Genomic DNA, 71,915 nt, shown 5'->3' on the forward strand with positions numbered 1-71,915 from the left:
ATCAGGATAAACAGCTGCCACCCACTTTTTAACTGATGCATAGTATTTCCTTACATGGATATATCAAAATGGATACTGATGGTGAAGGCTTTATGTTGCTTCCAACCTAACATCACAGCTTTTTTCTGCAAACAGTGAGTGTTCCTGACAGTCATGTTTCATATGTGCAGGCATATTTAGAGGTTAGATGCCTAGAGATGAAATTAATTCAAAAGGCACGTGAATCTGTAATTTTGACAGAAATTGGCGAATGTCGTGACATAGAAGATGGACCAGTATCAGCAATACGTGGATGCCTGTTTTCTCACATTCTCATTAGCAGTCATCAAATTGAGAAAATCTTTACTTCCTTTTACAGCAACATGGTGGACCTAGAGATTGTCACACTGACTGAAGTAAGTTAGATAAAAGCAAATATCATATGATATGCTTATATGTGGAACCTAAAATATAAGGGTATGAATGAAGTTACCTGCAAAACAAAAATAGAGTTACAGAAGTAGAAAGCAGACCTATGATTACCAGGTGGAAAGGAGCAGGCGAGGGATAAGTTGGGAGATTGGCATTGACACATACACACTCAGCTCAGTTCAGTTCAGTCGCTCAGTCGTGTCTGAGTCTTTGCAACCCCATGAACCGCAGCACGTCAGGCCTCCCTGTTCATCACCTTCTCACGGAGTTTACCCAAACTACTACACATAAAATAGATAACTGAAAAAGACCTACTGTATAGCACAGGGAACTCTACTCAGTACTCTGTAATGAGCTATATGAGAAAAGAATCTGAAAAAGAGTGTATCTATGGACATGTGTAACTAATTCACTTTGCTGTACAGCTGAAACTAATACAACATTATAAATCAACTATGCGTCAATAAAAGTTAAAAAACATCTAACAACCTTACAGGTGGAAAGATGGAATCTCATTGTACCTTAAGTTTGCACTTTTCTTAAAATGAATGGAGTTGAACATCTTTTCATATGTTCAAAGGCTACAGATCCTTGATTCGTGATGCGGCTACATCTCCATAAACCCAGTATAAGTTGAAAATTTCATAAGATTAAAATGTATCTCACCTACTTGGCACCATTGCTTAGCCCTGCTTACCTGAAAAGTGCTCAGAACACTTATATCAGCTACAGATGGGCAAAACCATCAGACACAAGCCTACTTTGTAGTGAAGTGTTGACTATCTCACATAATGAATTGAATACTGAAAGCACACCATCGTAAAGTCAAAAAATAAGTCAAACCACCGTAAGTTGGGGACTATCCATATTTGTTTTATTTTTTTCCGTGACCTGTATGTTCCTATTCTTTATTTTTCCATTAGATCGCTAAATTTTCTCTTTTATTTCTTTATATGAAGAAATGCAGCACTTGCCTGTCGTATGAGTTACAAATATTTGTCCCAGTTTGTTGTTTATCTTTTTGTTTGTCTGAGGTGTTGTTGCTATTGTTCTGATAATTGCATCTGTGATTCACAGAGGTTGTAAGTAATTTTTCCAGGATAAAATTCATCACTCTTTTCTTTTACGATTCTAGATTTTGCGTCACACTTTCTCTCATACTAGCTTATAAAATGATTCTCATGTTTAGTAATTTGTGGTTTCATTTACATCTTTCACCTATCAGAATCTATTTTGGCGTCAGTTGTGAGGTAAGATCACCTTTATTTTTTTCTTCAGATGGATTTCCTGTGAGCCAAGACTTTAATTTATTATGCAAAATTCTCATGAAACCGTAAATCTGTTTCAGAATTTTGTACTTGGTGTTAGTGATCTTTGTTTCCATCCATGTTGTTTTGATTTTTTTGAGGACTCAGAATAAGTTTTTATATATGATAGCCTCAATCCTCCTTATTACTCTAATTTTTCCAAACTTTTCCTGGCTATTCTTGGTAATTCTGGCTATTCTTGGTAATCTTTCTGTATGAAATTAAAACCAGCTAGTCTAGTTCCAAAAAAAAAATGCCCTTTTGATATTTTTATTGGGATGACATTAAATCTACAGATGAACTATCTTGACAACTTTATGACAATGAGAAATTAATGACGTGCTAGCCAAGGAAAATAGTCATACATGTACATGTTAGGATGAGCATGTCAGTTTCTTCCAAAAGGCTGCTGCTGGAATTCTGACCGGGACTGTATTGACTCTAGAGGTCCATAGATTGATTTGGGACAAGCTGACGTCTTAACAATAGTGAGCATTCTAACCCATGAACTTAGCCTATATCTACAATTATTCAGGTCTTCTTTTTTCTTCAGAAATATTAAAAAGTTATCAGTGTCAAGCACTTTTCCATATTTTGTTAGATTTGCTCCCAAGAATTTGATTTTCTTTTAATGCCATGGTAAATGAGTGCTTTTTAGTTTTAATTTCTGATTACTCACTGTTCGTAAGTGGAAAATATAGAAATAGAGCATATAATATATATAAAGTATTATTTATATCATTATGAATAAGATAATTAAAATAAATATAAATTATATAAATATATTTATATTTCATAATATATAGCTAAAGCACATTATATGTTATCTGTTCATTTCAGTCACTCAGTCACGTTCAACTCTTTGCGACCCCCATGGACGGCAGCACACCAGGCTTCCCTGTCCATCACCAACTCTCGGAGCTTACTCAAATTCATGTCCATTTAGTCATTGATGGACATTCATAATGATGTTGATGCCATTCAACAATCTCATCCTCTGTTGTTCCCTTCTCCTCCTGCCTTCAATCTTTCCTAGCATCAGGGTCTTTTCCAATGAGTCAGTTCTTCAGATCAGGTGGCCAAAGTATTGGAGTTTCAGTTTCAGCATCAGTCCTTCCAATGAATATTCAGGACTGATTTCCTTTAGGATAGACTGGTTGGATCTCCTTGCAATCCAAGGGACTCTCTAGAGTCTTCCCCAACACCACAGTTCAAAAGCATCCATTCTTCAGTGCTCAGCTTTCTTTATAGTCTAACTCTCACATCCATACATGACTACTGGAAAAACCATAGCTTTGACTAGACGAACCTTTATTAGCAAAGTAATGTCTCTGCTTTTTAATATGCTATCTCGGTTGGTCATAGCTTTCTTCCAAGGAGCAAGGGTCTTTTAATTTCATGGCTAAAGTCACCATTTACAGTGATTTTGGAGCCCCCAAAAATAGTCTCTCACTATTTCCATTGTTTCCCTATCTATTTGCCATGAAATGATGGGACCGGATGCCATGATCTTAGTTTTCTGAATGTTGAGTTTTAAGCCAACATTTTCACTCTCCTCTTTCACTTTCATCAAGAGGCTCTTTAGTTCTTCTTCACTTTCTGCCATAAGGCTGGTGTCATCTGCATATCTGAGGTTATTGATATTTCTCCCGGCAATCTTGATTCCAGCTTGTGCTTCTTCCAATCCAGCATTTCTCATGATGTACTCTGCATATAAGTTAAATAAGCAAGGTGACAATATACAGCTTTGATGTACTCCTTTCCCTATTTAGAACCAGTCTGTTGTTCCATGTCCAGTTCTAACTGTTGCTTCTTGACCTGCATACAGATTTCTCAGGAGGCAGATAAGGTGGTCTGCTATCCCCATCTCTTGAAGAATTTTCCACAATACAGTCAAAGGCTTTGGTGTAGTCAATAAAGCAGAAGTAGATGTTTTTCTCGGAGAAGGCAATGGCACCCCACTCCAGTACTCTTGCCTGGAAAATCCATGGACAGAGGAGCCTGGTAGGCTGCAGTTCATGGGGTCGCTAAGAGTCGGACACGACTGAGTGACTTCACTTTCACTTTTCTCTTTCATGCATTGGAAAAGGAAATGGCAACCCACTCCAGTATTCTTGCCTGGAGAATCCCAGGGACGGGAGCCTGGTGGGCTGCCATCTGTGGGGTCCCACAGAGTCGGACACGACTGAATTGACTTAGCATTAGCATTAGCATTAAATGTTTTTCTGGAACTCTCTTGCTTTTTTGATAATCCAACAGATGTTGGCAATTTGATCTCTGATTCCTCTGCCTTTTCTAAATCCAGCTTGAACATCTGAAAGTTCATAGTTCATGTACTGTTGAAGCCTGGCTTGGAGAATTTTGAGCATTACTTTGCTAGTGTGTGAGATGAATGCACTTGTGCGGTAGTTAGAACATCCTTTGGCATTGCCTTTCTTTGGGATTGGAATGAATACTGACCTTTTCCAATCTTGTGGCCACTGCTGAGTTTTCCAAATATGCTGACATATTGACTGCAGTACTTCTACAGCATCATCTTTTAGGATGAAATGGCTCAACTGGAATTCCATCACCTCTACTAGCTTTGTTCTTAGTGATGCTTCCAAAGGCCGACTTGACTTTACATTCCAGGATGTCTGGCTCAAGGTGAGTGATCACACCATTGTTGTTATCTGGGTCATGAAGATCTTTTTTGTATAGTTCTTTTGTATATTCTTGCCACCTCTTCTTAATATCTTCTGCTTCTATTAGGTCCATACCATTTCTGTCCTTTATTGTGCCCATCTTTGCATGAAATCTTCCCTTGGTGTCTCTAATTTTCTTGAAGCGATCTCTAGTCATTCACATGCTACTGTTTTCCTCTATTTCTTTGCATTGATCACTGAGGAAGGCTTTCTTATCTCTCCTTGCTCTTCTTTGGAACTCTCCATTCAAATGGGTATATCTTCCCTTTTCTCTTTTACCTTTCACTTCTCTTCTTTTCTCAGCTATTTGTAAGGGCTCCTCAGACCACCATTTTGCCTTTTTGCATTTCTTTTTCTTGGGGATGGTCTTGATCACTGCCTCCTGTACATGTCACAAACCTCTGCCATAGTTCTTCAGGCACTCTGTCTATCAGATCTAATCCCTTAAATCTATTTGTCACTTCCACTGTATAATCATAAGGGATTTGATTTAGGTCATACCTGAATGTTATATATTAAAATATGTTATAATTTTTATAAATATAACCCAGGTAAATGTAAGTATTTGTGTATATTGACCAGTAACCTTGCTAAATTCGTCTATTAGTTTTAGCAGTTTGTTTTTAGATTTCTTGAGATTTTCTATTGGAGGAGGAAATGGCAACCCCCTCCAGTATTCTTGCCTGGAGAATTCCATGGACAGAGGAGCCTGGCAGACTACAGTCCATGGGGTTGCAAAGAGTTGGACACGTGTATGCTATTATAGATAAAATAGCCCTAAGGACTTTTAATGAAGCCTGTCTTATTGAAACCCTGGTGTATTGGGTTCTTGGCTATTAAAGCCAAACTCATTTTTAACCAATGCAGATGTTGGCATGTGGAGGTGAGGCTCTGAAGACATAGACCTGGCTAAGTGGGGACGCTCAGAGCTGGTTTTCATGGTATGGAAGCAGACTGGCTCTGTCTGTGACCCAGCTCTGCCACTTGATGGCTGTGTCCCTGGACAGACTCACTTAACCTAAGACTTATTTTCATCATCTTAAATTTGCATAGTGAAAATACTTCACTTGAAACCTTGTTTTGCAGATTAGAAGTGCATGTACATAGCTTAGGGTGGTGAATGGCATGTGGTCCTGTCTATGAGTTGTTACTCTTTAGGAGTCAAATATCAGCTCAGGACACTCTGCCTTTCTCAAACATGATTAAACTTGGCTTGAACCTCTGTTTCAGAATGAAAATCTGGAGCCTGTTTGTAGTAGGCAGACTTCTAAGGTGGCCTCAATGATGCTTGCCTCTTGTTTTTCTTGAGTTTGTATAATTCTGTCCCCTTGAACCTGGGCTGGACCTGATGACTTTCTTTTTTTAAATAGGCTTTACAAATTAATTAATTCATATAGTTAGCTACACTGGGTCTTAGTTGTGGCATGGACTTAGCTGCTCAGAGGCATGTGAGACAGTGGAGGACAGGGAAACCTGGAATGCTGCAGTCCATGGGGTTACAAAGAGTCAGACATGACTTAGCAACTGAACAGCAGCAATAGCAAACAATGAGAGATTTTAGTTCCCCGACCAGTGATTGAACCCATGTCCCCCTCATTGTAAGCGGTTTCTTCGCCACTGGACCACCAGGGAAGCCCCTGGTGACTTGTTTTTTGATTGGCAGAAGATGGCAAAATGGAAGGGACATGAACTCTGATTCCACTGCAAGAGGCTGTGACTTCTGCTAGTAGACTCCACCGCCTTTGTGGTTTGTGTGCATTGGAGAAGCAAGTTACCTTGTTGGAGAGGCCCACGTGGCAGGGCTCTGAAGGCGATCTCTGGTTCACAGTCAGAGGGAAGCTGAATAGTGGCTATGGGCTCAGAGGAGGATCTCTCTCCAGCCAAGCTTGCAGGTGAGAGAGACCCCAGTCATGGACAATAGCTCCTAGGAGACCTTGATTGCAGCCTTATATGAGACCTTCCAGGTGGCACTAGTGGTAAACAAGCCACCTGCCAGTACAAGAGATGCAGGTTCGATCCTTGGGTCGGGAAGATCCGCTGGAGAAGGAAATGGCAACCCACTCCAGTATTCCTGCCTGGGAAATCCCATGGATGGAGAAGCCTGGTGGGCTACAGTCCATGGGATCTCAAAGAGTTGGACATGACTGAGCCACTAAACAACAGCACTGGAGATGGTGTGGACGTTGTAAATCAGGAGCGTGTGCTTGGGCACGTCAGCGTGCAAGCACACATCCCCCCTTCTATTTGGCATCAAGCCCATCGCTCGTGGTCTGATGTTTCGACCTTATATCCAGATTGGTGAGTGGCAGGGATGGGATTCTCCTGGGGCCCCTGGGCTCCAGTCCAGGATGTTCCCTACAAGGTGTGGGAAGGGCTGCGTCTGCCCGTGGACCATCGGTTAGAAATGCAACTGGCCTTTGAAGGAGTGAAGAATCATCACTAGAACACACACAAAATCCCAAGGTCACCAAGTGTGGGAACCAGGGCAAGGCAGTCACCTTCTCTGCAGATGTGCTCAGAGATGAGTCACTTCCCCTCAACCCCTAGAATCCTCCTCTTCTGCTGATGCTATCAGTTCTAACTTCAGAGGGAAGAAGAGAAGCCCGCAAGTGGAGCTGGCTACAGACAGCCAGTTCACCACCTGCTTGTACCTACCCTCCTGCTCCCGTCTAAGGATCTCCCTGTTTGCTGGGGGCTCTGTGTCTCCTGCCTTCTTAGCTTTCATGGACCACTGATGATTTTTCTGTTCTCATTTCTTCAATTTCTTTCTCTTTCTCTGAAGACTTATACAGATTAAAATATGTTCAGTTCTCTCCTATATAGAAAAGCGCTTGGTCCCACTCATTCTTGTTGTTGTTCTGTTGCTACCTCTTTGCCACCCTATGTCAGGCTTTCCCTGTCCTTCACTATCTCCCAGAGTTTGCTCAAACACATGTCCATTGAGTTGGTGATGCCATCCAACTATCTCATCCTCTGTCATCCCCTTCTCCTCCTACCTTCAATCTTTCCCAGCATCAGGGTCTTTTCTAATAAGTTGGCCCTTCACATCAGGGGGCCAAAGTATTGGAGCTTCAGCTTCCAATGAATATTCGGGTTGGTTTCCTTTAAGGTTGACTGGTTTGATTTCCTTGCAGTCCCAGAGTCTTCTCCAATACCACAGTTCAAAAGCATCAGTTCTTCTGCACTCAGCCTTCTTTATGGTCCAACTCTCACATCCTCCTATAGATTTATCTTTCTCTCCTCTGTCCGGAGCCAGCATTTTGGAAAGAGCTGTCCAAACCCACGGTGTCCTTTTGCTCAGGCCCCACTGGGTCCTCAGTGCCCTGCAAGCTGGATTTCATCCCAACCACTTTAGTGAAACTGCAGTCCCCAAGATGACCATTAAGCTCCATATCAATGGGCACTCTCCTGTTCTCAGCTGTATCTCTGAAGCATCTGATATCACTGTCCACTTGATCCTGAAAGTACATCTCCCCCTGATCCCATGAAACCACATGCCAATACTTTACTGGTTTTCTTACTTCTTTACTGACTTTTCTTTGATGGGCCTGCAACTTCTTCACTTACACTCACCCCTAAAACGGATTCTGTTCTGGACTCTTTTCTGTTCTCACCCTACATAGTCTCCCTTTGGGTTCTCAACTTCCCTTTGTGGCTTTACTATCACCTGTCGATGACTCCTAAATCTAGATTTTTAACACAGATTTCTTTCTTTGAAATCATCCCCTGGAAATTTCCATTTGGAAGTGCCAGAACCTTATATTCAAAATTAAACCCATCACACCCCCATACCTGGTCTTCTTTTGGTGTTTTCTCTCTTCTTTTTATTTTTCAGCTGAGTGGCATGTGAGATCTTAGTTCCCCAATCAGGGATTGAACCCCAGCCCCCTGCAGTAAAAGTACGGAGTCTTAACCACTGGGCCACTATGGGAAGTCCCTTGTGTTTTCTCTCTTGATAAGTAACACCAAAAAACCACTTAAGTGCCTAAGACAGAAACTCAAACATCATTCAGACAGAAAATCCTGTGGTTTGAAACCCAGAAAATCTCTCAAACACATCCATCCCCATCCTTCTCCTGGACTGAGACCAGGCTGCTACATTTCTACCTGTGTTGTCACATTGCTGCTGCTGCTGCTAAGTCGCTTCAGTCGTGTCCGACTCTGTGCGACCCCACTGACGGCAGCCCACCAGGCTCCCCTGACTCTGGGATTCTCCAGGTAAGAACACTGGAGTGGGTTGCCATTTCCTTCTCCAATGCATGAAAGTGAAAAGTGAAAGTGAAGACGCTCAGTCGTGTCCGACTCTTCGCAACCCCATGGACTGCAGCCCACCAGGCTCCTCCATCCATGGGATTTTCCAGGCAAGAGTACTGGAGTGGGGTGCCATTGCCTTCTCTGGTTGTCACATTACTTGTCTTAAAACTGGTCTTCCTCCTAACATGCTGGTTCCTTCCCATTGATTCTTCATGTTGCAACCTGAGTAGGCTTCCTGAAATACAATCCAGCTCACCTTAAGATTCTTTGGGGAGCGATAAATTAGGAGGTTGGGATTAACATCAATACACTACTACATATAAAATAGATAAACTTTGAAACATTTATTAGCATAGAGCAACTTTTCAGTGTTGTTAGTTTCTGCTGCACAATGAACTGAATCAGCCATATGCGTACATATATCCCTTCCCTGTTGCCTCTCTCTTCCCCCGCATCCCACCCCTCCAGGTCACAGAGCACCGAGCTGAAGTTCCCATGCTAAACAGCAGCTTCCCAATACCCATCTATCTTATACATGGCACTGTATATGTCAATAAAAAATAAAATAGATAAGCAATAAGGACTTACTGTATGACACAGGGAACTCTACTCAATATCTTGTAATAACCTAAAAGGGAAAAGAATCTGAAAATCTATCTATCTATCTATGAATCACTTTGCTGTTTACCTGAAACTAACATGACACTGTAAATCAACCGTACTTCAGTTTCAAAAAAAGAAATAAAAGTTGCATGAGAAAGAGAAGAGCGGAGAGAAGAAGAAAAGAAAAAGTAAAGACAAGACAAGGTGACAAAGTCCTTCCACAGCCTTTCACGGCCACGTGGGCCTTTTTCATTCTTCAGCCTCTGTCTTTGGGTGTTGTGGCCCCTTTTGTTCATGGTATAACCCACTGCCCCCAGACTGGCTACCCACTGGCCCATTAAACCCACAGGTGTGTTTTATTTGGCACACACAATATTTTTGTTAAGTTGAGCCGACATGTAAAACTAGAGAATTTCTCATAAAAGTCCAGGTTTCCAGATTCTTTAAAAATTGGAATATACATTAACACCCCCCCTCCCCCATTCCTGTGTGGCCACAGCCTGTTACCCCTTTTGGCCGAGGCGTGAGTGGTCTAGTTCCTACGGTCTCCACTCCCCGGGGCCTCCATGACAGTAAGTGACCACTGCTGTCTTAAGCGTACTGTCCCCTCTGTCTGCAATACCCTCACTGTCTTCTCTTTGCCACCTCCAGCTTTTCCTTGGGTCTCATCTGTTTTTAAAATGATTTTTTTAATGCTTTATTTATTTATGGTTGCCCTGGGTCTTTGTTGCTGAGTGCAGGCTTTCCCTAGTTGTGTGAACGGGGGCTACTCTCTAACTGTGGTGCACTGGTTTCCCATGGCGGTGGCTTCCCTTGTTGCGGAGGCCAGGCACCTACGCACACGGGCTTCAGTAATTCAGCACAGAGCTCAGTGGTTGTGGTGCCTAGGCTTGGTTGCTCCATGGCGTGTGAAGTCTTTCAGGGCTAAGGATGGAACCTGTGTCCCCTGCACTGACAGGTGGATTCCTATCCACTGGAGGGAAGTCCCTGGGGTCTCATCTGAATCAGTACTTCCTCATGGAAATCTTCCTTGAGCCCTATGGTCCTATTTAAGCGCTCCCAGGACCTGAAAGCTAAGTCTGTCTCCCCTGCTGGGGGACCTAGTGTTGCCCACAAAAGGAAGAGAGGTGGGCTAGGAGGCAGTGAGTGACTGGGGAACTCATGAAGAACACAGGACTCTCCACTAACGCTCATGACCACGTCCCCGAGCAGAGACTGACCTCCCCGGCCCTCTCAGTGGGATATGCTTTCCTAGACCTTATTGAAAATGGCTTTCTGGGCCATTTTGTCCTGTATTTGTCCGGGCCTGGGTTTGTCCTGTATTTCTGGATGCCATCCTTATTTACCTTGTGATATGGCAAAGCAAGTCATTAGCTGTTGGCTGATGTATGCCTACAAGTTCGAAAAACGGTACACGGAGCCCTGCTAGGAGCAGGAGATGTGTAAATAAACAATACACAGTTTTTACCCTGAGAAGAATGTAGGATCCAGTGGGGAAGACATACACAAAGGCGAATCAGTAAAATGTGGCTAGCTTTGATAAAGGTGTGTGTGTGCAGGTACAATCGGGGTGTGGTCGCAGAAGTGACGCTTCTGTTCAAGTTATCAGGAAGAGAGGTAGTCGGAGGAAGGGAGATATGAATTGTATCTTGTGGGACAGGTGAACTCAGCACAATACAAAGCTTGGAAGAAAAGCCACAAGCAGAGGTTGCATGAGGCCATCCTAATTCCGTACGCTGAAAGGACTTATGGAAATAGAATTTCCAAATAAAGCTCCAATACTTTCTCACCTGATGCGAAGAGCCAACTCATTGGAAAAGACCCTGATGCTGGGAAAAATTGAAGGTAGGAGGAGAAGGGGATGACAGAGGATGAGATGTTTGGACGGTATCACCGACTTGATGGATGTGAGTTTGAGCAAATTCTGGGAGATGGTGAAGAACAGGGAGGCCTGGTGTGCTGCAGTCCATAGGGTCACAAAGAGTTAGACAGAATGAGCAACGGAAGTGAACTAACTGATGCTGACTTTTGGAGATTCCAGGTGGCACAGTGGTAAAGAATCTGCCTGCCAAGCAGGAGATACGGGTTCAGTCCCAGGTCCAGGAAGATCCCCTGGAGAAGGAGATGGCAACATACTCCAGTATTCTTGCTTGGAGAATCCCATGGACCGAGGAGCCTGATGGGCTGCAGTCCATGGGGTTGCAAATAGTCAGACAGGACTTAGCGAGTAAACCACCACCACCACCGTGTGCTGACTTTTTAAAATTATGGGGACAAATCAGATGTGGAAGGACTTAGCAGTCTTTCAAGAACTGAACAAATGCAAGATACATCACTCTCCTCCTAATTAAAATAAAACGTTTTGTTCATCATCACATGGCAACAAGCAAAATCGAGACTACCGAGCATTGGGCTGGAAGCTGAGTGACAGTGAGAGCTCAGACTGCAATGCTCTCGAGTGGCTTAGAAGGCAGACGTTGACAAGCACATGTGACATATTTACTTATTATGCTGCTGCTACTGCTGCTAAGTCGCTTCAGTCATGTCCGACTCTGTGCCACCCTATAGATGGCAGCCCCCCAGGCTCCCCTGTCCCTGGGATTCTCCAGGCAAGAACACTGGAGTGGGTTGCCATTTCCTTCTCCAATGCATGAAAGGGAAAAGTGAAAGTGAAAGTGAAGTTGCTCAGTTGTGTCCGACTCTTAGCGACCCCATGGACTGCAGCCCACCAGGCTCCTCTGTCCATGGGATTTTCCAGGCAAGAGTACTGGAGTGGGGTGCCGTTGTATAATGTATCCAGTGTATGTTCTATGTTAATATCTATGTTTATACATTATAAATAATAATTTAACTGGAAAGTGTTTAAGATAGAAGGACACAGGTTACCAGCACCTAGAATATTTTCCTTCATTCATTTATTGAACAAATATGTAGCTACTAAGTGGGCTTCCCAGGTGGCTCAGTGGTAAAGAACCTACCTGCCAAAGCAGGAGACTCAGGTTCCATCCCCAGCTAGGGAAGATCCCCTGGAGAAGGGAATGGCTACCCACTCTAGTATTCTTGCCTGGGAAATCCCATGGATATAGGAGCGTGGAGGGCTATGGTCCATGGGGTCACAAAGAGTCAGACATGACTGAATGAGCACACATGTGGCTGCTGGGTGCTAGACCCACTCTGGGGCTGCAAGAAAGGGGAATGAGACTGGGAAAGCCAATTCATTTGGGGAGCCCCAATCTTAGGATCTCCGTGTGGAGAGATTGACAGCACTGCTCAGATAACAAACAAATAAGCAAACAAAATCGAGCCAGATAGTGACAAATGCTTGGAAGGAAATAAACAGAGCGATTTATTTCCTGGAGAGGGCAGGTTTCCATGGCGTGGTTGGAGGAGGCTCCTCAACAGAGACCTTAAGGGTGAGGCGTCCACAGGATGAATGGTGACGGTGGTGGGTGTGGGGGGCAGAGGCACTCGAGAGGGGTGACAGGGGTGACTGCTGGCATGAAGCACACTGAGGACAGAGCAGAGACGTCTCTGCAGAGACCCCAGAGGTCCCCGGCTTCTCTCCACAGCCCAGGTAGGGCCCACCCTGGGGAGTTTCTGAGGACGGGCAGGGAGGGGGCAGCCACCCCTGAGAAAGGTGCTTCAAGGCCGGCGGCCCACCCGCCAGGGGCTGCGGACTGGGTGACAGTCTGGAAACGGAAAGGGACACTTCCCTTCTGCCCTTTCCGAGCCTCGCACCTCCCACCATGCTCCTGTCCCCTCCCCTAGAAGTGTACACTTCCCTTCTGCCCTTTCCGAGCCTCGCGCCTCCACCATGCTCCTGTCCCCTCCCCCAGAAGTGTACACGAGTACGCCACTCTTCCACGAGGCACTTGTATGTAAGCCGAGAATTCTGGAGGGGTGGAAACCCTGAAGACCCCCCAAGGCAGTAAGCCCCAGTGCAGGAAGGAGGCATGTGGAGACCACGCACTCTTTGTGGGCAGAAGGAAAGAAAGGGGTGCAGCCAGCAACCCCCATGCAGTCAGCTGGAGAGGAGGAGACTGGGGATTGGAAGGGGGGCACTCCTGGTCCTGTTGGGCCCATCCCTTCTCTCACTGGCACCTTGAGGTTCAGGAGCTTCTGCTGTGACCTCTGCTAACGCCATGAGGAGGAAATGAGGGAGAACACTGAGGGCTTTCATCTTAATTCATTTCTTCTGATCAGGTTGGGGCTGGAATGAGTTGGGTGAGTATGTGTGTGTGTTCCTGCACAGCTGCACCCTGTGCAGTGAGTGTGTGCAGCCCTGCGCGTGGGATTCCAGTGGAGGGAATGTTTTACATAAAGTGCACATCTAGCCAAGTCCATTTCCTCCCCATTCTGTCCCTTTCTCAGAAATGCAGCATCCTCCCTTCAAAGCCAAAGCCCCTGGTTGTCCACAGCAGGGCTTGGACATGGAGAGAGGGGTGCGGGGGGCAGGCCTGAGTGGGAGCACTGGGCATCCCTGGGCTCGGATGCCTGGCTGATTAAGTCACATCCTCTCCCTCCCACTCCTCTGCAGATGAAAGGCCAGGGAGACTGAGATGTCTGTGGAGTGGGAAGGGCCTGGCTGGGCAGGGCTGGTGTTACCGATCTGGAGTATGTGCTTGTTCGGGCTCACCTTCAGCTCTCCTGGGAAGGAGGTCCAGAAGCTGGGCCTTGGGCGCCTGAAGGAAAGGCAGGGCTGGAGGCGGCTAGGCTGATGGAAGAGAGGACGGAGGCTGGGGAGGGTAAGCAGGGCTGGTGGGGACTTCGGGGAAGTGGGGGACCTGGGACGAGAGGCGGGAGGGCTGAAGCAGAGGGGTGGGCTTCCTTCTGCATCTGCTCAGTGCCCAGCCTGCAAACAGCAACTGCTATCAGGGTACCGGGGCCAGGGAAAAGGATGACAAATGTGATGTACATATAGGGTGTGAAAGCCAGGGAAGGAGCGAGAAACTCAGGAGGGGAATGGACAGTGCTGGGCGCCCGAGTGCGACTTGAAGCCAGGCAGGCTCCCAGATCAGATACTCTGAAGACAGCCCTGGGGAGGCACAGCCCTGGGGTGGGGGACCCAGACATGACCTGTGTGCCCCTCTGAGATCATTTAGAACATAATCTTGAAGATGATCCATTAAGCATTGGGAATGTCTCATCATAACTTTAAGTGGTCGTAGCCTGTAAACAATATACCTTCTGCCATGTCGACATTTCTTTGACGCTGAAATGTTTGATAACACTCTGAAGTGTCTCAAAGAGAATCTAGCTACTTGATACGAATCATCATTTACTTTAAAATGTCCACGTATAAGCTCTTAAGAGTTGAGAGTTTTACAGAGTTCTCTTTTCTCCTTGAACTCCACAGAAGTTTATCTGGGCATGATTATTTTTATGACTGAAAATGTTCTAGTGATCGTCCTGTTTTGTCTCTCTGCCACATAGAAATCGAAGTGAATTTTTTTCTATGATTTTAGATAATGCAGTTCTCCCTGGGTTCCAAAATCTGGGGAAGCTCAAATCCCTTACATGAAATGGCCTGCTGTTGTTGTTTTTCAGTCGCTCAGTCGTGTCTGACTCTTTCCGACCCCATGGACTGTAGTACACCAGGCTCCCCTGTCTTCACTATCTCCCGGAGTTTGCTCAAACTCATGCCCATCAAGTCGGTGATGCCATCCAACCATCTCATCCTCTGTTGTCTGCTTATCCTCCCCCCTTCAATCTTTCCCAGCATCAGGGTCTTTTCTAACGAGTCGGCTCTTCACATCAGGCGGCCAAAGTATTGGAGCTTCAGTTTCAGCATCAGTTCTTCCAATGAATATTTAGGACTGATTTCCTTTCCGAAAGCCCCTTCACCACGATAAAGCTGTGATCCTGGTATTTCCTGACAATCTATGGCACAGCTTCCCTGTACATTATGTTATCTCTAATTACTTATAATACTTAATACAAAGTATAATTTATCTGTTGTTGTTTACTCACTAAGTCTTTGTGACCCCATGGACTGTAGCCCGCCAGGCTCCTCTGTCTATGGGATTTCCCAGGCAAGAATAATGGAATGGGTTGCCATTTCCTTCTACAGGGGATTTTCTCAACTCAGGGATCAAACCCATGTCTCCTGCATCTTCTGCATTGGCGGGTGGATTCTCTACCACTGAGCCACCTGGGAAGATTAAGTTATCTATAAATTATATGTAAATAGTAGAAGATGCTATGTAAGTGTTTGCACACAAATGGAAAATTCAAGTTTTGCTTTTGGGACCTTACTGGAATTGTTCTTCTGAATATTTTCTCTCTGCGGTGGGTTGAATCCACTTGAGGAAGTGGAGGATCTGGAGATGGACAACTTTCAGGTAATCCATGCTCACCTGCTCTGTGGAAGCCTGCATATGCCCTGAAGGACCAGAGCACTAGGACTGCATGAATAGGAATGCTTGAATTTCACACCAGTACCTGCCTGTGCCTGCCACCTTGCTCGGCCTTGGCTTCTCTGTGCCTGGTTTCCTCTTTTCCTCTTTGTGAGCCTTGGTGGGTGCGAGGCTCCTGCTCTCTCTGCCTGGATCCCCTCGGTCACCTGGGGCTGCTGCTTTTCCCCTTCCCACCCTTCCCCGGAGTTCTCAAATCCCTCCCCTCCTCTCCAGCTCCACTGCCTTTGCTCTGTTTCAGAGCCCCGTGTCTCCCACATGGACTGCATCACAACTTCCAGCTGAGCTACCGACTCCATCGCATCCGTCCTCCACAATGCCATGTGGTGGTTTGGCTAAAAGGCAAAGCTGACCACGCTGCTCCCTTGGGTAAGGCCCTTCGTGGCTCCCCATGCCCGTAAGACAGAGCGTAAATTCCTTACTCTGGTGGATGGGGAGTCTGCCTGCCTTTCTTGTCTAACATCTCATCTTTCCTTTATGTTCCAGCGTGTGTCTCTGTGATGGAAAGTGGGACTTCCCATGGTGACATCTATATCTTACAGAGGCGTGTGCCCTGAAGAGACACCGCTGTAGGCTTGCAGAGTCAGTGCTCAGCTGCCCAGTGTCATTTGAGGGAGGAAGGAAAATCTTTTCGCTCATTCAAGCTGGCTAAAATTGCAACATTCAACTTTGATTCCTTTGCTTTCAGGTCTTACTTTCATCAGTCACCTTCTTCTAAAATGTATGTAACCCTGAGGAAGATAACTGGTATCTTCACTAATATGGTACCTCAGAGGGCATTAGTTGAACTGTTGCCCAGACTTTTTTTACCCAACTAGCTGAAAGAAGGAGAGGGATGCAGTAAAGAGAGGAAAAACTAGCTTTGGAATGTTGCAGGCTGTCTGGGATAGGTGGTCCCGGATGCGGTCACGTGCTTGTCAGCAAGAATGTGAACTGGGGAAGGTGACAGCCGTAAGAGGGGCTTAGCCAAAGCTGGTCCTTCCCTGTCAAGTGTCCCCTCTGCTTTCTGGGTCTGGTTACTTTGGCAATATGAGAAGTGGGAGGGACTTCCCTGGTGGTCCAGGGGTTAAGACTCCACGCTTCCAATGCTGGGGGCACAGATTCAATCCCTGGTTGGGGAGCTAGGATTCCACATGCTAAGGAGCAACTAAACCTTCGTGCCACAACAAAAGATACGGCCCGCCTCAACTGAGACCCAGTGCAACCAAAAATAAGTGAGAATTCTTGTCACAAGTAACAGGAGATTACATCCAGCCTTTTTTCTGTCCTGCAGGCTGATGGTAAGACTGCATAACCTGAAAGAGAATATCTCTTCACTGGTTTCTATTGCAGAGCAGGACTGGGGACAGTCTAGGCAAGCTGCTGTCAAGGATGACATTCTGGAAGAGGCATTCAAACATCAGTGATATAGAACAAAACAGAATGTTGTTTGTTTCAGTAACAATACGTCTTAGGGGGAGCAGTAAGTGTGGGTAGAATTCTTTGATAAGCCTCTTGGGGGATATTTGTGCCAGGGAACCCCCAGGGGACATATCCAAGTGACAACTTAATAATCTGCCTTCAAAGATCATAGATACTATAGACTACTCAGTTCTTCCTGACTTGTGCAAGAATGGGGCCAGAGCTGAACTGCAGAGTGATGGACAACATCTTATTTTCCTAGCTTTACTGAGATATAATTGACACATAGTGTCTGTGTTGTTCTGATACGTTCACATACTGCAAAATAATTGCCATCACACCATTAGCTAACACTTCTATCATGTCACATAATTACCATTTCTTTTTCATGGTGAGAACATTTACAGTTTACTCTCTTAGCAACTATAGTGTGAGTAACTATTATACTTATGCTGTATGTTAGGTTCCCAGAACTTTAGTCTTATAACTGAAAGTTTGTATCTGTTGACCAACATCTTCCAGTGTCCCTCACCCACAGTTCTTGGTAACCACCCCTTTACTCTATTTCTAAGAGTTTGGTTCTTTGAGATTCCACACCAAAGTGATATCATCTGGTATTTGTCTTGCTCTGTGTTAGACAGTATCTTTACTGCTTCCCGCCTTCACGCCCCCTAGAAAGCACCTAGGGTCTCTAAACAAATGCTGAATACCTTTTAGATAAAATGTGACCCTACCTGTTCTTGTAAGCATTTTAGAGCAGAGTCTAGCCTGTGGTAGGGAGGTCTGGAGCCGGGAGGACTCAATTCAATTCTCAGGCAGTTATTAATAAACTAATTTGGCATGTGTTCAATCATGCCATCTACTGTGGTTTCATGAGTAATCCAGGCAGAATTCTGATACCATCTCTTACAGTCAGAAATTTGTCTCTTGGTTTAGAAAAAGTGCAGGAAAAAGGGAGTGCTAAATGTTTGGTCCTAGGGCTGTATTTGTCTCCTAGGGTTATCGTTAACAAATGACCACAAACTGATGGGTTTAACACGACAGAAATGTATTCTTTTGCAGTTCTGGAGGTCAGAAGTATGAAATTAAAGTGTTGGCAGGGCCATGCTCCCTGCGAAGGCTCTAGGGAAGGGTCATTCCTGCTTCTCTTGGTTTCTTCTGCTGGCTCCTGGGGTTCCTTGGTTTGTGGCAGCATAATTCCAGCCTTTGCCTCCATATCCACGTGGTTTTCTTCCTTTGGCCTCTTTTTCTGCATCTCAAATTTCCCTCTCCTTTTTCTTATAAGAACATTGTTCATTAGATTTAGGGAATACTGTAAATCTCAGACCTTGACTTAATTACATTCACAAAGACCCAATTTCTGAACAAGATCACTTTCATAAGTACTGGGGGCTAAGGGTTGGTTATATCATTTTTGGGGTGCACTCTTCAACCCAATGTACTCCCCCAAACCCTAACATCTCATTAAAGAGCAGAGAACATTGAAAAATAAATAATAATAACCGTCATTTGTGGAGCACTCGACCTGTGTGGATGGGGGCTTTGGGCATGGCCAGGAGGCAAGGTTTGTCAACTGCGACCCTTGGGGCGGGAATGGGGGTTGACCTTGGCAGTTGGTCACAATGCTAAAATGATGTCATATAGTTGGACTTGATGACTTTAAAAAAAGTAACCTTTTATCGACATGCAGATATTACAGTTGGATGTTGGATGAAATTTTACTAACTGGACACTCTTTATGTAACCAGCACCTGGACGAGACAGAGGACATTACCAACAGCACATAAACCCCCTCATACCACTTAATGATCACCCAGCTACCATCCTGACCATTAACAGCATAAAGAGTCTTGGGTTTACTTTGTAATTCACATACATTTTTATAAATATAATCATAACAGTAGAAACAGTATGTTCTTTCCCACAACATGAAGAGTTTTTTATGAGATCATCCACGTGGCTGTGTGTAGTCACATATTATTCATTCTCACTGCTCTATAATGAAATTGGTTTTTTAAAAATTTTATTTATTTATTTTGGTCTGTGCTGGGTCTTCATTGCTGCACGAGCTTTTGCCTAGTTATGGTGAGCAGGGGCTACTCTCTAGTTGCGGTGCTCGGGCTTCTCATCGCTGTGGCTTCTCTGGTTGCGGAGCACAGGCTCTAGGGCACTCAGGGTTCAGTAGCTGTGGCTCCCAGGCATGTGGGATCTTCCTGGATCAGGGATCGAACCCGTGTCTCCTGCACTGGCAGGCAGCTGAGCCACCAGAGAAACCCCTGAAACTGAGTTTATCACAGGGATGCCCTGGGTGGGAAGAGTTAAGCATTAGGAAGCATGGGCCGTGTGGGACTCTTCCCTTAGCCGGTCATGGCAGCCAGAGGCTCCTTGGCCATTTTACACTGGGATGGAGGCAGGCTGGGGACCCTAGCAAATGAGGTGGCTTCAGGACGGACTTACGAGGCAGAAGCAGCAAACATTTGGTGAAAAGGAGGCATTAGGGAAGATTAAGAAGGAGGCAAGGGTTTGATTAAAGGGAATTGAGAGCATTTCATGGGGGCTTTGATGCAAAGGAGCAGGACATTTTTAGTGTGGTCTTTGGGAAGTTCTCTGAGCCAGGATGCCCAGGACTTTAAGCTGATATTCTGTCTATTTCACAGAACAGAGTGAGTTTTGAGTTTTAGAGTGTTAGTGGTCAGTAACTGTAGACGGCATAAGGTAAACTACCCCCCAGTTCTGTACTTTAAAAATTTTTTAATTGCTTTAAATGGTCTTCAGAAGCAAGAGAGAACTACAAAGGAACTAGATTTTAATTCCTGTAACTTGCCCACAGGTTCAAGAGAAACCCCCATATGTGATTTCAAAGTGGTTCCAGATTTGTTACTGATATACTCTGACTACGGCTCTGAACCTCAGACACCCCGCCTGTGGCTTCCTTTTACAGAAAAATAGTAGATTTTATTTTTAAAAAATAATAAAAGGAATGAAGTCTTTTATCATAAAGAGAATCTATCTTCTAAGTTTGTGGAAGAGAAATATATCAATATTATTGAAAATATAATATTGATTGTTCTTATGGGGGAAATTGAAATGGCAGACATGTTTTTTTTAATATTTTTTATTGAACTATAGTAATAGATTGGGCTTCGCTGGTTGCTCAGACAGTAAAGATGATACATTATACAATGTTGACAAACCTAGTTTAGGTGGGTCTAGAACAGAAATGGTGTTCGAATTCCAGTAAGATTAAGCAGCAGAGAAAAGAAGCAACATTTTACAGAAAGCAGACTGCAATGACTTTCCCAGGGGTAGCCAAGATCCAGGAAAATCTGAGAAGTGTCTGTCCTTTTAGATCTGCTGGGAGGAGGGCCGCAGTAAGAGCGTACATAGTAAGAACAATTGGCAACAGCCCCTTAAAGGATGGGACAAAAAAAAAGCTTTGGATAAATCTATCCAAAGAAGATGCGATGGCGTGGGAGGAGGGAGGGAGGTTCAAAAGGGAGAGAGACATAGGCATACCTATGGCTGATTCATGGTGTTGTATAGCAGAAACCAACACAATAGTGTAAGTAATTATCCTCTAATTAAAAATACATAAGTTAATTGAAATTTTTTGGACAGTGAAAGACTAGAAAGATCAGTGTGAAATACTAAAAAAAAAAAAAAAAATTCATGAACTTTGTGACCCAGGAAATACCTCTGTCTAAGAGAACACCTGAGACATTCATGGAATTTGGTTTCTGAAGGAAAACACAGGACCAATGGGACGGATGACAGAACAGCTGGGCAGGACAAGCTCGGAACAAGCCCAGACACAAGGAGACGCAGGACTGATGGGAGAAGACCTCTGAGTGGGATTTTCCAGCTTAGTAAGATTTGTCTAAACAGCGGTTTGCTTTGAACAGACCCAGAATGAATGGTTTCGTATCTCCCATCATGGGAAATCCCATAAGAAAAGACCCTGGAGGATTGTGTTCAGAAAACAATTCTTGGAAAACACAAGAGAGGGCGGGCTCTATATGAAATAAAGGGCCAACTTAAAAAAAAAAGCAGGTTCAACTGATACAAAGCTGAGCTTGCCTGAAAGAAGCCAGGGACAGTTGAGGGGAAGAAAGCACAGGGGAAATATCTGGTCCCTGCAGGAAAAGATTTGAAGAAAAGCAATGATTTTCAAAGGGTGGATATTTTTAAAAGGTCTACAAAGAAGAGCATCTTGAGAAGTGCATGGGAGCAGAAGCATCAATCCGGCTTTGGTTCAGGATTGTGCCTGAGTGATCCTCCATTTGGAACACAGGGGGATGAGGGAAGAAAGCCACCTTCTTTAGGGGACAGTCTGGGGTCTCGGCAAGGATGCCCTGTGGTGGGATGCCTTCAGGGGGGGTCGAAGGTGCCCAAGGAGGCACCGGAGCCCGGAAAAATGGACATTCAGAGAGTCTGACTTCTAGTTGGGAAAGGAAGGTACTTCAAAGAAGAAGACCTGGTCACTGGAGCCAGCATCACTGCAGACTGCTAACTTACACGATTACAACGGGGGCTTCCCAGGTGGTTCAGTGCGAAGAATCCACCTGCCAATGCAGGGGATCTGGGTTCTGTCCTTGGGTCGGGAAGATCCCCTGGAGAAGAGAATGGTAACCCACTCCAGTATTCTTGCCTGGAGAATCCCATGGACAGAGGAGTCTGATGTGCTACAGTCCATGGACTGTCACAAAGAGTCAGACATGACTGAACGACTACGTAACAACAACAAGAAGGCAATGACATCTCAGACCTGCTGTCTCAGAGGGAGACCCTGTGCATGGCTCCCTACCCCTTATAATGGCACTTGCACAGTGGTAAAAGGAGGGGGAGATTTGACCCTGTTGAGTTTAAGTGGACCCCAGACCCCTGTCTTCCATTGCCTGACTAGCATCTTGGCAGAACAGAAATGGTTTTCTTGATCCACATCTTCCTTTCCTCCCTTGCTTGAGTTTCTCTCTTGGTCTTTGCAGCATCACCTACAGAGCCTAGGGGAATATACTCTTGCTCATACATCTGCCCTGAGAGCTGGGGATTTCCTGAGTTTGCAGATGGTAAGTCATTCATCTTTTGGGTTCAGCACATTAGCTCTTAGGATGTTAAGCTGAGTCTCGTGAAAGACTTGGTGCTCTCAGCATCCCTATAAGGTGCTGAAGGGTCCACACCTCTCCCCACTAGAGATGGTCCAGGCAGTGGCCCCAGCTCCATCCAGACCCTCAGAGCCCCTTCAGCTATGGCTGAGCAGGATCAGAAATTCACCATGGGAATTAATTTATACTCAAGCTTGAGGCTTCTCTGTGTTGGAATTTTATGGAGTATTTTTATATTGCCATTTAGTTGTTCACTCACTAAATCATGCCCGACTTTTTGTGATCCCATGGACTGCAGCATGCCAGGCTCCTCTGTCCTCTGCTATCTCCTGGAGTTTGCTCAAATTCATGTCCATTGAGTCAATGGTGCTATCTATCTAACCATCTTATCCTCTGCTGCCCTCTTCTCCTTTTGCCTTCACTCGTTCCCAGCATCAAGGTCTTTCCAATGAGTTGGCTCTTTGCATTCACGTGGCCAAAGTATTGGAGTATATTGTCATTTGCTTTCACAGTAAATCTGATGAGCTCTATCATGCTGTTTGGTGCTTCATAATCTGAGGTGGAAAATGGGATAGGGAGTTAGTTTTCCAGCTTAGGTACCTAGCGGCCTTGGAGTCAATTGAAATGTCTGGTCCTGTTTTATTTCTGACCTTCAGGCAATCAAATCTGCTTTGCCCAGCTGTGGTTCTAGGAGGCTGCCCAAAGGACCAGTAGTTGATATTGTGAAAATTCCACTTGATGGTGGGGGCAAGATTGAACAGACCTGGAAGGACACACCATAAGCACAGTGGGTTAGTTCAGCCAGTTCAGTGAGCCAGGAGTTGGGAATGTTAGCTGGGAGCCCATGGAGGTGGCACCTTCCTGTTCCAAACCCCGCCCACCTCTGTGAGGGACCGAGCTGATTGGCTGCTCTGGAGGAAGGAGCTGGGTGTGATGCCTGGTTCTTCCCTCTTTTCTGTCTTAGCTTGCTAGGGGACAATGTTTCTTCTGTTCTCCTGTTTTACCTGCACAGAACCTGCAGCTGCAACACTCAGTGACTGTAGACTGTGTGGATTCAGTCAGTCAAACTGAAGGTGGGTATTAGCAAGCACACATGGAGAAAACATCCAGCACCAGTTCTCCAAGAGTTTTACTAGGCAGTATTTTTTTATGGATGTGAGAGTTGGACTGTGAAGAAGGCTGAGAGCTGAAGAATTGATGCTTTTGAACTGTGGTGTTGGAGAAGACTCTTGAGAGTCCCTTGGACTGCAAGGAGATCCAACCAGTCCATTCTGAAGGAGATCAGCCCTGGGATTTCTATGGAAGGAATGATGCTAAAGCTGAAACTCCAGTACTGGGCCACCTCATGCGAAGAGCTGACTCATTGGAAAAGACTCTGATGCTGGGAAGGATTGGGGGCAGGAGGAGAAGGGGACGACAGAGGATGAGATGGCTGGATAGCATTACTGACTCGATGGACGTGAGTCTGAGTGAACTCTGGGAGTTGGTGATGGACAGGGAGGCCGGGCGTGCTGTGATTCATGGGCTCGCAAAAAGTCGGACACCACTGAGCGACTGAACCGAACTGGACCGAATTGATTTTAGTTTTTAAAATTTTTGGCTGGGTCTTTGTTGCTGTTCTTGGGCTTTCTCTAGTTGTGCATGGGCTTCTCGTTGCAGCAGCTTTCTTGTTGCAGAGCATGGGCTCTAGGGTGCATGGGCTGCAATAGCTGTGGCACATGGGCTTAGGTGCCCTATGGCATGTGGGATCTTCCTGGATGGATTGAACCCGTGTCCCCTGCATTGGCAGGTGAATTCTTAACCACTGGACCACCAGGGAAGTCCTATTAGATAGTATTTTGATCTTTGTTAGATACTCAATTCCTCCCTAAGGCAACATTTATAAACAGTTTCTTGTGTATCCAAAGAGGTACCCCACGTGTAAACTATGTGTGTGTGTCTTTGTGTGATTTTTTTTCTCCCTTAGCTTGACTTGAACTGTGCCTGACATGAATTGAGTGCTCAGTTAGTGTCAAGTGTTGTCAATTCCAGAAACCTGGGAGTTTTCCTCCATACATATCTCTCTTTCGGTCGAGCATCCTATCCATGGCCAAGTCCTGTGGGTTTTCCGTCCTCAGCATCTCTCAAATCTGCTCCTTCTTTTGCTCTCCCCTGCCATCATCCCAAGTGGTCTTTATCTCCCCTGGGCCAACGGGGCTTTCTCTTTCCATATTGCATCCAGGAGCCAGAGTGGCTATCCTAAACCTCAACCCCTAAAAGCAGAGACATCACTTTGCCAGCAAAGGTCTGTATAGTCAAAGCTATGGTTTTTCCAGTAGTCATGTATGGATGTGACAGTGGGACCATAAAGAAAGCTAGCCCAGAAGAATTTATGGTTTTGAACTGTGGTGCTGGGGAAAACTCTTGCGAGTCCTTTGGACAGTAAGGAGATAAACCAGTCAATCCTAAAAGAAATCAGTCCTGAATATTCATTGGAAGGACTGATGCTGAAGTGGAAGCTCCAATACTTTGGCCACTTCATTCGAAGGGCTGACTCATTGGAAGACCCTGATGCTGGGAAAGATTGAGAGCAGGAGGAGAAGGGGCGACAGACGATGAGATGGTTGGATGGCATCACTGACTCAATAGACATGAATTTGAGCAAACTCTGGGAGACAGTGAAGGACAGGAAAGCCTGGCATGCTACAGTCCACTGGGTTGCAAAGAGTGGACACGACTGAGTGACTGAACAACAAATTATGTCACTATCAGCCTAAGACACTCCAGAGCTTCCCCGCATATGGTCACAGAACACACTTGAATCTACCTCCTTCCCATCTCTCAGACCTGCCTCCACTTTTCATCCCTACCGCTGACTCCTCAAACCCTCATCCTTTCAGCTTGACTCTGGCACTGATCCTGTAGCTGACTGCCCACCTGCAGCCTCACACTCTCCTAGCTCTCTCTCTCTCACAGAGAAAGAAAGACTTTAAAAATCATTAAACCCAACATGTGATTCTGCTACTTGAGCCTTGTTAGTGGCTTCTCACCTACAGTGTTGACATCGGCCCAGAGTCAGACATCTGGGTCCCCCGCCCACTCTGGGATTTGGACCCTGCTTCTCTCTCTCCAAATTTACATCTTGCCCAGCTCTATCTCATGTGCAAACCCTTTGCTTCAGCCACTCGGAACACCCTGTTCTTCTGCGGTACCCAGGCTGTTGCACATGGATGCTTCTGCTGCAGCTACTTCCCTGACCTGTCCTGCCCACCCTGTTCTGGCTGGGAAGCACCTACTCATCTCTCGAGAATCACTTCTCCTAAATGACCAAGAATAGTAGAAAATTACATAACGGTGGCTTCCAGTGGGTTTCTGTATTTGCTTTCTGGACAATATGTCTTCCGATAGTCTTTGATTAGCTGTCTCAACCATGAGACTATGATGACTTTTAGGAAAGAATCAGATTTATCCCCGTGCCCCACACTACGTGGGACACGGGGATATTACTTTTTTGAGTAATAAAGTAGATAATAATAAGAATGAGTGATAACCCGTAGAAGAGAAGAGGATAAATGTTCATGAGTCCATGCTGATATAAATAATTGAATAAAGTATATACACAAAGGGAGAAAAAAGGAACATTTCTTTTTCACAGGAGAATTCCAATTGATAAATGTAGAAGAAATGAGAGAGGGAGAAAAAAGGACAATTTGGCAATGCTCCATTAATGATTGTGGCAAGTATGTCTCATGGGTGGATGCTGAATGTGGGATGTGAAAATAGATGGAAAACAGAATATCTGCAGAGTCTCAAACTATCTCCTCGCAAGAGATTTATTCATCACAAAAGAAAAATGATAATAGTGGAGAAGCCTGGTGGACGTCACCTCCACCAAGTGGCCGCAGTTTACATCACCAGGATTGAGAACCAGCAACATCACAAAGCCCCTGATAGGATACACTGAGAAGGGCATAGAGTCCCATCTGTGAGATTCTTGCCAAAATTAACAGCCTCCATCGAATCATGAGAAACCACTGGACAAATCCAGACAGAGGGGCATTTTACAAAATCACCAGCCAATACTTTTCAAACTGTCAAGGTCATAAAACAAACAAACAAGTAAAAAGCAAACAAACAGAAAACAGGAAAGAAAAGAAAGGGAAAGAGTAAGAACATTGTACCAGATTGAAAGCGATTAAGGCAACTAAATATAACTAAATAGGATGTAGAATCCAGGATTGGACCCTGGTCCTGAAAAAAAAAAAAAAAAGATATGAGTAAATCAAATTGGTGAAGTTTGAATAAGGCCTATAATTAGCTGATAGCATCATATCAAAGTGACTTCCTGGTTGTGGTCACTGAACCATGGTTATTTAAGCTGTCAACGGTTGAGAGCCCTAGGGGTAGGGTGGAAGGGAACCCTGTACTATTTTTGCAGTATTTATAAGTCTTAAATGATTTCGAAGTGGAAAATTTTGAAAAGAGAGAAGGAAAAAGAATTTCTCAAGCACCCCTTGAGATGGTAGAATCGATCCCATCCTTCTCTATACCTGTCTCCACCCCGCCCATTATGCTTTCTCATAGCATTTACAACCCTTTGTCATACTTGCTGCCTTATTGGTCTACCTCCAAGTTCTTTTATGCAGGATATTGTTTTTCATCTTTGAGTCTTCAGTGCCTATAACAAGTGATAAATACTTATAAGGCACTCACAAATTCATTCATTTGTTCATTCAACAGCTTTGATGTGCCAGATTTCATGCCAGGGCCATGAAACTCAGTGGTGGATTTTGTCCAAGTGGCTACCAGTCCAGGATGGAGTCAGAACAACGCAGAGGGAACTCTCGGGGAGTGTGGTGGAGTGTGGTGTGATGGAGCGAAGGAAGGCTGCTGTGCCGGACCATGACTGGCGACACCAGGAAGAGCTTTCCCGAGCAAGAGACAGTTAAGGGCATAACCAAAAGGCTGGTCAAGAATTGTACAGCCAGGGACTCCCCCAGTGGTCCAGTGGGGAAGACTCTGAGCTCCCAATGCAGGGGACCCAGTTTCCATCGCTGGTCAAGGAACGAGATCCCACATGTCACAACTAAAGGGCTCTTGTGCTGCAACTAAGATATAGGGCAGCCAGATAAATAAATGCATAATTTTTTTTAAAAAAAGAATTATGCAGCCAAAAAGGGAAGGAGAAAAAATGTTCCAGGCAGAGCCTTCAAAAAGCCACATCCAAAGTCCACAGGGGAGAGAGAACAGAGAATTTGGGAAAGTGCACCCTGGCTGCAGGGTCCACAGCAAGGCAAGGGATGGCCAGAAGTGCCACTGAGCAGGCATCAGGGCTGGGTCAAGCAGGGGCTGGTGAGTCAGGAGAGAGGGTTTGTTCTGTGACAGGGTGACCCCAGGAGGTTTCTCTTGTAGAATAAGCACTCGGGGTGCACGTGGAGAATGATGGGGGCACAGCCTGGAGGCAGCAGACTGGCCAGAAAGCAATTTCAGTGGTTAATCGGAGATGAACAGCAAGGGGAGAGAATGAGAAGCTTCTGGGGTGGCAGCTGGAGGAGGAATATGGTTTCAGAGGAGAAAAAAAAAAAGATGAACAGCAATGGCTTGGCAGGTCCTAAGCAGGGACATCCTGCCAGCAGCTATGCTGAGAACAAGTGTCTCTCGCCTTCTGATCTCTTCCCTGCATCTCCAAACTCCCATTTTCAAGAGAGAGAGTCAGATTTCTATACTGGCTCCAATCAGCTATGACCTTGGTGTTTGCATTGGTATGCCTAGGAGGTCAGGGTTCTGGGGTGTCAGTGAGGTTCCCTGGATGTATCCCTTCCATGGGGGAGGTGGGAGTGGGTCCTTGGAAATGGGGGTTTATGTAGGAAAGGCCTGTAAGTGGGGTGACCAGGAAGAGTCAGACCGACCCACCTGATGCTCAGAGGAGAGACATGGCCTTAGCCATGCTCCTGGCATCCAGAGCATCCCCCTCAGTGAGACCTGGGAAGCTGCTGGCATCACTTAGAGAGGGTATAGGGAGAGCGGTCATCAGAGAGAAGCCCACCTGATGGGTGATCAAGGAAGGGAGTCAACCAGCGAAAGGTCCCGGGGAAGGGGGCCAAAGGAGAAATGGACAGGGAGGGAACACATTCATGCTGAAGATCCTGGAGAGAGCAGAATCAGGGCAGGGATGGAAGAATGCCTGTGAGACCAGTGGGGCCCTGGCTTCCAGAGTGAGGAGAGGAAGGAGGAAGGAGTGGGCGGGGCTGCAGGTGAGGCGGAGGAGGGCCCCCCTGAATGTGGGAGGTGGGGAGACAGCTTGCAGGAGGTTCAGCACAAGTTTGAAAAATCTGCTGTGGAGAAAGGGGTCAAGGAAACTGAGAAACGAAAAAGAAATCTCCGAGCTGAGGTTGGAGATCCTGAATCTGAAGGAGCCCGGTTTCGGTGTGGCGTGACCTGCTCCTGGAGGGGGGAAGAGAGACTCTGACCAGGGCTGGCTGAGTCTGGGTTTGCAGGTGGGTGTGGGGGCCCCCAGGCTTCTCCACGGAACCCCCAGGGGCCTCCCAGGCCCACTGCTCCTGCAGCTGTGACGTTGGCCCTGCTGCCCACTTTGTGCCAAACCTCTGCCCCTTCCGCCTTGCGTCCTGTGTAGACAGAGGGTTCCTGCCTGCTCTTCAGGACGGAAGTCTCTTGGGGCTGTTGCTCTGTGAAAGCTGCCCGCCTCCAGCAGAGCCCCTCAGCTCCCTCCAGGGACCTTAAGGACGCTCTGAAGCTCTTCCTGCCTCCTGATTCATGCAGTGAAGGTGACCCTCCACCTCCAGCAGCCCAGGGCCCTGGGTCCCCTCTGGTTCTGCCCTGAACATCCCTGTCCTGGAAGCCCATACGGCCCAGGCACTGGGTCTCCAACCACCTGAGTGAGCGCGCTGATCCTGGGCTGCCTGTAACACGCATGCCTTTGGGAGAGGGATGGTGGATGGTGGGGAGCTGATCTGTCCACCTTTATAGGCACCCTCCTACAGGGACTCTGAGACTGACCTTGTCAAACTCTCTCATTTCACAGGTGCCTGCCTGCTCAGTCATGGCTGACTCTTTTGTGACCCCAGGGACTATAACCCTCCAGGCTCCTCTCTCCATGGAATTTTCCAGGCAAGAATACAGGAGTGGGTGGCCATTTCCTCCTCCAAGGGATTTTCCCTATCTGGGGATCAAACCCACTTCTCCTGCTCTGACAGGTGGGTTCTTTACCACTGTGCCACCTGGGAAACCCCTCATTCCATAGGTTAAGGAACCTGAAATGAAGGTCTTGAAAGCTTAAGCACTATCTCAAGTGATGCAACTGCTTTAAAAAAATTGAAGTATATTTGATTTACAGTGTTTCGGGTGTATAGCAAAGTGATTCACTGATATCATATATACCTATTCTTTTTGGCCACCTGATGTGAAGAACTGACTCATTGGAAAAGACCCGGATGCTGGGAAAGATTGAAGGCAGGAGGAGAAGGGGATGACAGAGCATGAGATGGTTGGATGGCATCACTGACTCAATGGACGTGGATTTGAGCAAGCTCCGGGAGTTGGTGAAGGACAGGGAAGCCTGACGTGCTGCAGTCCATGGGTTTGCAAAGAGTTGGACACGACTGAGCAACTGAACTGAGCCGATTCTTTTTCAGGTTCCTCCCTGTTATAGGTTATTACAAAATATTGAATATAGTTCCCTGTGCTCTATAGCAGCTCCTTGTTGTTTATTTTATTGAGTCTATCAATATATCGTATGTAATAGTGTGTATCTGCTTATCCCAAACCCCTAATTTATCCCTGACCCTTTTCCCCCGTTTTGTAACCATAAGTTTGTTTTCTATGTCTGTGAGTTTATTTCTGTTTTAACTACAATCTTTTAAAAATTCCCAGATGTTTTTGAGCAATTTCAAGCTTACAGAAAAATTGAGGGGAAAGTACAAAAATTCTTATATACCCCACCACTCCTCCTCCAGTTTCCCCAATTATTAACATCTTAACTTACCGTGGTGCGTTTCTTATAATTGATGAGCCAGTATTGATACCTTCCTAACTAACACACAGTTTACAGTAAGGTTCCCTCTTCCTGTTGTTCATTCTATGGGTTCTATATGTGTAATGACCTATTTCTACCATCACAGTATCAAACAGAATAGTTTCACTGCCCTAACAAGCCCCTGTGTTCTTCCTATTTATTCCTGCCTTGGTCACTGGCAACTACCAATCTTTCAACCATCTCTGTAGTTTTGCCTTTTCCAGAACGTCCATATAGACAAAATCATATTGTGTATCCTTTTCAGATTGGCTTCTTTCACTTTAACAATATACTTTTGAGGTTTCTCATGTCTTTTCATGGCTTGATAACTGATTTGTTATAAGCCTGGTGGGTTATAGCCCATGGGGTTGCAGAGTCGGCCACGATTGAGTGACTGAGCATGCACACAAGATATACATGTAAGCTGTAATGTAATAAATGCCTTTATGTCTATACTTAATTTATATGTTCTGAGTCTGATGTGCCCACTTTATAAATGAACTCAATTTTTACAAGGTGCACACCTTCAGGTTACCAGCCTTGATTCTGACGTCAAGGCAGAATATCTCCAGCAACCCCTTGCAGCTGCCTTCATGCCCTCCCAGAGAATGTCAGAGGCGCTGGTTATGACCCCACTTATTTCTCATAGCGTGGGTTCCTTCGGCCTGTTTGGGACTTAGCCTCAGTTGCATCAGATAGAACCTGTTGTCTTTGGTATCTGCCTTCACTTGCTCCAGAGTTCCTTTGTGAGACACATCCACGTTGTTGAGAAAGCAACTGAGTCTTTCATTCTGCTTCTCTTTTAAATCCCATAAGGCACACAAGTGATGGATGGTGCGTGAGCATGTGTGTGTGTGTGTGTTTATGTGTATGTACACGTCTATGTTCTGTGTATTCGTTGCCCTGCTGTGGACCTCCATCTTTCTGACCCATTGGATTCACCCTAAATTTCAACTTCTTCCAAGTCTCAGATGGGTTAACTGAGACAGACAAAACCTCCACACACCAAGCTTGCTGATGAGCCCAAGGGCCAGCCCTACCTGTGATCCCAGATCGCATTCACCCTCAGCGGCATCAAGGACACAGGGAGCGATGCTTCACCCCAGAGCTGGGGATGCGGGCACTCTCCCTTCCCCTGGAGCTGTGGCCTGTGACAGGGAAAGCTTGGTAAAGGAAGGGGAGGAGGTTATAAAGCGCAGTGGAGGAGCAACTCTGAGGCTTTGAGGTTGTGGATTTTAGAGATATTTTAGGTGTTTGGGACCCAGAGGCTTTGGGCCTGTGGGACCTGAGGATTTTTCCTGTTCCATCCCCACATCATCCTGAAGTGGGGGCACCCAAAGTTCATCATCTCCATTTAATGTTTAGAATGAGATGCCCATTATGATGCAATTATGTCTGCTTGGCTGGGAAGAAACCAGACGATCTTAAATGCCTTGTGTTAAGAGCGTAGTTCCAGCATCACCTTGTCTGGTCCACGGTGCAGCTAAGAACTGCCTATTAAGGTGCCTAGTAACACAGGCGAAAGGTCTCCAGCTCGCCTTAGTACACATGGTGTCCGGGTGAACAAGGGTCAGAAAGAGACTCTGCTGGCAGCTGGCGGGGGCCATGAAGCAGCAGCACCCACCCCAAAGAGCTCTCAGTGTTTAATGGGGCCCCTGCCAGAGTGGGTGGTGGGGATGAGCCCTGGCATGTCGTCCTGTGTCTCTCCTCCAAGGATCTGCTCAGCTCCCCGCAAGATCCTTCATTTGAATCCTTCCCGGGGCAGTCGCCTGCTCCAGACTCCAGAAACTTTTTTGAAAGAGAATCACCCTAAAGTGCCCCACGGTTCTCCCCAGCCCAGCTCTGCCCATCCAGCCTGTATTCACAGCTGCCCCCCTCTTTGTCAGCATGCTCTGGGCTTGTCACCCTTACTGTCTCCCTGGGGGGGGTCCCACAAACCACCCTTCCTCCGCAGAGCACCCCCTCTCCTCCAGCCAGAGGGACCCTTTCCTCTCCTCAGTCTCCCTGAAGGGCTGTTGGCCTTGCCCGGCAGGAGTGGGAGGCTTCTGCCTTGGGGTGGACCCTCAGTACACAGGGGCTGGCTCTTTCCCCAGAGTCTTGAAAAGTTCCCAGAGACTCAACTAGGGACAGTCTGTGGGCCTGTCTCAGAAGAAGCATTCAGACTTGGGGACCAGATCTTGTACCCTAAGACTTGACAGGGCCTTGGGGAGCTCTGAGGATGTGTCTGTGTGTGGGTATTTAAGTTCAAGAGGGTTTACTTTCCCCTACTGAGTTCTTTGTTTTTAAAATTCCAGTTGTGTTAACATTACCATCTATTTTTAAAACTACTGATTTATTACTAGACAAGGCCCCTGACATCTAAGGAGTTAGGATCTGGATTTTAGGGGTGCACATAAAGAATATATACTCAGGGGACAGAAAGAAGCACAGATTAAGTCAGGAAGATCCCCTGGAGAAGGAAATGGCAACCCACTCCAGTATTCCTGCCTGGAGAATCCCATGGACAGAGGAGCCTGGCGGGCTGCAGTCCATGCGATCTAGAGACTACATGACAATTGTCAGCATCCCAGGGCTTGTGGCAAGGATGAGTCGGTGGGTACTCCACATCATTTGGAGAAGACAACCATCCCTCATCCACATACACATCTCTTTCAAGCCAATTCTCGAGTTCCTACTGTGTGTCCAGCGTGGTGATGGAAGCTGGGACTGGAAAACAAACATGATTTTGTCCTCCAAGTCCATCAATATAACAGGACAAATGAAGGGTTAAAACCAAAGTTCACATGGTGAGCCATAGAGCTCCAAGAATAGAAACCCCTAAGCTCCAATACTTTGGCCATCTGATGCAAAGAGCTGACTCACTGGAAAAGACCTTGATGCTGGGACAGATTGAAGGCAAAAGGAGGAGTGGGCAGCAGAGGATGAGATGGTGGGATAGCATCACCCACTCAACAGACGTGAATTTGAGCAAACTCCAGGAGAGAGTGAAGGACAGGGAAGCCTGGTATGCTGCCATCAATGAGATTGCAAAGAGTCGAACATGACTTAGCGACCGAACAACAACAGGAAAGCTAGGCTAGGGAACCAGGGAGGGCTTTCTGGAGGAGGTGACGTATGAGTTGCATCTGGACAGAAATGAGTCACTTATATTTTCATGGCACCTTGCAGTTTACAGATCACTTTCACATGCCTTATCTTGCATAGTTTTCTCCACAGCCTTTGGAGGTTGCCCTGAGATGAAATATTATCCCACTTTTACATGTTACACATGGAAGGGGGGGCCAGCAGTGCCCAGGGGGTTGAGTGCACTGTCCAGAGTCACACACACACACACACACACACACACACCACCCCCTCGGGTGGCTGTCCTCCTGCTTCCTGGTTCTGGGCTCTTTCAGTTCACAACCAGGTGGCCTGTGCCCTCCACCCCCTCCGCACCCGCTGAACACAGCTGAAGATGGCAACTTCTGATAATCCCAGGCAGGCTTCCTGGAACCAGTGTGGGGGAGCTGGGGCAGCGAGGAGGGGGGACACTCAGAATAGCCTGGGGGCCTCACCCAAGACTCCACCCCCAGGAAATCCCCTGGTCTGTGGCCCCTCCGAAGGCGCTCTGACCATCTGCCCCTGCACCGAGATCCAGGGCCACTCACAGCAACTTCCTGTATCCTTCTCTCGCTCATCCCCGAGTTGGATGTTGGGCGGTAGGTGGCTTCGGGGTGGAAAGTCCACTAATGGCTGTGGCCTTTTCTTCTGGGGAATTCCACCCTCGCCCCCATGGCCCTTTACAGCCATCAAAATATGCTTGGTTTCTGTAAAATTAGGAAGTCATTGTCACCTGTCACTCAGAGTAATCAGAGCTCTGTTCCCCTTTGAGTTGTGTTAGTCGCTCAGTCGTGTCCTCCTTTTTGTGACCCCATGGACTATAGCTCACCAGGCTCCTCTGTCCATGGAATTGTCCCGGCAAGAATACAGGAGTGGGTTGCCATTCCTTTCTGCAGGGGACCTTCCCGACCTAGGGATTGAACCCTGGTATCCTGCATGGCAGACAGATTCTTTATCGTCTGAGTCACCAGGGAAGCCCCTTCTGCTCCCCTCACGTCTTCATTTTTTTCCCCCTTCTCCTCCCCACCTAGGCCCCAGGAGCCATCATCAAGGTTTATCATTAAAGACTTTGTTAATTCCAATCTCTGGATGAAGAGGGAGTATTTGAATTCTTTTTATTATGTTTTAATTAGCTGTTAAATACATAATCAATGGGCTTCCCCGGTGGTCCAGCTGTAAAGAATCCGCCTGTCAATGTAAGAGACGTGGGTTCCGTCCCTAGTCTGGGAGGATCGCGTGTGTGGCAGAGCAACTAAGCCTGTGTGCCACAACTACTGAACTTGTGCCCTAGAACTCGGGAGCTGCCACTCCTGAAGCCCAAATGCTCTAGAGCCCGTGCACCACTGCAAGAGAAGCCACCGCAATGATAAACTTGTGCGCCGCAACTAGAGAGTAACCCCTGCTCGTCGCAACCAGAGAAGAGCCCAAGCAACAGTGGAGAGCCAGCACAGCCATAAATAAATACATTAATTAATTTTATAAAAAGCCCCTGCACACTGCAACTAAACCCTGAAGCTGCCAAAACAGAGAGAAAGAGGTTTCCCTCTAACTTACAGACATATGTAATACATGTACCCATAGGGGTAAAAGGTGTTGTTTTGAAGGTTATCCCCCCATCCCATGAATAGATCACACCGCATATATTGTTCTACAACTTGTTTTTTTTTTTTTTTTCACTTACTCTGCTACGGGGATTTTCCCCGCATAGCTCTACATTTAAAAAATTTTAACCGCAGCTTAGTATCCTGTGGGTATGATCGTTCTGCAGTTTCACATATAGTTAAAGATCAGTAGTATTAAATTACCACAAGGTTCTATGCTGTAACATAGCCTGAGCATTCCTGAAAACCCTTGCATTCTGCAAAAGTGTGCACTAAAATAATAGGCTAAAAACAACAGGGTAGGGCTGACCTGCACAGCGTGCGTGACTTGGGAATAGAACCCTACCCAAAGTGGTGATGCATGTTTCAGGAGCAACCTGGACAGCTAGGTCATGTGATCGCACATCCAAGGTTGCCTCCGGGGATGTTAAAACTCTCCAGCAACATTGTTGCCTGCAGGTGATGGGCCGGTGCAGGTGGAGGTGAACTCCCAGCCAGGTGGACACAGGGGAAGTGCAACCTGCTTCCTGGGATGGGTCTCTCTGGGGACCAAACCCCAGGTGCAGGCACGCTTTTCAAATCTCTCAAAATAGACCTGAAAGGGCTCTTGCTTCAGCCGAAGTCGAGTTAAGGGTCTTTTCCTTTCTGGCTGAGGGTTACCATTCTACATCTGCTGTCCCAGCTCTCCCAGTCAGAAAGAACTCCATCGAAACCAACCAGCTTCTCTTTACAACCTCAGGGGCTCCTCTTGATCAGGTGTGGGGGGGCTCTTTGGTACTATAAAAGTATTCGTTATAGAGGAAAAGGTGGTAGGAAGATGGCTAGAACATAGTAGTTGCTCAAGAAGCATTTATAAAGGACGGGAGGGAGGGAAGGAGAGAAGGAAGGAAGGGAAGAAGGAATGAGGGAGGAGGGAAGGAGGTTAGGATGCAAGAACAATTTAAGGCAACTACTAGTAAACACCGTCGGTTAAGAAGAGCATGCCTGCATCACGTCATCAAGTTCATTAACTCCTAAATGAGGACCCATGATGGATCTCTGAAGGTCCTTGAAGAAACTTTTGCTGGTGTGAGGGAGAGCAAAGACTACTTATGTGGGCCTCCCAGGCGGCGCTAGTAGGAAAGAACCCGTCTGCCAACGCAGGAGACGTAAGAGACGGAGGTTCAATCCCTGGGTCAGGAAGAGCCTCTGGAGGAGGGCATGACGACCCATTCCCATATTCTTTCCTGGAGAATCCCGTGGACAGAGGAGACTTGAGGGCTGTGGTCCATAAGGTCAAAAAGAGTTGGACAGGATTGAAGAGACTTAGCATGCGCGATGTGAGCAGAAAACATTCCTTGAATAAACAATAAGGACCTACCGAATAGCACAGTGAACTAAATTTAGTATCTTACGATAACCTGTAATGGAAAAGAATATATATATGTATGTACAACTGAATCGCTTTGCTGTACACCTGGAAGTAGTGCAGCACTGTGAATCAACTCCACTGCAATAGAAAAAGGAAAACATTCTTTGAAGGGGTATCTTTAGTCTTAGATCATTTTACTTTTTGTTTTCAGAAGATCTTTACATTGTGAAACAATAATCATAGCAAATAGTCTTTCTACATCTGTGCCTCCCTAAATTCATATTCTTATTTGGCAAAATGCTGAGTCATCAGCTTTTTATTGGCCCTCAAATTTGGGGGTGAAGTTGTGCTAGTTTATCAAGTGTAAAAAGTCTGGGAACCACTGAATGTTAGACCATCCTTGATCTCTAGATAAAATGGTCCCTAAACCATACTTTGCTGACAAAGGTCTGCCTAGTCAAAGCTATGGTTTTCCCAGTGGTCATGTATGGATGTGAGAGTTGGACCATAAAGAAAGCTGAGCACTGAAGAACTGATGCTTTTGAACTATGGTGATGGAGAAGACTCTAGAGAGTCTCTTGGACTGCAAGGAGATCCAACCAGTCAATCCTAAAGGAAATCAGCCCTGAATATCAGGGGAAGGATTGATGCTGAAGCTGAAGGCCACCTGATGCGAAGAACTGACTCATTGGAAAAGACCCTGATGCTGGGAAAGACTGAAGGCAGGAGCAGAAGGGGATGGCAGAGCATGAGATAGTTGGGTGGCATCACCGACTTGACGGACATGAGTTTGAGCAAGCTCTGGTGTTGGTGATGCACAGGGAAGCCTTGCGTGCTGCAGTCCATGGGGTCGCAAAGAGTCTGACACAACTGAGCAACTGAACTGAAACCATACTGGAAAAAGCAGTGACTGGTCTATTCTTCAGGTCCTCGGACATTCTGGCTTCATGATGTAACTGGCATAATGCGGTCCACTCATAGTCCTCTCTGTTCTAGAAAGAAGAGTTACATTAAAACTTGTTTGAGCTTCATGCTGTGGAAGTTTCCTTCAAGCATAGCTTATTTTTCACAATGTAAATAGGGGAAACTTGGAGGATGGAGGCCCAGAGTGTTAAGGGGACTTCAGATCCCCCATACGACCCCCTGATCACCCAGCCATCTCCCTGGGACTCTCTTCTGGTCCCCCGAGACTGGCGTTAAAGTCCCTTCACCCATGTGGCAGTGAGGGCTGGGCAGATTAAAGAGGCTGAACCGAGGCTTGGGGAATGAGTGCTCCTGGACTCAAAGCTCTTCCCCAGTGGTTAGGACCAACTGCACGTACCCAGATTTCTCTCTGGTGAAAGGAAATCAAGTCAGGCAGGGGTTCCCTAAGATGCTGCAGCCCTGGACACTGGTCTGATGGTCCTGACCACCACCTCTGTATCTAGACCATCTTTGGCAGTAGACAGAGCCTGACCCTGGAAGGCTCCTGGGCTCGTGCCAGCAGTGGTGGTCTAATCAGGTCACCTGCTCTGGGTTTTGGGGGAACCTACCTGTTGATGGAGGAGGTCACCTGCAGAATCTTTAAGTTGCTTCCAGCTTTTATGCCTCATGAACTCCCAAGTCCACCATAAAAAAAGGCAGCCATGCAGAGACAGACTCTGAACAAATCCAGTTGCAAAGTCCCAGGCATGGAGAGGGAGATGGAGAGAGGGGCAGAGAGAGAAATCACCTTTAAGATATTTATTAACTTTTATTTACAATAGCCAGGACTTGGAAGCAACCTAAATGTTCATTGACAAAGGGACAGATAAAGAAAATGTGGTACGTATACACAATGGAGTATCACTCAGCCATTAAAAAGGAATGAAATTGGATTATTTGTAGAGATGTGGATGAACCTTGAGCCTGTTATACAGGGTGAAGGAAATCAGAAACAGAAATACAAATGTATATTAACGCATAGGACATCTAAAAAAATGGTACCGATAAACCTACTTGCTGGGCAGGAATAGAAACACAGATGTAGAGTACGGATTTGTGGACACAGAGGGAAAGGAGAGGGTGGGATGAATTGAGAGCAGCACCGATGTATTTACACTATCACGTGTTAGATAGATGGCTAGAGGCAAGTTGCTGGGTAGCACAGGAAGCCCAGCTTGGTGCTCTGCGGTGACCTAGAGGGATAGGATGGGATGGGTGGGGAGGAGGCACAAAAAGTGGGGGGGGGGAATATCTACACATACAGCTGATTCACTTTGTTGTACAGAAGGGACTGGCACAGCACTGTAGAGCAACTCTACTCCAATTTTAAAAAAGATATTTACTCAGTTTCAAAGCAAAGTGCTGAACAACAGGACATTACCATTTGGGGTAAGGAGTATACAAAGCAATGGGGCTTCCCAGGTGGCTCTGTGGTAAAGAATCTTCCCGCAATGCAGGAGACACAGGTTTGATTCCTGGGTCAGGAAGATACCCTGGAGGAGGGCATGACAACCCACTTCAGTATTCTTGCTGCAGAATCCCATGGACCGAGGAGCCTGGTGGGCTTCAGTCTCAAAGAGTCAGACATGACTGAAGCAACTGAGCATGCACACATGCATTCAAAGCAATATTGATGCACATTAGAAAGTATATGCAGGCAGTATCTAGAGGATGATATAAAAGAACTGGTTGATCCTGGTGGCCTTGAGGAAAGGACTGTGCTGGCGCACGGGAGTGGAGAGGAGGCGCTTCATTGGCATAAACTTTTGTAATACATGTTTTGAAGTAACTGGATTTTCGAAATGAGCTTAGAGAAACATCCTGGCTCAGCCATTTAGTAACTACCGGTCTTTTGGCAAGTGACCTAACTTCCAGTTTTAGTTCCTCATCTAGAATATGAAAATAATAACCCCATAATGTTATGGGTGGGGATTAAATGAGAAAATGATATATAAAGAGCTGAGCGCCGTGTCTGGTGAGTCAGAAGGCTGCACCAAGATGTGGATGGTTTGGCTCCATGTCTGGAAGCTCACACTCGGGTTGGGAAGTCAGTCTCAGCTGGGAGGGTGCCCCTGTGTACAGGGAATGCGGTGACCGGGGGGCATCCTCCACTTTATCACATTTCCTCCTCATCACAGCCTGGAGGGGCAGCGCGGGGAGCAGAGCTGACTTGAAGTTCACACCTCCAGACTGCAGGGCAAGAAGGGGATTCAGGTCTTACAACCACCTTGACTTGTGTGGGTCATGTTCCCCTCTTGAGCGAAGGCCATTCTCCATCAGCCGCTGGGTTAAGGGGAGGACAGAGGCTCTGCCTTATCTGCCCTGTCCTTTCCAGGCCGGTAGGACTTGTCGGCAGGTGTCCTGGAGGCAGGCGGACCGCAGTCCAGGATGCGGTGGAGGAGCAATTCTGTGTGGCTTCATCATTTTAACTCAGCTCAGGCCCCCTCTAGCTCCCTCTCCCCCAACCCATGTACATTTCGCTCCCGAGGCCCCTCCTAACTTCTGTGTCCACGTCGGGTGGAGTAACTTAGGCAGTTTTCTCAAGTTTAGAGGAAGGAGGCCGAATTAATCAGAATATTTGGATCTGAGGACGCTGAGCCACAGGGATGCAAAAGGTCATCTAACCTCTGGGTCCCCACTATTTCAGAGAAGGAAGTGGGGGTCTGGAGGGCAGAATGGGGGCATCAGGGTCGCACACCACTTCGTGCAGCGCTGAGACTCCATCGCAGATCTTCTGCCTCTAGGACAAGTGGCGGTGGAGGTTCTTGGGCTTTTATTTATTTATTTATGTATTTTGGCTGTGCTGGGTCTTCGTTGCTGTGTGGGCTTTTCTCGAGTTGCGGCAAGCAAGGGCTACTCTCTAGTTGCGACGCATGGGCTTCTCATTGTGGTGGCTTCTCTTGTTTGGGGAGCACAGGCTCTAGACAAGCAGGCTTCAGTAGTTGCAGCACATGGGCTCAGAAGTTGCAGCTCCCAGGCTCTAGAGCACAGGTTCAGTAGTTGTGGCACATGGGCTTAATTGCTCCACAGCATGTGGAATCTTCCCTGACCAGGGATCGAACCCATGTCTCCTGCATTGGCAGATGGATTCTGTACCACTGAGCTACTGGAGAAGCCCAGTTCTTGCTCTTTTTAGCTGCAGAAAAAATACAGCACAGAGTGTTTAATGAGGACTGATTTGTGTCTCTGCACGGGTGCAGGGGTGGGGGGATCCGGGGTGGAAGAAACAAGCATATACTGGGAGCGAGATGAGTACAGGGAGCTAAAGCTCCTGAGATTCAGGGAGGTGAACATCCCTCTCCCCATTGTACAGATGACAAAACCGAGGTTCAGAGAGCTCACATCAGCTTCCAGAAGTCTCATGGCTAGTCCGAGACAGAACCAGGATACGAATTCAATCCTTCTGCTTTAAAGCCTAATGCGCTTTCCACAACAATAAAGCTTGAAGTCAGGAACAGGGCATAAAGTTTTTCATTCTAGTCTCCTGGCAGGCTTTGCAATGACATCAGCGTGTGGTCAGCGTTGTAGGACCAACAGGGTGAGTCAGTCTGAAAGTCCTGGGGACCACCATTGAAATCCCCTTAGCAGTGGATGTCTGGGGTTCCTGGACAAGTGACATGAAGAACTCGTTCTCAGAATTAAATGTGAGTCAGTGTGATGAGGATGTGGTCAGGACCACTCACCCTGGTCACAGTCAGCACCCTCTGGGGCCGGAGCCGTGCCATCCAGGTCGCAGACACCTGATCGGAGGATTAGTGGCCACACTGAGCCCTGGCTCCTCTCAGGTGGCTTGAAAGAGCCTCTGTCCCATAGCAATTTCTGTGTGGGACGGTGCATTGTGACCCAATTGGACTCTTTTTCTTGGGAACTCGGAAGGAGCGGCTGCTGTGTCCAGAGCTGCGAGGAGCGAGTCGTCACGGTGAGTCCCCAGGACCTGACCGCAGAGGACTGTGCTTCAGAGGAATCGCTCAGTGCTGCAGTCTGATTCGTCTAGAACTTCTCCACTTCCTCGTAAGTCCTCACACACCCACGGCTCCTTCAAGGAGCACTCTTTGCTTTGGGGTTCTGGTCACGCCAGCTGGAGCCTTGTATTCCCTGTGGCTGTAGAGAGTCCCCGCACTTCTGAGAAGCACCCAGAATATCTACACGCTCCTATACCCATGCGGTGGTCTCGGTACCCCAGCCTGATGCTTCTCAGCTCGTATTTTGCTGGGATAAAGCAAAGCAGGGCAAGGAATTGAGGATATACACGAAGGAGTCATCATCAGGACTGACCAGAGGATTTAAGGCAGGTAAGAAAGGGAGAGGGAGTGAGGCCAGGGAGAATGAGGGTCTGGGAATCCAAGATGGTTGGAACTGAGGTTCTAGAGGGGCAAAGAATGAAAGCGTGGAATGCAAGAAACTGAGATTATGGTGGAATTGAAATTATTGGCAAAACGAGGTCTAGCGTATGAGTACGGGACTAAGTGGGGGGGTAGGTAGAGGACAGACTGTTGGAAAGGAGGTGCTCAGGGAACCGTGTTCGCTGCACAGTACACCTCCAGAATGGAGGAAATATGTGGATGACTGGAGAAAATGACCATGATCCAGGAATTACCATTACAAGGAAGTGACAGCCCAACAGGTGGGTGTGAGCACACGTCCCTGGGACAGTCCTCTTTTTTGACTTCTGATTTTAAGATAGATTGTTGGAAGAGGCGTGAACTTATGAGTTAAATCCCCTGCATGATATGAGGCGACAGTCTCTTTAATTGTTCATGCTGATATCCCACTAGCTTTGCTCTTATGGGCCTCTTTTGGGGGCAAAGTTTGTTTGTTTGTTTTGGCCGTGCTGGGTCTCCATTGTGGCACCCAGCTTAGTTTCTCTGTGGCACGTGGGAGCGTGTTCCCCAACTAAGAATTGAACCTGCCTCTCCCGCACTGGAAGGTGGATTCTTCCCCTGGGCCACCAGGAAAGTCCTGGTTTATTTGTTTGACGATTGTAGGAGGAAAGAAGAGATGAGGTTATTCAATAAAAAGCTGTCACCCTCCTTCCTGCTCGATAATATACTGGAATTAAATATATTCCATGACAGATAAAAAACACCCCCGTTTTTAACATGGATCTTAAATATGTAGGAGCCTTGGATGAGAAGGCTTCTATGTGTGCTTATACCTGGGACATAATGAGGTGCAGGTGGACGAGAGTGAAGTGGGAGATGGGCATTCGTGAAGGAAGGTAGGAGGATCCAGGTGGAGGTGAGCACCTGGAAGCCGAGGGCCAGGAATTGGTACTGCTAGATGGGCCAGGCTCACTGATCTCTTAGGAAGCTCTTCCTGCACCCTGGTTAGCAGATCAGCGGTGGTAGGTTGCTTGCCCTCTGTCTCTGTCTCTCTTCCCCACACTACTTCCCAGCTGGGTGAACTTGGGTATGTTTATACAACCTCCTGGAGCCTCAGGGAACAGTGTGCATTCAGGGGCAATCCCACCGCACAGACTAACTCCCCTATGTGTGGTGTGTGTTAGTCCCTCAGTCGCGTCCAACTCTTTGTGACCCCATGGACTGTAGCCTGCTAGGCTCCTCTGTCCATGGGATTCTCCAGGCAAGAAAACTGGAGTGGGCTGCCCTTCCCTTCTCCAGGAACTATCCTATAGCGTTAAAAAAAATCTGAACTATTAAAGGAGGTGGTTTTTGGAGGCATTATAGGCACCCTGTCCTTTGCTCCTGCAGTGCTTGAGTTTTTGCTATAAAAATGTATCATATTGTTCTCATATGCATGCTAGTATATGCATGAACATGTATACTTATTTTTGTACTTTTATTTTTATTTATTCTTTTGAGTGAAAAATTTATATTGAATCCCTGAAAGATTAAAAAGGACAAAATGGTGAGTTTGGGTACCATAACAGAAAACCTCACCTAACTGTACTGTTATTCACAGGAGTGAACAAACCCCAAACATGACAAAATTCAAGTTCTTATATAATTGTTACAAGTGAATGTAAATGAACTAATCATTTTATCATAACCTTGCTTTGTTCAGTTGCTCAGCCGTGTCTGACTCTTTGTGACCCCATGAACTGTAGCCCGCCAGGCTCCCCTGTCCACGGGATTTCCCAGGCGAGAATCCTGAGAGGGTTGTCATTTCCTCCTCCAGGGCATCTTCCTGACCCAGGGATTGAATCTACACCTCCTGCATTGCAGGTGGATTTTTTTACTATGCTACTTGGGAAGCCACAACTCTTCTTTAATCATAGGAAAAAGAAAGGAATTTTATTTTTGTATTTTTAAAACTTCTGCTTCTGTTTTTGACTTAAGTGGTACCAGCTTGCTGTTGGGACAGCATAGTTTGAAGCTCAGTACATAATGGTCATGATATGTGTCCGATACGCATCTTTAAATGGAAGAACGGCTTCTCATTTGGTAAAGAGAGTCCAAGCATAGCAAGGAGTCCGGGTTGATAAGGAATCTGCGTGTCTGCTCTGTGAAGAGGGGTGTCTCCCCCACCACACCCCAGCCTCTGAGTCCTGCATGGGCAGAGGTGGGTATTGGGGTACAGTGCTCAGCGAAGTTGGGGTTTGGGCAGGGAAGGGAGAGGCAGTACCAGGCCTCCAAGCCTGGAGCAGCTTCGCTGAGATCAGCACTCGCTGGGGAAGTGGGCGGTTTGAGTTTTACTTTCAGTTTTCACTCCAAGTCATTTCAGGATGAAACTCATTTAACGGTCAGATCTCTCAGCCAGATTTCTCAGCAAACCTGGGCTCCACCCTAGCCCAGGTTGTTCAACGTGAGCTTGAGGGTGGAGCTGGGAGGGAAGCAGTGGGCATGAGGCCAACTGCACAGAAGTCCATCCTCTGCAGATCGGCGATTCTCCCCAAGGGGTCCCTGGGTACCAGTGCCTGTGGGTGACGGTGGGCAGGCATCTTCCTCGATCCTCTACTCGTGTGTGTGTGCCTAGTCACTCAGTTGTGTCCGACTCTTTGCGATTCCATGGTCTGTAGCCTGCCAGGCTCCTCTGTCCATGGAATTTCCCAGGCAAGAATACTGGTGTGGGTTGCCACTCCCTTCTCCAGGGGATCTTCCTGACCCAAGGATTGAACTCAAATCTCCTGTGTCTCCTGCATGGCAGGGGGCTTGTTTACCCACTGAGCCATCGGGAAAACCCTGTCCTCTAAATATGGACATCCAAAAAGGAGCTCTAGGCCATCATTAGCTGCCAGTGTGTGCCAGGCTGGCACTGTGTCTGCAAAGCTGATAAGACACAACTCTAGCCCAGGGGAACTCACAGGGTAGAGGGGAAGGAGGAAGGGAAAAAAGGTAAGGATAGAGAGGGGTGACGGCAGTCCTCCTGGTGGCCACTCTGAGCCAGGCGCCTTACTTATGTTATTCTCACTGTCCTTACTATGACTCAAAGGCAAGGCTTCTCAAAATTTGAGCTACGGACCACCCATCAAAATACAAGTTCCTAGGCCACACTCTGAGCCAGTGGGTCAGAATTTACTGGAGTTGGGTTGGGTGTCTTCATTCTTTTTTAATTTTTAAAAATAAAAATATTGGATTTTTAATGAAAATTTTTAAATTTTTTACTTTTTTTTACATTTTTAATTGAAAAATATTTTTAGGCTGCACCATGCAGCCATGAAATTAAAAGACGCTTACTCCTTGGAAGGAAAGTTATGACCAACCTAGATAGCATATTCAAAAGCAGAGACATTACTTTGCCAACAAAGGTTCGTCTAGTCAAGGCTATGGTTTTTCCTGTGGTCATGTATGATGTGAGAGTTGGACTGTGAAGAAAGCTGAGTGCCGAAGAATTGATGCTTTTGAACTGTGGTGTTGGAGAAGACTCTTGAGAGTCCCTTGGACTGCAAGATCCAACCAGTCCATTCTGAAGGAGATCAGCCCTGGGATTTCTTTGGAAGGAATGATGCTAAAGCTGAAACTCCAGTACTTTGGCCACCTCATGTGAAGAGTTGATTCATTGGAAAAGACTCTGATGCTGGGAGGGATTGAGGGCAGGAGGAGAAGGGGACGACAGAGGATGAGATGGCTGGATGGCGTCACTGACTCGATGGACGTGAGTCTGAGTGAACTCCGGGAGCTGGTGATGGACAGGGAGGCCGGGCGTGCTGCAATTCATGGGGTCGCAAAGAGTTGGACACGACTGAGTGACTGATCTGATCTGATCTGATCTTACACAGTGTATGGGGTCTTATGCCATGTTTTCTGACCAGGGATTGAACCCATGCCCCATGCATTAGGAGCATGGAGCTTTAACCACTAGACTGCCAGGGATGTCCCTGGGCATCTTAATTTTTAACAAACATCTTGAATAACTCATGCATTTCAAAGACCGAGATCCTGCCCCTGCCTAGGGGGTAGACATTGTACATTAGTATGTTTACTAAGTCGTGTCTGACTCTGTTATCACACTGGACTACCATGGTTTTTACCAATAAGAAACCTAAGACTCAAAATAGTTCAATTGCTCAGGATCAGATAATATAAGTTGTAGGGACTTCATTCAAACTCTGAGCCAGGGTGATCGAGGACTCCACTTGACCTGGTGGAATTCTGATTTATGCCTGTCATCCTGCATCAATAATGGCAGCCTTTTCAACCTCAATGGCATTCTGGTTTAGATACTAAATTATACGGGTACCCCATGGTGTAAAAATGTTAGTCGCACACTCCTATCCAATTCTTTGCGACCCCATGGACCGTAGCCCTCCAGGCTCCTCTGGAGAATTCCATAGAATTTTCCAGGCAAGAATATGTCAGTGGATTGCCATTCCCTTCTCCAGGATATCTTCCTGACCCAAGGATTTAACCCAGGTCTCTCGCATTGCAGGCAGATTCTTTACCGTCTGAACCACCAGGGAAGCCCACCCCATAGGGACCCCCTAACAGTTACTCTGTACCACACCACTGCCCCTCCAAAAGGTCACCCAGTGTGGTTATGGGGGATACACAGAAGATGGCAGTGTGGGGTGGGGAACCTATCACGGCCTGGCTGGGGAGGCAGAGAGGAGGTGGAAGGGGAGACAGATCAGGGAAGACATCCCAGCTGGGACACTCACCCTAACCCCCTTTCTGCCTTGGGACAGGATGGTAGACAAATGGTTTTTTTTTTTTTTTTCCTTTTTAAAATTTTTGGCCACACTGGGTGGCATGTGGAGATCTTAGTTCCCCGACCACGGATCGAACCCGCGCCTCCTGCATTGGAAGTGCAGAGTCTTAACCACTGGACCGCCAGGGAAGTCCGGACAACAGATCTTCTTACGAAAGAAACTGAAAGACAGACTTTCTTTTCCACCGAGAGCTGCAGCCGTAGCAGCTATGAGCATGCATCGCACCAATAACAGGGTGCTCGCGTTGCTGACTCCTGTTCTAACCACCCACACACATCGCCGAGATGAGCAGAGAGCCGGAAGGGCAGCTGGAGGGCGTGGCTGGGCAATGGGCACTCCCAGGCCTGGGAAACTTGGGGAAGGTGGATCCCAACCCTCTCCTGACCCAGGACCCATGTGTCCCAGCATCCAGCTGAGTCATGAGACAGTCTCTGACGTAGTCTTTCTAAAGTATGACCTTTGTGGATGATGGTGGCAAAGTCAACACTGAGATCCTCAAGCCTCATATTTGATGAAAGGAAGCTCATTTCCCCCCTTCTCCAGGGACCTTTACAAACAGAACTGCCTGCACATCTTGACTAGTTTAGATACAGCCCTGCCCGGAAGCAGGAGGATGCAGGAGATGACCTCTGAGGTCCCCAGGCGCCTATGAGGTCTGTGATCATTACAACCACATGTCAGGACCTGGAGACGTCCCTGTTTCCTGCTCCTCCACCTGGTGGGGGGCTGCGGGGCCCCTTGGCTGGTGTAGTGAGCAGGTCACGTGCCCTTTTCCCTGCACACCACCCCTACCCCGGCCTCGTCCTCTGCCTCATTGCCCCAAGAGCAGGTCCCACAGTTCTTTTCCTGGACCTCCCTCGTGTCCTGTGTGCAGAAAGGAGCTGGGGTGCGGACACAGGATGGGGCCCTAGCATTTTCCTACATCTTCTCTGACACGCATCTGGATCTTCCAAGACCAGCCTGGGCCATTCCCAGAACCAGCCTCTTTCAGTGACAAGGAGCAGGATGTATGCACGCGTACGTGCTCAGTCATGTCTGACTCTTTGTGACCCCAAGGACTGTAGCCCACCGGGCTCTTCTGTCCATGGGATTCTCCAGGCAAGAATACTGGAATGGGTTGCCATGCTCTTCTCCAGGGGATCTTCCCGACCCAGGGATCGAACCCGCGTCTCCTGTATCTCCTGCATTACAGGCAGATTCTTTACCACTTGAGCCATTGGGAAGGAGCAGGAAGCCCTCTTCCTGAAAGAGAGCCGAGACCCTCTCCAAAGCCACCCCTACAAACTGCGTCCACTCTGGACTAGCAGAGCTAGTGGCCATGGTGGCTGTGGTCAGAGGTGCCCCCACTGGCCGGATGTGGCTATTCTCTGAGGGTGCTCTTTATCCCAGAAGCCCAGGGAAGAGCATCCCTTGAGGACACGAGGCCTACACATGCATCTCTGATTTAGATCATCCTGAATTGGGCAGCTGGAGGCAAGGGATTGGCCCAGGGCCCAGCCAAACAGAGGTTCCTTGGAGCCAGCTGCTGGGCTGACAGCTCAATAGAGGGAAAGAAAGCCTGGCTGGGGTGGGGTGGTGGGAAGTGGGAGAGAGGGCGGTGGGGAGAGGACAAGGAGGAGTGGGGAGGAGTGTGGAGAGGAGGGGCAGGAGGTGGGGCACAGGCTGCTGCCCCATCAACTGGGGACACAGAGATTTTAGGGCAGAAGCTTCAGGGAAAGGTTGGGGTGGAGGGAGGGAGTGGGGTGGAGGATCTCAGTACCTCCAAGCTGGGCCTTTGGGGAGACTCCAGACACAGTCTCTGGGTTGCGGGGTGGAGGTGAGGTTTTCAGGAGAAGAGAAAAGAAAGCACTAGAACTACTCATAGGTGCAATGCATCCCACTCAGCTCACATTTGTTTACACACCTACGTTTTGCACGCCAAGGTCCATGCTAAGCCCTGGACAAACCGGTAGATGAGACTCGATCTCTGGCAACTCTCTGGGGAGAAGACCCACAACATGCCCAGGAGGCAGGTGTGGGAGCAGAGGTAGGTGGGGAGTGCTGAGATTCCTTCCAGAAAGAAAGGAACACATGGGTTTGTCTTTATGTGTGAACTCAGGGATCTGAGAGCTAGGGAGCCCCTCAGGAAGGCAACATGTGGGTCAGTACCTAAAACCGCCCCAGACAAAGGCTTCCTTCCTCGGTGTTCCACTTCTCCTAGGGACCAGGCAGCAGGGACGATGGTTCTGAAGGTCAGAGAGGGAAGCTCCGATAACACTGAGTTAAAGGTTTCCTGATGTGGGGTTTTCTGTTCTTTGGTTTTGGTTTTGCCCTTAGAATTTCTTGGAGCCTCTAATACGTAAATTTCTGAGACTTGGACAGTATGGACTTTTGGATGCTGCAAGAGACTCCGTGACTTAGAGTTGTTCTGCCCCAGGGGTGGAAAGAGCTAAAGAATAAAAGACCGGATGTGGCACTGATCTTCAGGCTTCTCCTGGGAGGTCTGGGCGTCCTGTCGGTCACTCCACCTGTCCCCAAAGGCTCTTTGAAAGTCCTTCCGCAGGATTAAAGATTTGATGAACTTGGCTTTGTCTTCAGTGATTTGACCTTGGATGAACGTTTCCCTTTATAGCCTTTCCACCTTTTTGCTCAGTGAATTGGGTCTCGATGCATTCCCGTTTTCAAGCGCTATCTGTCCCCAAAGCAGTTTTGTGTTGGACTATTCACTGTCATTTCCCTGAATTGTCTTTTATTATTTCCTCCATAGGTTCTGACTGCCTGGCCAGGCTGAAAGCACCCTGAGGGCAGAGGTACTTAAGATAGTGGTTCAAAGTTCCCCCAACAGTGTGACGAGATGGACTGGGAAGGGACTTCTGGGAGGACTGGATTTGCTTCTTCACTCAGCCACTCAAATTCCCAAAGGTCATTTCCTTCTTCTATTTAAAAAAAAAAGTGTGTGTGTGGGGGGGCACTTCTCTGGTGCTTCAGTGGTTAAGAATCTGCCTTGCAAAGCAGGGGATGCAGATTTGATCCCTGGACAGGGAACTAAGATTCCACACGCCAAGGAGCAACTAAGCCCACATGCCACAAGGGATCCTGTATGATGCAATTAGGACCTGACTCAGCCGAATAAATATATATTTCAAAAATAAAATAATAAAATTTAAAAACGGAGTTAACTGAGCTGAGGGAAATGGATTTATAAACTAAGTTTCCATAGACCCCAAGTCATGTTTGTAAATCATTTATCCAGCTCCTGCTTACTCTGTTCTCAGCACCATGCAAGTCATGGAGAACCCTGAAATGGGCCTGTGGTTCATCCATCCCATTTCATCTGGACTGTGTGTGGATAAGGGTGACGATCATGGGGAAAGCACGCTTACAAAGCTTAAGAAAACCTCAGCATTCTGGAAAGGGAGATAGAGATATTTTTAAATGCAGGATTATCAGGCTACGTTTCTCGAGCTGGGGTCCCCATGCCATCCTCCCACTTCAGGATAGCCACATTGGTAATACAGAGCAAGCCCAGGGACAGGGCACTTTTGATTCTAAAAGGAGAACTGAGAAGGTGTTTTGCACTGAGATAAACTGGAAGCTGGGATGTTGGGGGGAGGGGGAGGGAGGGCAAGGAGGGATGGAGGTGGGGGAAGCCGGGGGCAGAGCAGACAGACCCCCAGCATGGGCACGCACCCGAACAAGGGCATGTTGTGAAGCTGTGAAGCCTGCGTGGCTCCATCCTGGCCCCTTAAGGACCACCCTGGGAAGCCCTCTAGAAAACCCATCCATCATGGACAACAGTCTGCTTTCTTTCCTCCCCGGTTCAATATCCATAGCACAAAAATGTGCTTCGCTAATGGAAACCTTGTGCTGGCCCCTCCGAGGATGCTGGCGGTGAGAGGCAGAGGAGGAAGCGGGTGTGTGACGGCCCGGAGCTCCCACGTCCGGAATGCAGTGCAGGCGGACAGGGACAGCGGCTGGGGAGCCCGGCTGGCATGGGGCCCTGTGACAGTGACAGAAGGGAGGCTGGGCAGCTGGGGGGAGCTCCCCAACCACCCAGGGATGGGCGCCACCCTTCTCTGTGCTTCTCAATGATTCAGAGGCTGCTTGGTGCGTCTGGCTGGGGTTTTCACTGGCTCTTTCAGACCAGGTTGGAGGGGGAGGAAAAAAGAAAGAAAGAAAAAGATCAAATTTCAGTTCCCCTCAACTGCCCTGGGTTTGTGCAGCCAACTGTCATTGTGAGACTTCCATTGTGAGACTGTCGCTGCCTCGGTCCTCAAGGGGGTCTGCACGTGGTCAGGGTCTGCACCGACATGACAGCAATTAGCAGCCCGCCCATCAGAAGCCACTCCCCACCCCCCAACTCCCGCTAACAACCTAACCACTGGCTTAGCCCACAGGGCTGTCTGAAAGGAGGGGCAGTCAATGAACGCTTATGCTCACGGGGCATGTGAATTGAAGCCAAGGGTGGGCACTGAAGGAATCTGGACCCAGGTCTTAAGAGACCTGTGTTCTAGTCCTGGGTCTGTAGGAACTGGCTGTGTGACCCTAGTTAGGTCACTGAACCTCTCTGATCCTTCCAGTCATCTGCTGAAAACTGAACAGGGCAGACGATGACCCTCTCCAAGGCTCCCCACTTCTGTCCTGGGATGCCTTGTCGGCTGGTGGGTAATCGATCAGCAAGGTATGAATGAAGAGCTGCAGAGGCCTGGGTAATAGGAAACAGCAGTGACCTAACTTTAATTTTTTTTTTTTTTTCTTTTTTCCTTTCTGTTTGCCTCTGGAATGTAACTGGGGCGCACATTCAGACATGAACTTCCTCTCCTTCCCTGCTCCCCTCTCTTTGGTCCTCTCTTCAGCCCTCCAGGCCCCAGGGTGGGGGTGGGAGCCTGTGCTGCTGAGTTGGGGGCAAGGGGTGGGGGTGTGTCGGAGGAGAGAAAGGTTTCCGGGTGGGGGCTGGAGGTCGTGGGGGAGGAGTGGTCCAGGCACTGGAGAACTGATCAGCTATAAGGTCATTCTAATCCCTTCCCGATCCAAAAAGGTAGGAGATTGTGAATAGAACATTCCTCACATGAAATACCATATATACTTGCCTAGAAGAAGCCCTGGGAAAAACAGTCCTGTGTATTTAAATGAGGAGCCTCAAGGAGATTCATCAGAGAAGTCCTAGTTCTCCTTCTGGTCAGTGACATAGGGTTAGCCCGGTTTCTAGCCAAGGCGGAGCCCCGGCAGAACTGAGATTGCCAGGGCCCTGGTCATGGCCGTGGGCACAGAGACTGGGAAGGGAGGGTCCTTCGTGGAGAAGCCAGCGTGCAGTTGCTGCCACATTCACTCCACGTGGCCTGGCTCACGGGCCACATTCCTTCTGCAGCGGCATCTTCTATGTGAGCATATACGGTAACCGAGGCATTCCAGAGCCCGGCCGCTGGCCAATCAGGACTTGGGGCCTTTCTGCATTTTTTTCTTTCAGAAAAAGTTTTGGGTCCTCTAAGGAGCTGCAAATCAACTGCAGTCTACAGGGTTGTCATCCCCTCCCCCAATCTCTGACCCTCTGTCGTGGTGATGGGTATGTGTGTGTGTGTGTGTGTGTGTGTGATAGGTCTACCTTGGTCCCCATCCTGGGGAGAACCCCATGGAAACAGGCTGGCTGTCCCAGGTGTGGGGAATGTGGGTGCTGGGAAGAGGAGAGAGAAGCTGGCTGGCCAGCTGGGGCCATTGTCAGGGCACTTGGAGGGGGAAGGAAGGGAGGGGAAGAGAGAGAGAGAGGATTCTGTAACTTGTGCATCTAGAGATGTGTTGTGTGTGTGTCTCACCCCCGGAGGGCCTCCCTTGCAGGACCAGTGAGTGGCAGGGTGGTGGGACAGACAAGCAGTTTGTTTCAGGAAGGGGAAGGAACGGCTGTCTCCCCAAGAGTTGGTGTGGTGTCTAGAAGCGGCTGCAAGCTGGAGGGATAGGCCAGGAGAGGCGGACAGGGTGCTCTGGTCTCGGGGGAGCTGTGCTGGTCAAGTTGCGAGCTGGCCAGCCTGGGATTTCCTTCCTGGTCTTGAATTCTGGGTCCTGACCCTCCTATCTGCAGCCTCTGACTCTGCAGCCGTGTCCCCCAGGCTCTGTGGCTGTGACCCCTGCTCAGGTCCAGGCCAGTTCCCTTTTCTCCCTCCGTGGTTTCGGATGCTGAGGTCTTCCCACTTCCAGATGCCGTCCTGTTCCTTGTTCACTTCTCCTTCACTTAGTTCTCCTTTTCTTCAAGGCTGAACAGACCCACAGGCAGTGTGGCCCACAACCTAGAAAACCAGGTCAGTCCCAGGGGCACATTTCTTCTTCTGAGCACCTGAGATGCTTTGCCCCCTGAGGTCTTGCCTTAACATTCCTTTTATGTGGTGGACTCTTACCCAGATGAGGACATCTGAGATCAAGAGAGGTAAAATAAAGGAGCTTGCAACTTGGGCGCTCATCCAACGTCCCCTGACCACCTGCCTAGTGCTGGGACCTGGGGCTGTGAAGATAAGGATGTCTGTTGTTGTGTTAGTCACTAAGTCATGTCCGACTCTTTTGTGACCCCGTGGACTGTAGCCCACCAGGTCCCTCTGTCCGTGGCATTTCCCAGGCAGGAATACTGGAGTGGGTTGCCATTTCCTTCTCTGGGGGAATCTTCCCAACCCAGGGATAGAACCCATGTCTCCTGCATTGCAGGCAGATTCTTTACCCTCTGAGCCATGAGGGAAGCTCAAAAATAAGGATGTTCCTGCCCTAAATGTGGTCCCCTAATCAGCAGCAGCAGGAGCAGTATCACTTAGGAAATTCTTAGAAATGCAAATTCTCACGTCCCTGCCAGGGCCTGATGGCAACTCTGGGAGCAAGACCCAGAGATCTCTCCCTCCTCTACCGCCCCGACCCCCACCCCTCCACAGATCTGGAGAAGAGCAGTTCTGTACAGGGATCTCACAGTGTCTTCTCTGCTGGAGGAGGGGACCCAGGCCACATAAACACTTGAGGTCAATTTTCCAAGCTTCCTCTTTTGGTGATTTCACTGTGGAAGGAAGTTGAATATTTATCCACAGCAGGCCTGGGTGCAAGTCCCGTTTTCGGGAGCGGTGGCCGCAGCCCTGTTGACATTTTGAGAATGAGGATGGCTGACTTCAGTTCATTTTCCTCCCTGTTCCTTCCCTTAATGATTTTTGGCTTTTCCTTTCACAGAAGTTTGGTTTTTTTTGGGGGGGGGGATGTGGGACATTAAGGATTTCAAATCTAGGAAGATGTATCATGTGGGAGAGAATTTCTTGAAGGAATTTAGCTGGAGATGGACATTCAGGTGGATCAGTTTGGTTCACTTCACAGTATTGATCTGGATTTTGGAGGTGGTCTCAATTTGAAAAACGACTCTCTGGAACCCACACAGTCACAGTAAAACTCGAGTTAACTACCCGAAACTGATTGCTATGTAGTTGGAAAACAAGTTAATGGCTTGTGAAGGGGATCTGTCTTTGAGAACTAGGCAGATGACTAAATAACAAGGTCCTGTTTAGTCCGAAAATTTGTATAAAGTGGAAGCACGATTCGGTGATGGTCCTCTTTGGGCAAAGATTCTAAGGATGGAGCTGGGGATTTAGACGACTTGGATGTTTTAATTGTGATTCCTTTCACTATGGTGTAAGCAAGTCCCTTAAATTTCCTGTGATTCGATTTCCCATTTTCTTTCCTTTTTAAATTAATTTTTATTTTTTGGCCATTCTGTGGCACGTGGGATCTTAGTTCCTGAACCAGGGATCAAATCCATGCCTCCCGCAGTGGAAGTGCAGAGTCTTAACCATTGGACTGCCAGGGAAGTCCCCTACCCACCAAGTTGTTTTATTTAGTTTTGGGTTTTTTTTTTTTTTTTTTTAGTTTCTCATTTTAAGTTGTTCAGAGACGATTTCCCATGGTCTCTCTTGTTTCTGCACATGTCGTGAAGAAAGGCATGGACTGACTTTTGTTTGAGATTATCTTTTTAAGATGGGCTTCCCCAGTGACGCTAGTGGTAAAGAATCCACCTTCAATGCCGGAGATCCAAGAGATGCATTCGATCCCTGGGTAGGGAAGATCCCCTAGAGGAGGGCAGGCAACCCACTCCAGTATTCTTGCCTGGGAAATCCCATGAACAGAGGAGTCTGGCAGGCTACAGTCCATGGGTTGTAAAGAGTCAGACACGACTAAAGTGAGTGAGCACATCTTTTTAAGAATGTCTGTACAGCAAACAGCCTTAGGTAATGGAGAGGATGTCTACCTTCGGAGCACAGGATTGCTTTCTTCTGCAGTGTAATAACGTCCCAGTCCAGGCTTCTGGCCAGAGTTTGGGCAGATTTGCATGCAAATCTATAAGAGATTGGGATTTCCTGAGTCCTGTCATACAGACCCACTGCTTGTGAGTCACCTGCGTCACACCTGTGGGACGGCGGAGAGGTAGAGCCACTGTGACCAGGATGCTCATGTGGCTTGGTGCACCAAGAGAGCAAAGTCCACTGTCTCTGACCCAGGGCATCACATCTTCTGCCAGCACCAATGAAACTGCAGAAGGTTAAGTTGTATACTTTGTGGAGTTCAAGAAAAACAGAACTGAAATAGGGCAAAAAAGCATGTAAGTTGGAGTGAGGCATGACTAAAGTTGAAACATGCTAAGGTCCTCGTATTGATCAGGAGATGAGTAAGAAGTTAACTGTTGGTTTTAAGCTTAATAACCACGTAGGGAATAGACATGGAAGGATAAAAATGTTGAAACTAGTAGAAGAAAAATTGAATAAATTTTTAAAAAGATGAAACAAGACAAAGATACAGGGAAGCAATGAAGAACAGTATGGTAGGAATCAATCCAACTATTCTAGCAGTCACTGAAATGTAAATGGACCACATTAAAAGAAATGAAGTAATTGTTAGAGTAAAGCCTTCCACGAAAGAGTAAATATGGTTAGACTGGATTTAGGAATCTAATTTATGCTGCTCTCAAGAGATACAACTTGAACACAAAGATGCTGAAAGAGTGAAAGCACAAGCCTGGGAAAAGAGCTACTTGATAAAAAGAAATAAAAGAGGAAATACTATCAGACAAAGTTTACTATAAGCCAAAAAGCTTTATTAGACATAAAGAGAGATAGTCACAATGCTAAAAAGTTCAATTCCCAAGAAAGACATAACAATTTTAAACTTGTATATAACCAGTAACGTAGCTTCAAAATAGATAAAACACAACCGTAAGAACCACAGGGAAAAACTGACAAATTCACACCACAGTGGGAGCTTTAGTATTTGTTCTCAGGAGTTGATAGATCAAGCAACAGAAAAATAAAATCATATGGACAGTTTGGGCAATGCCATTAACAAGCTTGAGCTGATGGATATATTAATATACAGAATTGTATGCCTAAGAAATGGAAGAGACATTTTTTCCCAAGCTTACTTGAAACTCTTAAGAAAATTGTCTACATGTTATGCTATAAGCCAAGTGTCAAAAAGTTTAGAAGAATCAGTGTCTCATAGATTATATATTACAACTGCAAAGAAATTAAGAAATCAAGAGCAAAATATAACTCTAAAAAATAATCGTGTAGTTGGAAATTTAAAGATATATGTTTAAACAATTCTACGGTCAAAGGAGAAATCACAGTAGAAATTAGAGATACTTAATACTCATTTATGAAGATAATATTGCATTTTCAACTGTAGCGAATAATGTTACAACAGTGGTTATAAATGGTTAGAAAAATATACATAGTTTACACGCTTATATTTTAAGAGAGAAGAAAGTCTGAATAGCAGGAAGGTAAACTTCCAAATAAAGAAATTATAATAAAAGAATAAGCTTTTAAAAAATGGAAAGTTGTATTAAATAAAGAGAAGAATTAATGAAACAGGAAAAAAGAGGTAAAGAAGGATTAGCAAAGCTAAAAGATAGATGTGTGTTTAAAAGATTGATGAAACTGAGACCTACCAGCGAGAATAAGAAGAAATAAAGGGGGAAAACCACAACAGCAACATTACAAATGAGAAAGAGGATTTAACTACTTGTTATGAGCTGAATTGGGTTCCCTTGCCCAAAAGATATGTTTAACCTCTAGTACCTGTTCATGTAAACTTAATAGGAAATAGGATCTTTGCAGCCGTAATCAAGTTAATTAAGATAGGGTCATTAGGGCAGGCTGGGTATCTTTATAAGAAGGGAAGCCCTTGTACAGATTCCAATACGACTGAAGTCATTATGAGAAGGGAAGAGACATGAACACAGTCAACAGTTAGAACATCATGGAAAGATGAAAGTCATGATTGGAGCGATGTGTCTACAAGCCAAGGAACACCAAAGATTGCCAACAATCCTCAGAAGAGGTATGGCACAGGTTTGCCCTTGGAACCCTCAGAAGAAACTAACTCTGTTGACACCTTGATTTCAGATTTGTAGCTTCCAGAACAGAGATGATAAATTTTTATTGTTGTAAGGCACCCAGCTTCTGGTGCTTTATTATAGCAGTCTTTGAAAACTAGAATACTACTGAAGTAGCAGCAGCAAAAATCCATAAGAATATTATAAGTAATTTATTGCCAATAAATTTGAAAAATTAAATGAAAAAGACATCTGTTCAGTTCAGTTCGGTCGCTAAGTTGTGTCCTCATGGACTGCAGCACACCAGGCTTTCCCATCCATCTCCAACTCCTAGAGCTCACTCAAACTCATGTCTATCGAGTCAGTGATGCCATCCAACCAACTCATCCTCTGTCTTCCCCTTCTCCTCCTGCCTTCACTCTTTCCCAGCATCAGGGTCTTTTCCAATGAGTCAGCTCTTCATATCAGGTGGCCAAAGTATTAGAGTTTCAGCTTCAACATCAGTCCTACCAATGAACACCCAGGACTGATCTCCTTTAGGATGGACTGGTTGGATCTCCTTGCAGTCCAAGGGACTCTCAAGAGTCTTCTCCAACACCACAGTTCAAAACCATACATTCTTTGGTGCTCAGCTTTCTTTATTGTCCAACTCTCACATCCATACATGACTCCTGGAAAAACCATAGCTTTGACTAGACAGACCTTTGTCAACAAAGTAATGTCTCTGCTTTTTTAACACACTGTCTAGGTTGGTCATAGCTTTTCTTCCAAGGAGCAAGTGTCTTTTAATTTCATGGCTGCAGTCACCATCTGCAGTGATTTTGGAGCCCCCAAAAATAAAGTCTGTCACTGTTCCCATTGTTTCCCCATCTATTTGCCAGGAAGTGATGGGACAGGATGTATGATCTTAGTTTTCTGAATGTTGAGTTTTAAGCCAACGTTTTCACTCTCCTCTTTCACTTTCATCAAGAGGCTCTTTAGCTCTTCTTCACTTTCTGCCATAAAGGTGGTGTCATCTGTGTATCTGAGGTTATTGATATTTCTCTCGGCAATCTTGATTCCAGCTTGTGCTTCCTCCAGCCCAGCGTTTCTCATGATGTACTCTGCATATAAGTTAAATAAGCAGGGTGACAATATACAACCTTGACGTATTCCTTTCCCAATTTGGAACCAGTTTGTTGTTCCATGTCCAGTTTTAACTGTTGCTTCTTGACCTGCATACAGATATCTCAGGAGGCAGATCAGGTGATCTGCTATTCCCATTTCTTGAAAAATTTTCCACAGTTTGTTGTGATCCCCACAGTCAAAGGCTTTGGCGTAGTCAGTAAAGCAGAAGTAGATGTTTTTCTGGAACTCTCTTGCTCTTTTGATGATCCAGCAGATGTTGGCAATTTGATCTCTGGTTCCTCTGCCTTTTCTAAATGCAGCTTGGACATCTGGAAGTTCATGGTTCACATATTGTTGAAGCCTGGCTTGGAGAATTTTGAGCATTACTTTGCTAGTGTGCGATATGACTGCAATTGTGCGGTAGTTTGAACATCCTTTGGCATTGCCTTTCTTTGCGATTGTGATGAAAACTGACCTTTTCCAGTCCTGTGGGCACTGCTGAGTTTTCCAAATTTGCTGGCATACTGAGTGCAGCACTTTCACAGCATCATCTTTTAGAATTTGAAATAGCTCAACTGGAATTCCATCACCTCTACTAGCTTTGTTTGTAGTAATGCTTTGTAAGGCCCACTTAACTTCACATTTCAGGATGTCTGGCTCAAGGTGAATGATCACACCATCATGGTTATCTGAGTCATGAAGATCTTTTTTATATAGTTCTTCTGTGTTACTTCTTCTATATGTTACCACCTCTTCTTAATATCTTCTGCTTCTGTTAAGTCCATACTATTTCTGTCCTTTATTGTTCCCGTCTTTGCATGAAATGTTCCCTTGGTATCTCTAATTTTCTTGAAGAGATCTCTAATCTTTCCCATTCTATTGTTTTCCTCTATTTCTTTGCATTGATCACAAAGGAAGGCTTTCTCATCTCTCCTTGCTCTTCTTTGGAACTCTGCATTCAAATGCGTATATGTTTTTCCCTTTCTCCTTTACCTTTAGCATCTCTTCTTTTCTCTGCTATCTATAAGGCCTCCTCAGACAACCATTTTGCCTTTTTCCATTTCTTTTTCTTGGGGATGGTCTTGATCATTGCCTCTTGTACAATGTCACAAACCCTCATACATATTACCAGCAAAATACTAATTGCCAAAGTGGACTTGGAAAACCTTTAAATTGGGGTAATGAATACTTAACAATATCACTACTTGATAGATCAGTACACCAAATATTAGAGAAAAAGACAGTTTCAATGTTATTATAACACTCCTATAAGGCAGAAGAAAAGGAGCATTTTTTAAGATGTACTATGGGACCAACATAATCTTAATGCCAGGATCAGACACAGTTGCTAGAGAAAAAAAAAAATCACAGAATCATTTCACCAATGAAAATGAACCAAATAAAAAAACATAACAAATAATGACCGAGTTAGATTCATTTCATGAAGTCAAAACTGGTTCAGCTTCAGAAAATTTCTCTAAGTATTTCACTACTTAACAGTTCATTAAAAGGAAAAAAACCATACGATCATCTCAGTAGAGACGGAAGGTGTTTGATAACATACAGTATTTGCTTTACCATAAAAAGCTCTTGTCCTTCTCAACTAGGAACCAAAGGTGACTTCCTTAACCTGATAAGGGTTTTGTGGCCCACACTTGTGGGCGTGTGAGCTCGCATGCGTGCACAAACTCAGTTTTTGTAATTACATATTCGGTAGTAAAATGTTAAAGATTTCCTTCTTGACATTCTGGAAAAGGCAAAACTGCAGGTACTGGAAGACAGATCAGAGGTTGCCAAAACCTAGGAGGTGGGGATGCACATTTGTTTACAAGAGGCACAAGCAATTTGGGGGGATGTAATGAAAATGTCCTACGTCAGGATTGTGGTGGTGGGTACACCATCCATCGGGTTGTCAAAATTCCTAGAATGCTAAACCCTCCGAAGGGTGATTGTACTGCATATAAATTCGACCTCATCTACCCTGATTTTTATACCTCTAAGAACAGCAAAGTGAAAGTGAAAGTCACTCAGTCATGTCTGATTCTTTGAGACCCCGTGGACTATATAGTCCATGATACTAGAGTGGGTAGCCTTTCCCTTCTCCAGGGGATCTTCCTAACCCAGAGATCGAACCCAGGTCTCCTGCATTGCAAATGGATTCTTTGCCAGCTGAGCCACAAGGGAAGCCCAAGAATCCTGGAGTGGGTAACCTATCCCTTCTCCAGCGTATCTTCCTGACCCAGGAATCGAACCAGGGTCTCCTGCTTTGCAGTCAGATTCTTTACCAACTGAGCTATGAGGATACGTCCCTGAATGGCAAAGCTATGCTTAAAAGCAAGTAGCTTTTGAGAGTGAGGACGTTCCATAGAATTTAGAGACCCACACAAGTGACCTCAAGTTTGGACAGAGTGATGTGTCTTCAGGTAGAAATGGAATGGAACTCCTGTTCCATTGTGATTGTTGAAATAGGATTATATCATTTGGGAGAAAGGGGTGAGGGGAAAGACTAACCCTGTCCTCTCGGCTTGGAGTAGTCGACTTGTAGGAGGGACTTGGGGGAATTTAAGGTGACCAAAAGCATGGGATCCGGCACGGAAGAGAAGGACTGACATTGTTCATCGACCTGGAGCATCGTCCTTCATGCTCCTTTGCTAAGCAGGTGCAGCGGCAGCTTGATGCCTTCCCCAGCCTGCCCTTGGAATTGAAGATGGCAACTGGTCCCAGAGGGGAGCCCCAGGCTGCTGGCCAGACTGACCCCTACCTTATCTACCAGTCACAACTTCTTACTTAAAGACAAGCTGGAGGGACTTACCTGGTGGCCCAGTGACTGGGACTTCACCTTTCAGTGCAGAGGGAGCAGGTTTGATCCATGGTCAGGGAGCTAAGATCATACATGCCTGGCAGCCAAAAAACCAAAAAAAGGTGGTACGGAAGTAATACTGTAACAAATTCAGTAAAGACTTTTTTAAAAATTTGTTATTGTTCAGTTGCTTAGTCGTGTCTGACTCTTTGCGACCCTGTGGACTACAGGACACCAGGCTCCCCTGTCCATCACCATCTCCCGGAATTTGCTTAGATTCATGTCCATTGAGTTGATGATGCCATCCAACCGTCTCATCCTCTGTCAGCCCCTTCTCCTCCTGCCCTCAATCTTTCCCAGCATCAGTCTTTTCCAATGAATCGGCTCTTCTCATCAAAAAAATCTTAAAAAAAAAAAAAAAAGACAAGCTGGAGAGGATTGTCCTTGAAGGCAGGGAGGACGTGGTAATAGAAAAAACATGCACATCAGAGTCAGATCAGTTTTGGAATCCAGGCTGGTTGACTAAGCTGAGTGCCCTCTGGGTCAGGGAATGACTCTTTTGAGTCTCTATTTGCTTGCTGATAAAAACGGTCATAGTAACCACCCAACCTGTAGGACTTTGATATATTCTGATCTGTTTGGAAATAGAGAAATACAGTCTGATGGCCCAAATGGAAGGGGCAGAGAAGGGGGGGCGGGGGAGCTTCCCGGAAGACCAGTTCCTGGTGGTAGCATGGTCTTGGCCTGTGTCTCAGGGTGGACGGGCCCATCTCACCCGTCAGAGACAGCTCTGGACACCTGTATGGAGCTGCTTGAGGCTGACACCCACGCTTCTCTGGGGATAAAGTCTTCGGGGAGTCAGGTTGCACTCACCTGGCTGGTGGGTGGATATAGAATGAAAACCCACAGGTCGTTTGTACAATGAAGATGCATCCTGCTGTTGTGTGATGATAATTCAATGCATCTATCTCCACAAGAAAGACACAACTGCCTTTAGCACCAAGATGCTCTCTCCAGGCCAGCGCTCTGCATTCACCCTAGACCTCCTTTTTCTGCACTTGTGTGACTATCTACTCTTTAGGACTGACCACATTTTCTGTAGATGGAGGCTGGATGCCCAGAGAGTCACTCTCTCCTGAAAGTCACTGCAGGTTCTGCACTGTGGCAGTGTGTGTTCATGTCACGGTTTTACCCTCCGAGAGCAGTTTTTGTTCCACATTCTTGGGGGCAGAGCAGAAGGGGGGCATCTCCATGCCCAACTTGCATCCCACCACCCACGGTATGTTCTTGATAATTGTTCTCTTTCCACGTAGATCAGGGGCTCTCTCATTCCTCCTGGAAATTATTGACTGAGGTTCTTGGTGTGTGTACGTGTGTGTGTGTGGTCAGCATCGTGCAGGCATGATTATACTGCCCAGAAGCAGTGGCACCAGAACCTCCGGATGCTGTACCCACAAGACAGCCTCTAAGCCCACCCCTCCTTCCTCCAGTTCTCCAAACACAAGCTCGTGATGCCCTGTGAACAGTGACCTCTCCGTGGCCTGCGGGATCCAGGCTCATCCCTTGCCAGCCACTCAGGGCCTTCTGCAGTGAGGCCCTGGCATCCTTCTGTAAATTCTCAACACAGCTACAGACCTAAACCACAGCTTCTGCCGCCTACCGTCTGCCTTCTTCAGCGTCTCTTAGGTTTACTGCCCCTGTGCCGGCGGCACCAAGCGGTCTCTCTGTTTCTCTTTGGACTGAGGATGGTTCCCAGCCATCACCCAAAGACCTGCCAGAGTCTGGCACTGCAACAAGGCCACGTGTCACCCAACAGCCCCTGGGTCCTGGACTTGCTCTGAACAGCCGCCCCATCAGACCACCCACCCTTGGCACTTATCATATATTTATTTTTCAAAACCACAAAAAACCGCGAGGCAGGAAGTTGAGAACGTGCTCAGTCGCTCAGTTGTGTCTGACTATTTGCGGCCCCGTAGACTGTAGCCCGCCAGGCTCCTGTGTCCATGGGGATTCTCCAGGCAAGAATACTAGATGGGGTTGCCATGCCCTCCTCCAGAGGATCTTTCCAACCTAGGGACTGGACCCGGGTCTTCTGGATTGCAGGCAGATTCTTTACCGCTGCACCGCCTGGGAAGCCAAGGTAAGAACAGGGCTGAGCTAAGCAGGGGTCTCCCCTCCTCTAGGGCCTGGGACCGCTCACTGTGTGTGCTGGCCCCCCTTGGCCAAGCTTCCTAAGGACCGTGCATCCAGTGGAAGTTAAGAATGATGCTGTTCCTCTGTATGTAGCATGTGCTGACTCCGTGTAGACACGAAGTCTCTACTTAGGTTATGAATGAACAATTGAAATCAACAAATGAAGAATTTCTGGTGAGTGAGGCAGAAGATGGCTGAAAAATACCAGTTGTCAAAGGATGTTGGTGGGTGCCTGAATACAGGAAGGTTTCCTGGGAGGAAAAGGAGGATCAAGGGAGTATCTTGAGCAATTGCTTGGCGTTGATGCAGAAAACATAAGCTTAGGAGTCTGACAGGGCTTGAATCTGAGCTCTCGCCCTTTACAGCTGTGTGACCTTGGCCAAGTTACTGAACCCCTCTGTGCTTTTACCCGTCACCTGTAAGAGGAGGTTGAGTACCTACCTTCAGGGTCATTATGATGATAAAATCAGATAATGTGTAAGTGCCTGGCCCAGAGGGAATGTTCCAGGAAAGACAAGTCCATTAGGATTAGAGAAGGCAAGGAGAGGAAGAGGCAGTTTGGAGGGAGACCATGTTCAGGGAGGCTGGAAGCGTGTCTGGAGCCGTTTCACCCGGCCCTGTGACCGTCAGTGTCTGTCATCTTGGCAGAGACACCCTGGAGCCCCTGCTTTGGTCATGGTTTCTGGAAGTGGCAGCAACAGCTGCCCGCTGGGTGGTGGTGATGGTGGGTGGGGGTGGGGGGTGGAGGGATGGATAGTATTCAGGTGGGGGTGGAGGAAGGGACAGTGGTGGGGGGAGAATTGAAGCTGAACCGTTGGTTTATTTCAAGGTTGCAAGACCTCCAACCATCTCTTCCTATAAGCTCCCCCTGCCTCGAGGGCAGAGGAGCCGAGCTGGGACCAGATGTTTCCTCTCTCTCGCCATCGATGGAGGGCTCGGCGACAAGGGGGCAGGGAGAGGGCAGGAAATCAGGCAGAGGGACAGATTCCTTCGCTGGGAACCCATCCTCCTCCACGCGGGTCTGCCTGTTTGGAGCCTCTGCCCGCTGCAGTTCTAGGAGCTGCCGATGTTAGTTGTGTGGCCACACAGAGGGGTTGGACAGCTGGTTTCCTGGAGGAGCCCCGTTGAGAGGGAACTTGGAGCTTGATTAGAAGATTTGCCCATCTCAGTGAAGACTAACTCAGGAGAGGAGAGGCTAAGAATAGCTCTTTGTCAGAAATAGACTTACAGACATAGAAGACAAACTTGTGGTAACACAGGGCAGAGCAGGAGGTGGGGGAGAGATTGATTAGGTGTTTGGGATTAACATATACACATGACTATATAAAACAGGGACCTACAGTAGAGCACAGGGAACTCTACTCAGTATCTTGTAATAACCTATAACGGAAAAGAATCTGAAAAGGAATATATATGTATATGTGTGTGTGCACTAAGTCTCTTCAGTTGGGTCTGGCTCTGCGACCCCATGGACCCCAGCCCTCTGGGCTCCTCTGTCCGTGGGATTCTCCAGGCAAGAATACTGGAGTGGGTTGCCATGCCCTCCTCCAGGGAATCTTCCGGATCCAGGGATCGAACCTGTGTCTCCTGCACCTCCTGCTTTGGCGAGCAGGTTCTTTACCACTGAACCACCTGGGAAGCGATTAACATGTATATAGATGCACACATATATATGCATAACTGAATCACTTTGCGAAACACCTGAAACTAACATAACATTGTAAATTAGCTCTACTTCAATTTTAAAAATGGTTAAAAAAAAAGAAAAGAGTAGCTCTTTGTGACATCTGTGTCGCTTGGAGAAAACCTGAGAGGCAGAGACAGTGGGTTGCACAGTCCAGCACCTTCAGAGTCCACCAGCAGAATCTCCCTGGCATCAGTTTTTCCATCTGTAACATGGGGAGAGTACTCACACCTGCCCAGAGGATGTTACTCCCCCACCGAGGACTTCATGGGTTAAGAACTGTCATAAATGTGCAGGATCAGCGGGAGGGAGTTTTCACGGGGCAGCGGCACAGGGGGTGTCTTCACAGGCGGGGAAGCACCGAGGGGCCCACCACCTGCAGCAGCACGGAGGGGCCTCAGCCGGAGGGCAGGCGCACCTCCTCCCGGCGACTCGGAAATGAGTGTGGGCGCCCAGGAAGCACTTCTCGGTTAGAGAACAACCAAAACCTGCTTTGGGCTCAAAACCTCCAGCACTGGGTCATCATCTCGGGGCTTCTGGTCTCATGTCCTCTTCTAAGACACATCTTTTTTTTTTTTTTTTCTTCTCACTTGAGGGGCTGTGAGGCTCCTGTGAATCAGAGAGTGGACCAAGCTGAGCTGGGCGTGCAGTTTTTCTTGGTGGTCCTCCTGCTTGCTATCTCTAAAGGCCAAGGAGGTGCCTTCATTCCTCCTGAGACTCTAAAAGCCCAGCCCCATCTGCGGGTCTTGGTGGCGTGGCTGGGGAGTGGAGGAGATCACATTCAGGTGCGGTGAGTCGCAGGTGCACAACCGTGAGAGCTGTGCGCATCATGGTCACAGGGTGAAGGAGGCCCTTCTCGTGGGTTATCTCCATCACCACCACCGCCTTCTGAAGAGGAACAATTATGTGTGTGCTAAGTCACTTCAGTCATGTCCGACTCTCTGTGACCCCATCAACTGTAGCCTGCCAGGCTCCTCTGTCCACGGGATTCTTCAGGCAAGAATACGGAAGTGGGTTCCCATTCCCTTATCCAGGGGATCTTCCTAACCCAGGGACTGAATCGGCATCTCTTTCGTCTCCTGTATTGGCAGGCAGGCTTTTTACCACTAGCACCACCTGAGAAGGTGGGACAAGCATCATCATCCCCATTTTACAGATAAGGAGACTGAGGCCCCAGGACGCCTCGGTTTCACAGTCTCATTGGGCCTTCGGTGAGGTCAGATGTCAGGCCACGAGGGACAGGCATGTCCCATCGGAGACCGCACGACCCACTGAGGGGGGCCCAACAGAGCAGAGGTGAATTATTCCCCAAAGGGAAAGCCTTGCTTTAAACCTCAGAGAAGCTCTCCTGGGGTCAGCTTTGAACACCTACGATGGGAGGACCCTCCAGCAGGACTCACCTTCCTCCACCTTAAGCCAGAGGGGCTGCTAGAGGGCTGTTGCATGATCTGAGGAAAATGTTTTCATTTTTTCACAAGCATGATGCTGAATGTTCTGTGTGTGGGGGGGTGTGGGGGGGTGGGGAGAGAGAGAGGTTTACATGGAGGAAGAGAGTATACCTTTGTAGGAATCTCTCCCTCCTCCCTCTGTTCATTTCTCCCCCCTTTCTTTCTTTCCTTCTGTCTTTCTTTTGCAAACCACAGACCAGCTACACATTCTTTGGCAGTTTCCTGAAGATGAACTTCAGATTTTTGTGGAGAGAGTGGAAAAAAAAAACAAGAAAGACAAAAGCAAAGGGTGGGAAGAAGTGAGGCGGAAAGCGACAGAGCGTGTGCACTCACACGCACACCACGCCTGGCAATAAGGAAGTGAGACCAGACCTTTTTCATGAATGGGCTCAGCTCAGCCCGGTCGGACTTCCGCTCTCCCATTCACCAGCTTTCAGATTTCACCTCTGACCGTCCAAGGGAGCTGGCTGCGGGCCCAGGAACGAGGAGCAGTTGGAGATCGTCCCCTGACCACAGACAACTGTGTGCTCACAAGAATCTTCCTTTGTGAGCTGGTAAATGCAGTTGACCAGCGTGTTGGTAGGACACCGGGTTTGGAGGGGCACTGACCTTTGGGTCCCCCACAACAGTGGCTCCCTCCCTGGGGGGCTGCTATTACTGCCCAGGAAACTCAGAAAGGAGAGCAGGCACTACCCGCAGTCATGCTCCAGCGGGGGGCTGCACGCTGGGAGGGTTCGCCTGCCTTAAATGATGCTGGCGGATGAGCCTCATGGTCCAGAGGGGATGCGTCGAGTTCTTCCTGCCAGGGCTGAGGGGCAGTAGGCTGTGGCTTGTGGCCTGAGAGGGTGTTGTTCTTTCACTTCGGATGGGAGATGCTTGAGGAGCCGGGCATCACTGAAGCTGCTGTCAGTGGTTGAAAATTGGTTCCAGAGGGTTCGCCTCGGTCCTAGGAAGTCTGGCTGCAGATCTTGAAGAAGTCATTGAAATTTGCTGTACTTGGGAAAGATGGGATGAGAACACCTCCCGCAGGGGTGCTGGCATGACTCAGAGAGCAGAGGCTGGCCGTCCAGTACCCGTCCCGGCCACAGGCGCTCAGTCAGCAAAACCTGCAGCCACCGTCCACAGAGTCAGGACAGCCCTGAGCTTCCAGGACACGGGGCTGCCACAGGCTTTTGATGCATGGCCTGGATGGACAGGGAAGCAGGGGTGGCCTGGCCTGGACACCAAAACAGAAGAGGAAGGAGAAACGTGGGGGGCAGACACACCCTCGGGGCTAAGCTATTCTTCCTGTGAGTTCCTTCCCCCCACCCCCCCGTCACCTGCAGCCCTTGTAGTGGAAGATCAAGGAGACAACGGAGAAAGGGACATCATTCTCCTGTCCCCACCCTGGTAGCCCTGGTCCTCACACTCGGATGGGTCAGAGGGGGTCCCCAGACACCCCAGGTCTTAAGATCTTTGGGCCCAGAGGCAGGAGCCTGGACGAGATGACCTTCAGGGTGCCTCCCCACTTCCGGGGCCATGAGGCTTTCCCGAAAACGAAACCCAGGGCACAGTGCTGGGGGGAGCCGCATTCCACTCCCTGCAGCTGCCGAGCCGCTGGGCCCAGCTCCGGGCACTGGGAACAGACTCGGAAATACCAGTGGGCTTTGTTGGGGCTGATGACTCACGGCGGAGGAATGACAGCCATTCCATTGGACTTTCTAGGAACTCCCCTGCAGCTGGAGTGTCCCTGTCACTAGGTCCTCCCTGGAGCACAGAAAGGATGCTGCTCACAGTGGAGTGTGGACTGATGCCAACGGACCCCAGGAGGGGCTGCTGGGATTCTCCTGTGATCAAGTGGGGCTCCGGGGCACCTCTCCTGGGATAACTGGAGCATCCTTCTTGACCCATTCTCCTGGTGCCCTCTCCCTCCTCTGCTTGCCACTCCCCCACGCACTCACCCAGCCAACACATGCAGTGCAGAGGATCTGAGGAGTGTGCGCTATGACGGCAGTGATGTGAGGAAATGCCCGCTGGTCTGAGGGCTCTGATCATGAAAGCCGCTCTATCTCCCGTAATCCTCGCAGCCGCCTGTGCCCAGCCCTATCACTGTGCCTTTTTTACAGACACTGATGAAGAGCCTTAGAGAGATCAAGAAATCCTTCCCAGCTTGCACGCCGAACAAATGGCAGAGCTGGGAATTGAGCCCATCTCTACTCAGCTGCGAAGCCCGTGGGTTTAGCTCTTCTCTTTCGTATGCTCCTTATCAGCTCTACTTTTATGAGGAGACGTGAAGCTCTCCCGGAGGGGAAGGGCAGGTCTTACTTTTTCTCCATCAGTTGCTCTTTGAAAAGGCAGTGGCCAGAATTTGCTGAGGCTGGAGGATGTGCAGGAATATGCTGCCAGCAGAGGGTCTAGGGTCACCGGGGCCCAAGACCAAGGCTGGACCTTGCCCCTCTGGTAGGAACACCTCTTCTACAGCCACTGGCCTGCTCTTCCAGCTGGTGTTCACGGTTTTGACTTTCTCCTTCCCCATCTTCTTCCAAGTCCACCTGTCGGGGCTTCTCTGGCTCCTGGTCCCATTCCTGCCTTCTCTCTGCAAATTCCTCTGACCTCCTAACCATCTATCTGGATGGAGCCCAGTTGCCTTGTGACTGCTTTTTCCGGTCTCCTTTCCTGAGCCATGATGGTCCTGTTTGCTCGTGGTTTCCATGGTTCCCCTTCTCTCTGTGTCTAAGTTCCTGGACCACCTCACTCTCCAAGTCCTCTCTGTATCTCACATTCAAATGTCCTGCCAGGGGTTCCAATGGGTTAGTGACTACCTAGTTTAGAGTCAGAGTGCCCAGCCTGACTTTCAAGCAGCTGGCCTTTGATAGGAGACCGCAGGAGCCCATCTCCTTTCCAAGTTGTTGTGGTCAGGATGGCAGGGGAATATGGTCCAAAGCACATGGTTCAGTTGTGTTACTGTGGTTGTTGTTGTTTAGTCGCTCAGTCCCGTCTGACTCTTTGCCACCCCATGGACTGCAGCACGCCAGGCTTCCCTGTCCTTCACCATCTCCCAGAGTTTGCTCAAACTCATATCCATTGAGCTAGTGATCCCATCCAACCATCTCATCGTGTTGCCCTTTTTTCCTGCCCTCAATTTTTCCCAACATCAGGGTCTTTTCCAGTGAGTCGGCTCTTTGTGTCAGGTGGCCTAAATAGTGGAACTTCAGCTTCAACATCAGTCCTTCCAGTGAATCTTCAGGGTTGATTTCCTTTAGGATTGATTAGTTTGATCTCCTTGCTGTCCAAGGGACTCTCAAGAGTCTTCTCCAACACCACAGCTCAAAAGCATCAATTCTTCTGTGCTCAGCCCTCTTTATGGTGCAGCTCTCACATCTGTATGTGACTACTGGAAAAACCATAGCTCTGACTATACAGACCTTTGTCCACAAAGTGTTGTCTCTGCTTTTTAATATGCTGTTTACGTTTGTCATGGCTTTCCTTCCAAGCAGCAAGTGTCTTTTAATTTTGTGGTTGCAGTCACTGCCCATAGTCATTTTGGAGCCCCCAGAAAATAAAATCTGCCACTATTTACTTTTCCCCCTTCTATTTGCCATGAAGTGATGGGACCGGATGCCAGGATCTTAGTTTTTTAAATGCTGAGTTTTTAAGTCAGCTTTTTCACTCCTCCTCTTTCACCCTCATCAAGAGGCTCTTTAGTTCCTCTTTGTTTTCTGCCATTAGAGTGATATCATCTGAGTATCTGAGGTTGTTGATGTTTCTCCTGCTATCTTGATTCCAACTGGTGATTCAGTCGCCTTATCCCCAGTTTAAATATGGGGACCTGACATTGAGAGGTGAAGCAACCTGCCTGAGGTCAAGCATTTAGAAGGCAGTGGAATCCAGAATAAGATATAGATCTTCCATTTCCAAAGCCTGAGAATTTTCTACTCTATGGTGCTACCACCCAAGAAAAAATGAATTGTGTTTGGTTTTCTGTTTAGAGTAATTTTGCATTTTAAGCTATAGGAAAATCACGTTTCTATAAGGTCTTCCCCTCAGCCAACCTGAAACTTCCCCTCATTCTGAATAAATGAAGAGGTATTATCATAAATGTGTTAATGTTAAATAAAAATCTTCACACGACTTCCCTGGTGATCCAGTGGTTAAGACTTTGCCTTCCCATGCAGGTTCGACCCCTGGTCAGGGAGCTGAGATCCCATATGCCTCTCAGCCAAAAACCCAGAAGCAATGTTGTAACAAATTCAATAAAGATTTTGAAAAGAATGGTCCATATTAAAAAAAAAATCTTTAAAACACCAAAACCTTAGCAGTAAAAATCTGACATAGAATTGTTCAAATGATGATACTATTATTAATAATAGCATTATTCATTAATTACATACTAATCACTGCTGCTTGCAAAAAATAAAAACAGCAGAACTGTTGCTAATAATACTAAAAAGACCTACTCAGAACAAAACTCACACAAGAGCTGTGGTCATGGATTAAGAGGATTGACTCAGCTACCATCAGCTGGCTCTGTGGCCTGGGCAAGATGGTGTCCCTCAGCGTGCATGCATGCTAAGGCACTTCAGTCGTGTCTGACTCTTTGTGATCTCATAGACTGTAGCCCACCAGGGTCCTCTGTCCATGGAATTCTCCAGGCAAGAATATCAGAATGGGTTGCCTTACTCTCCTCCAGGGGATCTTCCTAACCCTTCCCAACACAGGGATCAAACCTGTGTCTCTTACATCTCCTGCACTGGCAGGAGGATTCTTTACCACTAGCCCCACCTAGAAAGCCTGGTGTCCCTCTGGATTGCCTCAAATGAGGGGCTTGGTCTAAATAAACTCTGTGACTCCTTCTAGCTCCAACATCCTACAATGCTAAATATTTGGCTGAAAGAAGTATGTAAACTGAGGGTATATTGAAGCTAAGCCGTTAGACCTTCCCCACCCTGCAGTGGGGCAGCTCTGATGGGATCTGGAGGTAGAGACGGTCCAGAGACGTCTTTGCTACAACTTCTCTGAGCCACGCTAACTGGTTGCCCTTTAGGGATTAAAAAGCTTCCTCCACATTCCGTTGGACACACACAGGTCATCCCAGTGGCCATGTCCCCTCCCTTGGTTCTCATTTGTTGGACGCTATAGGCGGCAGAATTTCCATGGGCTCAAGCAGCTGTGGATAGCTGCAGAGTCTGGGGTGGTCTCTGTTAACCCGCCAGCTGCTTCAACAGCAGGCGGGGGAGGTGGGTGAGGGAGCTTCCTCTGGCTTCCTCTGGACTGCAGCTGTTCAGAACATCCCCGGAACAATGGTTGACTTCCACAACAAGAATGTGTCAAGACCGATTTTTTTTTTTTTAAACTCAGAAAATGATTTCAGATTGACTTACAAACTAGTCCAAATATGTCCTCTGGAATATACAACATGGTCATAAAGTGCCCCGAGATCATGCCTCACACATAGCAAGTACTCAAGCTAGCTAACAAATATATGCTAGCTCATTATTATGAATATTAGTGCTCCCAAAATAACAAGATTGAAATGATGATAGTATCCAAACTCTACTCATCCTCCCCAGACCAGGTCAAGTTTGCTTTCCTCCAGGAAGTCTTCCTGCATTCCTCAGCCTATAGTTATCACTAGCATTCATTCATTCAGCAAATACTTTCCAAGTGCTGGGGGTTCTAGGTGTTGAGGATATTACAGAGAGTAAGAACCGAGGTCCTTGCCCTGATGGGATTTGTATTCTGGTGGACAGAGATAATAACTTACATGTTAAAGAAAAAACAAGATTCATTCAATTAAATACTTATGGAGCATCTGCTCTGTGCCAAACACATGTTTAGGTTTTGGAGATAAAGTGTTGAGACAAACCCAAGTCTCCCAACTGAAAACACTTTCCTTTTAGTGGAAGGACAATGAAGACATGGATTAACTAGTTTAGACATGGTGAGTCTTTAAAGAAAAAGAAACAGGGACATGTGCCTAGAGTGAAGGAGGATGGGGCGTGCTACTTAAACCAAAGAAGTCAGGTTTCAATAACTTCTAGAGAATACACATCACAATGATAACTTCTACT

The 71,915-nt window shown here is 47.3% G+C and overlaps 2 long non-coding RNA genes across 2 annotated transcripts; both read left to right on the forward strand.

The window, feature by feature from the left end:
- The first annotated feature begins 24,675 nt into the window (after window positions 1-24,675).
- On the forward strand, window positions 24,676-30,631 carry LOC132345349 (uncharacterized). The gene is made up of 3 exons (XR_009494646.1): window positions 24,676-28,939; window positions 29,197-29,368; window positions 29,581-30,631. It is a non-coding gene; the product is annotated as an uncharacterized lncRNA (long non-coding RNA).
- A 10,232-nt stretch (window positions 30,632-40,863) lies between these two features.
- Window positions 40,864-51,177, forward strand: LOC107132523 (uncharacterized). Its single transcript, XR_001500399.3, has 3 exons — window positions 40,864-41,495; window positions 43,503-43,725; window positions 49,059-51,177. It is a non-coding gene; the product is annotated as an uncharacterized lncRNA (long non-coding RNA).
- The last annotated feature ends 20,738 nt before the right edge of the window (window positions 51,178-71,915 follow it).

This window comes from Bos taurus, chromosome 5 (assembly GCF_002263795.3).
Source record: "Bos taurus isolate L1 Dominette 01449 registration number 42190680 breed Hereford chromosome 5, ARS-UCD2.0, whole genome shotgun sequence".
In the NCBI taxonomy this organism is placed as follows: domain Eukaryota; kingdom Metazoa; phylum Chordata; class Mammalia; order Artiodactyla; family Bovidae; genus Bos; species Bos taurus.